We start from the raw sequence: 72,089 nt of genomic DNA, 5'->3' as shown, positions 1-72,089 counted from the left end.
GGGGGTTTGGAGGAGGAAAGGCGGGAGAAAGCTCTGCTTTGTAGGCTTGTTGATTTTTATTTTAAGAGAATGTAGATTCACTTGCTGTTGTAAGAACTGTTATAGAAAGATGACCTGTACTCTTCATGCAGTTACCTCCAATGGTAACATCTTCAAAACTATAATACAATGTCACAACCAGAATATTGACATGATATAATCCACGAATCTTTATATTTTCCCAGTTTTACTTGTACTCATTTGTGTGTATATGTGTGTGTATTTAGTTCTATACAGTTTTATCACATGTGTAGGTTCCTATGACCACTACCTGTATTCACAGTCAAGATACAAAATAATTCCATCACCACAAGAACCTCTCTGTTATAATCTTTACCTCCCTGCTGCTCTAACTCAGCTTGTCATTGAACCCTGACAACCTGTAATCTGTCCTCCATTTATTTAAAAAATTTCATCAATTCAAAATGTTATATAAATGGAGTCACACATATGGAATCTTTGGCAGTTGTTTTTTCACTCAGCATAATTCTGTCAAATTTCATCCAACGTGTTGTGTGTATCAATAGTTAATTCCCTTTTATCGTTAAGTAATATTCTATGGTATGAATGTGCCACAGGTTGTCTAACCATTCACCTGTTGAGGGATACCAAGGTTGTTTACAGATTTTGGCTCTTGTGTATAAAGTTACTATGAATATTCATGCATAGTTTTTATGTGCACAAAAATTTCCATTTATTTAGAGACTTGGCATTCTATCCAATAAGTGATTGCTGGATCTCACAGTGATTACATGTTTAGTTTTGTTTTTAAAATGCTAAATTGTTTTCCAGAGTGACTGTACCATTTTATATTCTCTCCAGTGATGTACAAATGATCCAGATTCCCCACATCTTCACCAGCATTTGATGTTGTCAGTGTGCTTTATTTTAGCCATTCTGATAGATGTGTAGTGATATCTCATTATGGCTTTAGTTCGCATTTCTCTAATAGCTAATGAAACTGAACATCTTTTCATATGCTTGTCACCTGTTTATCCTCTTTGATGAAATGTCTCTTTACTTTTTTTTTTTTTGGCAAATTGTCTAATTGGACTGTTGGTTTTTGACTATTGAGTTCTGAGAGTTCTTTATATATTCTAAATGCTAGTCCTTTGTGTGAAATACGTGGTTTGCAAATATTTCCTTTCACTCTAGCTTATCTTTTCATCCTCTTATGGTGTACTTCACAGAGCAAAAGTTACTCATATTGATGAGGTCCAATTTACTAATTTTTAAAATTTTATTGAGTGTGCGCTTTCTGTTATTTTTAAGAATTCATTGCCTCTCTCTAGTTCACAGAGATTTTTTTTTTTCCCTAAATGTTTCATAGTCTTATGCTTTACATTTAACTTCATGATCCATTTTGAGTTAATTTTTCCTTAAGCTGTGAGGTTTAGGTCAAGGTTATTTTGTGTGTGTGTGTGTGTGGTTGTTACTCATGTGTGTCCAATTGCTCTGGCATTATTCATTGAAAGGCTGATATTTCTGCATTGGATTACTTTTACATCTTAGTAACAATTTAGTTGGGCATATTCGTGTGGGGCTATTTCTGGGTTCTCTGTTCTGTTCTATTAATTTATATGTGTATTTTTGCACCAAGTCCACACTCCTGATTATTGTGGCCAATAATAAGCTTTAATATAATTGCTTTTCATTTCTCACCATAGAAAATATAACAAAACAATTCTCATAAGGGAGGCAATTAAAGAGAAAGCAATTAAAAACTGTAGGGAGAATGTATTACAGAAGTGTGTCAGGAAGTTAATTAATATAAATATTGGATTTAAAAAATTTTTGTGATGATTATGGTATTTTCAACCTTTTAAAATTTATTATTTATTGCAATTCCTTCTCATGCTAAATAAATGTTCATTTTCTTACTTGAAAATAATAATAAGTCTTAATACAGCAGAGAGTGATTCCTTATACTTTATTCTTCCACTTCAAAATTGTCTTACCTATTTTAGGGCTTGTGTCTTACCATATAAATTTTAGAATAAGCTTGTCTATCTCTACAGAAAATCTTGATGGGATGTTGATTGGAATTGCATTAAACCTGTTTATCAATTTGGGGAAATTGACATCTTTACTATGTTGAGTCTTCTAATCCACTTACTGGAATGTCTCTCCATTTATTAGATCTTCTTTGATTTTTTTATCAGCATTTTGTAATTTTCAGTGTACAGATCCTGTAAATGTTTTAAGTGTATATCTAAGTATTTCTTACACTGTACAGCTCTTGTAAATGTTTTGTTAAGAGCATACCTAAGGTTACAAGTATTTGCAATCACATTGGAGTTATTGTAAATGGTATTGTGTTTTAAATTTCTGTTTTCACAGTTCATTAGTAGTATATAAAATATGTTGATCTTACATCCTGCAACCTTGCTGAACTTACCTCTTAGCTCCAGGAATGTGGTTTTTGTTTGTTTGTTTGTTTGTTTTTAGATTCCTTGAAATTTTCTGCATAGACAACCATGTTATCTGAAAACGGGGACAATTTCGTTTCCTCCTTCTAATTTTTATGATTTTTATTTCTATTTCTTGACTGTTGCACTAGCTAGACCTTCCTATACTCTGGTGAATGGGAGTGGTGAGAGTGAACATCCTTACTTTGTACCCAATCTTAAGGGGAGAACAAGGAGTTTTCACCAGTGAGTATGATGTTAGCTGTATGTTTTTTGTAAAAGTTTTTTATCAATGTAGTTCCCTTCTATTTGTAACTTACTGAGAGCTTTTAACATGAAGAGTTTTGGATTTACAATTTTTTTTATTTTTATTGATATGATTTTTCTCTTTTGCCTTGTATTATGATGGATAACCAGCCTTGCATACTTAGAATAAATTCCGCTTGATCATGACATGTAATTATTTGTACACATCACTAAATTGAATTTGGTAATATTTTGTTGAATTTTTTTGTTTCAAAGTTTATGAATTTATATTGGTATGTAGTTTGCTGTTTTTGTGCAGTCTTTTTCTGCTTTTGGTATCAGTGTAATACTGGCCTTGTGAAGTGGGTTCTAAAGTATTCTTTCAACTTTTATTTTCTGGAAGAGATGAGTAAAATTGATGTTAATTCTTTAAATTTTTGGAAAAAAAAATCCCTGTGAATTCATCTTTCCTTTTCCGTGTCGAGCCTCTGCTAGCTACTATTCTACTCTCTATTTCTATGAGACACACTTTTTAGATTCCACATATGAGTGAAATCATGCAGCATTTGCCTCTCTGTGCCTGGCTTATTTCACTTAACACTATGTTCTCCAGATTGATCCATACTGCTACAAATGACAGGATTTCATTATTTTTTACAGCTGAATTGCATTTCATTTACAGCTGAATTGTATATGTATACATTTTCTTTATTCATTCACTTGTTGGACACTTAAATGGATTCCATCTCTTGGCTATTGTGAATGGTGTTGTAATGAACATGATTGCAAATATCTCTTTGATAAACTGATTTATTTTCCTATGGATAAATACCCAGTAGGATTCCTCGATCAAGTGATAATTCTAATTTTGGTTTTTTCAGTAATCTCCATATTGTTTTCCATAATGGCTATACTAATTTACATTCCCACCAACAGTGTATACGAGTTTCCCTTTCTCCACATTCTTGACAGAATTTGTTATTTTTTGCCTTCTTAATAATAGTCATTCTAATTGGAGTGAGGTGATATCTCATCGTAGTTTTGATTTGCCTTTCCCTAATGATTAGTGATGATAAGCATTTTATCATATACCTGCTGAATATTTGTGTGTCTTTTTTTGAGAAATGTCTTATTCAGATCTTTTGCCCATTGTAAAATCAGATTATTTGTTTTGTTTCCTATCTCATTGAATTTCTTGTACATTCTGGTTATTAACCACTTGTCAAATGCATAGTATGTAAATATTTTCTCCCATTCTGTAGGTTGTCCCTTCACTCACTGATTATTTCCTTTGTTGTTCAGAAGTCTTTTAGTTTGATTTAATGCCATTTGTCATTTCTGCTTTTGTTGCCTGTGCTTTTGAGCTTCTATCCAAAAAGCCCTTGCCCAAACCAACATCAGGAAGCATTTTCCTTATGTTTTCTTAGAGTAATTTTATAGTCTTCAGTCTTAAATTTAAGTCTTTAATTCATTTTGATTTGTTTTTTGTGCAAAGTCAAAGATAAATACCTAGTTTTATTGTTCTGCATGTGGATATCCACTATTCCCAGCAGCATTTATTGAAGATACATTTTCCCCCACAACGTGCATTCTTGGCACTTTTTTGTTAAAAATCGGTTGATTGTAAATGTGTGAATTTATTTCTGGGCTCTCTATTCTGTTCCATTGGTCTATGCATCTGTTTTTATGCCAATAACAATGCTGTTTTGGTTACTATAGCTTTGTAGTATGTTTTGAAGTCAAATATTGTGATGCCTTCAGCTGTGTTCCATTTTCTCAAAATTTCTTGGGCTGCATGGGGTCTTTTGTAGTTCCATGAAAAATTTAGGATCGTTTTTTTCTATTTATGTAAAGAATATTATTGTTTCTTTTTTATGAAGATTGCATTGAATCAGTAGATCTCTTTGGGCAGTGTGGACATTTAATGATATTGATTTTTTTAATTCATGAGCATATCTTCCTATTTGTGTCCTCTTAACTTTCTTTCATCACTGTTTTACAGTATTTTAGTGTAGAGATCTTTCACGTTCTTGGTTAAGTTTATTCATAGGTATCATTTTTTGTAGCTATCGTAAATGGAATTGCTTTCTTTGTTTCTTTTTTGATGGTTTGCTACTTGCATATACAAATGCTACTGATTTTTGTATGTTGATATTGTGTCCTACAACTTTATTGAATTCATTTATTGCTCTAATAGTGTTTTTGTGAAGTCTTCGGGATTTTCTGTATATATAATTATGTCATCTGCAAACAGGAACAATCTGACTTCCTCCTTTCCAATTTTGATGCCCTTTTATTTATTTCTATTGCTCTATTGTTCTGTCTAGGACTTCCAGTACTATGTTATATAAAGTGGTGAAAGTGGACATTCTTGTCTTATTCCAGATCTTAAAGGACAAATTTTGAACTTTTCCCCATTCATTATGATATTAGTTGTGAGTTTGTCATATATGGCCTTTATTGTGTTGAGGTATGCTCCTTCTATACCTAGTTTGTTGATTGTTTTTATCATGATGAAATGTTGAATTTTGTTGAACACTTTTTTGCATCTATGGAAATGATCATATGGTTTTTGTTCTTGATTCTATTAATGTGATGTATTATGTTTATTGATTTGTGTATGCTGAACCATCCTTGCATCCCTGGGATAAATACCACTTGATCATGGTGAATGATCTTGTTGGTGTGTTGTTGAATTTGGTTTGACAGTATTTTGTTGAGGACTTTTGCATCTACGTTCCTTAGGGATATTGGCCTGTAGTTTTATTGTTGTTGCTGTTGTGTCCTTGTCTGGTTTTGATATCAGGGTAATGCTGGCTTTGTAAAATTAGTTTGGAAGTATGCCCTCCTCTTCATTTCCTGATAAAGTTTGAGAAGAATTGGTATTTGTTCTTCTTAAAATGTTTGGTTGAAATCAGCAGGGAAGCCATCAGGTCGTGGGTTTTTCTTTGATGTGAGAGCCTTCATTATTGCTTCACTCTCATTACTCATTATTGGCCTATTCAGGTTTTCTACTTCATAATGATTCAGCTTTGGTAGTTTGTATGTGTCCAGGAATTCATTTCTTTTAGATTTTTTGATTTGTTGGTGTATAGTTGTTCATAATAGTCTCTTAAGATCCTTTGTGTTTCTGTGGTATTAGCTGTAATGTCTCCTTTGTTGTCTTTTATTTTATTTGTTTGAGTCTTCTTTTTTTCTTAGTCTAGATAAAAGTGTGTTGATTTTGTCAATCTTTTCAAAAAACCCAACTTTTTGTTTCCTTTATCTTCTGTATTGTTGTTTTAATCTATTTCATTTATTTCCACGTTGATCTTTGTAATTTTTTAATTCTACTAATTCTGAGTTTAGTTTGTTCTTGTTTTACTGGTTCCTTGATATATCACATTAGGTTGTTCATTTGTAATCTTTCTACTTTTTTGATGTAGGCATTTATTATTATAAAATTCTTTCTTAGCACAGCTTTTGCTGTATCCTACAGGTTTTGGTATGTTGTGTTTCCATTTTCATTTGTCTCAAGGAATTTTTAAATTTGCTTTTTAATTTCTTCATTGACTCATTCGTTATTTGGGAGCATGTTGTTTAACTTCCATGAATTTGTACAGTTTCCAATATTCCTTTTGTTATTGATTTCTAGTTTTATTCCATTGTAGTCATAGAAAATACTTTATTTGATTTTGATTTTTAAAAATTGGGTAATTTCATGTGTTCTGTCTTAAAGCTCACTGACTATCTTCTCTGATCAAGGCTGCTGCTAAAGGTTTCTAATGAGTTTTTCAATTCAGTTATTGTATTCTTTATTTCTAGTATATCTATATAATTAAAAAAAATCATTTCTATATTTTGTCAAATTTCTCATTTTATTCCTGAATTGTTTTCCAGACTTCATTTCAGCCCTGTCAGTTTTTGCTTTATGCATCTTAAAACTCTGTTGTTTGGTGCACGCACATTTAGATTCACTACTTCTTCTTATGGTATTGATCAATGTAATTACATGATACTACTCTTTTTCCCTAGTATCATTCTTTGCTGTGAAGTCTACATTCTCTAATATTAATATAACTAGTTCCATTTTTAAAAAAGTTAATATAAGCATGATATACCTTTTACATTTATTTACTTTTGACATACCTATGTCATTATGTATGAAGTGAGTTAATGTTAGTAAACATATATTGCGTCATGACATTTTATCCACTGTTATAATCTTTTAATTGGTATATTTAAACCATTTACATTTAAAGTAACTATTAATCCATTAGCTTTAAGTCTGCCCTTTTATTATGTGTTTCTGTTGGTTTCTTGTTTCTGTTTTCTGTTTTCTTGTCTTCCTGTGGATTACTTGAACTTTTAAAAAAATTCCATCTTATTGCATTTATACTAGTTTTTAGTATAGCACTTGTATAATTCTCTTAGTGGTTGCTCTAGGTGCTACAATATACATACGTAACTTATACAGCCTACTGGTATCAGTGTTTGATTGCTTCTAGCGAAAAATTGAAGTCTTCTATTAATGTCCCTTTACCATCCTCACTTGGAAAATATGGTCATTTCATGTATTTTCTCTACATTTTAAGCACCACAACAGATATTGTTATATTTTTTGCTCCAACCATCAAATATAACTAAAGATTCTCATGAGAATAATTTATTTTTTGCCCTTATTTTTACCCATTTTATTATTTTTCTTTCCAAAGTTTCAATTCTTCTTTTGTATCTTTTATAATTTTATTTCCATTCAGAAAGCTACTTTTAGCTATTCTTTAAGGGTATGTTTGCTAGCAATACATTCTTTTAGTTTTCCTTTGTCTAGAATGTCTTTATTTTTCTTCATTCCTAAAAGATAATTTCAACAGATATAGAATTCATGGTTAACAGCATTTTTTTGTTTGTTTGTTTGTTTGTTGTTGGCACTTGGAAAATGTTGTTCCACTTCCTTTTGGCCTCCATGTTTTTTATGAGAAATTTTTTGTCATTCGCATTCCTGTTTCTCTAGGCAATGCATTGTTTCTCTCTGGTTGCTTTTAATATTTTTTTTCTTGTTTTTAGTTTTCAGGTGTTTATTATTATTTTTCTTGGTATGAATTTCTTTGGGTTTATTTATCTGGGTTTTATTCCTGAAATCTGTATGCTTAGGTCTTATGCCAAATTTGATAAGTTTTCAGCAATTATTTCTTCAAATACCATTTCAGTCCCATATTCTTCATTTTCTCCTTCTGGGATTCTGATTATATAAATTTATATCTTTTTGGTGTTCTTAAAATCCCTGAGACTTTGTTCTTTTTTTCCATCTATTTCTTTGTTGTTCAGATCGAGTAACTTTTCTTGCTCATTTATCATGTTCACTGACTCTTCCTTTTGTCATCTCTACTACGAGCCCATCTAGTGAGTTTTTTATTTTGATTATTGTATTTTTAAGTTCTATGATTTCCATTTGGTATTTTTGAAATAACTTTTATTCCTTTGCTATGTTTTTTAAACTTTTAATTTGTTTAAAATAATTCATAATTATTTGTTGAAGCAATTTTATGGTGGATGCTGAAAAACCTTTGTCAGATATTTTGAAATCTAATTCATCTTGTCATTGGTATCAGTTGATTATCTTTCTTGTTCAAATTGTGATCTTCCTGGTTCTTAGTATGGTGATTTTTTTTATTGTATTTTGGACATTTTGGATCTTATTTAGGAGACTATTTAAATATTTGCTTATAGCAGGTTTTTGCACTATTTAGGCTTAGCTTATGGGTTCTCTCCTACTTTTGTGACCTGTAGTTTCAATGATAATTTAGTTTTCTGAAACTTTGTTATAATATTCTGGTCTACTTTAATCATCTAATTCTACTTGAGCTTCCACTAGACACCTGCTGGTGCCACTTGCAGAAGTGGAAGGTGCTTCTCTGGGTCTCTTAGTATTATTATATGGTGAGTAGGCTATTCCAAACCTACAGATAGGGGAGCATTTCACCTAGCCTGTTCACTGGTCACTTGGCACCATTTCGCTTCCTACTCTTACTTATTCAGGTGCCTCTGAAGGAGTGAATAGCCTACCTGGCTGCCTTCTGCCACTGAGTAAAGGATCAGGAAGCACAGGGTCTGGACAGTTCTCTGTCATTAAGTGGAGGGTTTGGAGACATTCACCTTGGGTCATTTTCTGCTACCAAATCAATGACTGGAAACCATAGAACCTGCTGGCCCCACTGATGATATTGCTGGCTGCTGTAGAGTGTGGGTGGATTGTCCAACTCAGGACCCACTATTGCTCCTGCTTTTAATACATTGGGTTTGCTGCTATTGTTTGGTGTGGGGCAGGAGATGGACTGAGCTCTAATACTACAACCGTTGTGAATAGATTGGCCTGCCACTGCCACTGGGTATGGGTCTCTGTGCTACGTCATTGCTAGATTTCTCTCTTCCTTGTAAAAGGAAAAAAAAAAAGAAAAGAAAAGAAAAGAAAAGAAAAGAAAACCCAGAGAACTCCCTGCAGTGTTGTTCTTCAAGTCCTGAGGTCCCTAGTCAGTCCATTTTTTTCTATCCAGCATTTAGAATGAATCCTTTTTATCATTTCCTGTTGATTTATTTCTAGGATATTTCATTATATTTAGAGGGTAAGAGCAGGAAAATTTGAGTTTATGTCATCTTGTCCCAGAACTGGAAGCCTGGAAGGAGCTTTTTTTAAAAGCCAAAATTATTGCTCAGAATAGTAGTCTCTTCTGGGTGATGGATATACAAATGTTCATATTACATTATTTTTATACATTCCTGTGAGTTTGAAATAGCAAAAAAAAAAAAAATGGCTGAATGTAAGGTTATGCCAGATATAAGATAATTTCCTGTTGCCATTACACTGTCTTCCTATTTTGGTTTACTTTATCTATTTTGATTAACAAAATACTTGTTTGGTCAGGACACAGTAGCCAGAAATTATTTCAATCAATGCAATTGGAGGATCATCTGACAGAATAGATTTAAAATTAATCAAATAAATTTAATGCATATTTATCATTATACATAGGGGCATGACCTCACAGTTGCAAGAGTTAGATGTTGATGTAAGCAAGTCATGTAAGAATTGCTTAAAAAGTAATGCAGTAAGTGGATACCTTTGGAATAGTAAATATAAACCCACAGAATAAATTTATTTTAAAATCTTCCTAATATGAGAGTAAGAACTTGAAGCTTCAGATATTTCCAGTGACAGCTTCATACATGGAATAAAGGGTAGTGTATCTCACCTTTGAGGAAAATGAAGATAATACGAACTGGAGAACTGTGTTAGATGGCTCAAACATATCCCTATAATTACTAAGAAAGTTACTGATGTCAAAGATGCATGATTAGTTTAAATACAATTGTTTAATAAGGAAAAAGGATAATATTTCCAAATTAATAATTTTTTATAAAATATGGTTTTAATATGTATATATAACTTTATTAGAAAATTAAATATTCTGAGTAGATCTTTCACTATTCTGTCTGTTTCTTTAGAAGTTTATGAATTCAAAATGACCAAAAACTGTTCTTAAAGTTTTTTTCATTTGGATAATTGGAGGTTATGTTATATTTGATATGGACTTATGTATAGTTATTTTGGTACTTCAGATGCCCAGAAAATGACAGTTGTGAACCCATCACTCAGATTTATAAAATATTAGGCTCTTGTCACATTTACCATACACTTCTTAAAAGAAATAGAGTGCACAGTGAAAGTCCTTTGTGTACCTCACTTCCATCCCATTCTCTCTTTCCTTCCCTAGATATGGGTTATGTATCATTCCATGCTCGTTTAATGAGATTACCAGGTAGATATATACCTGAAAACAATACATGGAATTAATTGCTCTATGAGTTTTTAAACATTACATAAATAGTACCATGCTATACGTGTAATTTTGCATTACTGATATATTTGGACTAATTTTTATCAGCTTATTCCTGTTTTCTGCTTTTGTTTTCCTTCCAACTTTCTGATGGATTGGAAAAAAATTCCCTTTTGTTTCCTCCCACTGCTAGTTTAGAAGATATATGTTGCATTTCTATCTTGTTTTACTAATTATCCTTACATTTTCAACATGAAAATTTAATTATAAATGTTTTATCAAAATCTAAAAGTACTTAATATCTTTATTCTCCTCCCCCAACCTTTAGCTACCACCTGATAGCCTTCCCATGTTACTTGTTATCTTGTCTAGAATTTTAGTTTCATCCTTTTTTAACCACACAATTTATAGCTCTTACTTTTTAAATGGTCACTAGTTAATTAATTTTATCAACCTATATTATTATTATGTTTTCCTTTGCTCATAATGATTTCTGGTAGCCCACTCCTCTCTGAATTCACTTTTTTACTTACTGAACATATACTTTAATTGTTCATTTAGTGAATATCAATGGGTCTTTTATATTTGAAAATACCTTTATTTGTCTTCATCTGTAAATGATATTTTAGCTGAAAATGAAGATCTAGGTTGACAACGATTTTCCTTAGCAGTTTGAAGATTTCACTGTCTCTGGCATCTATTGTAGATTAGAAACCTGCTTTAAGTTAATACTGTTCTTTTGAAGATAATTATCTTTTTCATTCTAGTAGCTTTTAAAATTTTCTCTTTATCCGTAATGTTCTAAAATTTCAATACAATTTGTCTAAAGTTTGGATTTATTTTTATTCATACCATTTAGAGTTGGTGCGTCTTTTAATCTGAGTACTTACTAACCTTATATAATTGCCATAATTCTGGAAAATTCTGTTCCTTTGTTTTAAACTCCAATTAGATGTATGTTGAAGTCTTCTCTCAGTCTTGCTTTTAACTGGTCTTTCATTGTATAACTAGGAATACAATGTACTCTTTGTTCTCTTTTACAAATTCCACAGATTATCTTCCAATTCGTTAATTTTCTCTTTAAGTCCAATCTAGAACTGACTTATTTATTGATTTGTTTATTGCTTTGCTTTCATAATTATATTTTTATTTCTAAGATTGCTAAATGGTTCTTCTTCATTTCCACTTATTCCAGTGTCATTTTAGCCACTCTGCCTACTTGCATTTTGTAATTTTCTGTTTTTTCTCTCTCTGTGTCATAGTCTTTCTTTTGTCTTTTTGAGGATCCTAGATATACTAATATTAAAGTTAATCTCATATTACTATCTTAATTTCCCTTTATCTGAAGAAAATTTATTTCCTAACTGTTGATTTCATCAACTGTCATTCTTAATGTTCATTCTTCATGTGTTTGGAAATTTGGTTTTCAGGCTTATTTTGAGTGGGAGTTTGATGTCAGTATTTTTCTTTCTTTCTTTATGTGGTCACTTCTTTCTGTCTAGCAGTTTTGGAGTTGCTTCCACATGGTCCACTAGGACCCCAGGTTTTATGTTGCTTGCTCAAAGCTCCCATTTCATGACGACATTGGGATGTCACCAACCTAGTCACAGAGCCATGAGTAGCTTCAACCAGGTCTTAGTTATAGGATACTCTTACTCCCAGTTTAACCTGTAATTACTGAACACCACGTCCTTCCGTCGACTTAAACCTGATTCTCGATTCTGATTTATTGCCAAAGAGGCTCTTAGCTGTTTTTAAATTGCTGCTTTAAGTTTCTGCTTTATTTATGTTTCCCAGAGATTATTTTGTAATTTTTGACCTTGGCTAGGTTTTTAAAATTTTATCTTAAAATATTTGATCTGTCATCCCTGTTGATCTATTGGAAAAAAAATAAGTACAATCTTAATTTTATTTTATTTCCTTGCCTTTATTTTCCCTTGGCCTATTTTCTACATCTATTTAAACAAATTATTATATCAAATGAGTTTATTCAAAGTACTTCCACTCTTCCCTGGTTTGAAGAGGAGTACAAACAAATAAATATAGAAAGATAAATAAATAATACATTATATTCCACCTACAGATTTTTGTGGTTGGTAAGACATCAAATCTCCCTCACTTGAACCCTGTATTTTTGCTTATCAGAACCAGATCTTCAGATAACCTTTCAAAAGTGATTCTGATTACCCTACCTCCTAGGTCCAGTCCTGCAGTTTGCTGTGGCTGCAGAACCCGTAGCTATCATTTCATTCCCATGATACAAATATAATCACTATGGCTTTTGATCTTACCATTTTGACTATATAAAAAGAAAAAAAATGAACATTCTTTCAACAGACATTTGTGGGTAATTTATTATGTGTCAGGCATTATGGTAGGTACTGTACTTATACAGATGAATGAGATAGATTTCTACCTTTGATGCAACCCATGTCTAGACAGAAAAAAAGGCAAATTAGCAAACAATTCTACATGGCATCATAAGTATTATGACAAAACCATGGTGTTCTCTAAGTATTGAGCGGCGCTACTTCGAAATAAAAAAAAGCAACCTTAGGTAAAAGCTACCAAACAAAACTTTGCAGGCCAGGTAAAATTTTTTTCCAGCTGAATAAAGAGGTGGAAGTACGTGTCTGGTAAAGAGAACAACTGTACAAGGTAGAGTAAGAACTACTATGTCTGTTAGCAGCTGAAGAAGAGGCAGAAGGAGATCTAAGGAGAGGGGGAGAGATTAAATGAGAGCGGTGGGAAGAAATTAGATCCTGAAGGATCTTGTGCACTCTGTTCTTGAGTGTGATTTTTTCCTGAAAGTATTATAGTGGGCAGTCATTTAGCAATTGTAAGCAAAGGAATGATATCCTTAGGTTTGGGTCTTAGAAATATCACTCCAGATTGTAGGAACTTGCAGCTAGATATAGTAAACAATGAACATATGGGTTCTGGCAATGAGTAGAGGGGTTGGAGAAGATGGGGTGAATTCAAGAGATGCTTAGAAGGCAGATATGACTAAGCCTGGCGACAGAGAGGCTGAGGGGTCTGAGAAAAAGCAAAAGTCAAGGACGACTCACAAGTCTGTGGATTTTATAATTAGATAGACAAAATGTTCTCACTATAAATAAAAAGGAGGAACATATTTGTAGGTGGATATGGGAGTGATAGAGAATCAGGGTTGGGACATGTTAAATTTGAGGAGCTTTAGAATCTTCCAGATGAAGATGTGTAGTAATAGGTAGTCATGAAGATCTGAAAGTCACAAGAGAGCTATTAGAGACCTAGAATTGAAAGTAATAGTTAACGTCAATGGCCAAAGTCATAAATGTTGGTGAGCCTTCAAGAGAGAGCATAAAAAAGACAGGAGGAGAAAGTTTTTGATACTGCTGGTTCTTTGAATATACATAAATTGTTAGCATCACCTCAGTGATAGAGGTGATTTTTCTGTTTTCCACATATCATCATTCTGACAAAGGCCCTAGAATTCCCAAAATCACTGATAAATGAAGGTGATAGTACCTGGAATCATTGTTCCAAGGAAGACAAGACTTGAGACAGGCTTTCAATCTCTCTTAGAGTGTGGTGGGATTCCATTGTTATCCCATTTCTATTTACTGGTTGTATCAGGCCCCTCCTCATTCAAACTGCCATATGGAGGAACATGCTTGGCATCAGCCCAGTTAACATATAACACAGGGGTTTTTCCTATTCGTCAGTACTTTCCCACTTCATGAAAAAGAAAAACCATAGAGAACAATAACCAGTGTGTTTTAGGTCCACTAAACAACAACAACAAAAATATACATTGGTTAAAAAAAATTAGGTTACACACAAGGAAAGCTTCCAAAAGGATCTTGGCTAAGTGCAGGAATTGTTAACCCAAAGTGTCAGGGACTCTCCTTCCTCAAATGCTTCTAAGAATATAACATTCACTCTACTGGGAAAATTTTAAAGTGGCTCAGTAAAAGCAAAAATTTTTTTTAGTAGCTCTTCTATTGCCCTCAGGATGCAAAACAAGATCTTAACAGGGTTTACGTAGCCCATTATAATCTCTTCCCCGTCTAACTCTCACCTCCTGCTTCCATCCACCTCCAAACCTGTTGAATATTTGGTCTTTGCAAAGCCCCTTGCTCTCTCCCCTTGGGTCTTCTCTCCATTTGGAATCCTCTTCCTCCTGCATTATATTTCTCTTGCCTCTGATTCATCCTTCAAGTCTCATCTTAGATGCTACTTCCTGCAGGAAACGTTTCCTCATCTTCTAAATCATGGCTGTCCCTCCTATGTGCTCATGTTTATTAAATAAATCATTTAATAAATGTTTTTTAAGGACCTACTATGTGTCAGGCACTGTGCTAAATTCTGAAACACATACACGCCCCATTAGAATCTACTGGAGAAGAGAGACAATAAACAAGTCAACCAACAGTATTAATTAGTGCCAAAGGTGAGCCACTCTACTAAGGTATCCAGCAATAATATAGCATGAAGAACAAAGTGCTTTATTTCTATTTCATGTAAACAATTGGAGGCGAGTGTTCCAGGTCAATGGGCATCCCAGCTTCAAGCGGTTGTGCAAGAATCCAGAACAAGAGTGGCTGTGTCATCTTCAATGCTCTGCTTTCAAAGTCACTGAGTTCAGTGCTGTCTACTAGAATATTCTATGATAATGGAAATGTTCTATGTATATCTGTGCCATCCAGTATGGTAATTAGCAGCCACACGTGGCTACCGAACACTTGAATTGTGGTTACTACAATCAAAGACCTGAGTTTTAAATTTTAATTAATTAGAATTTAAATAGCTACACACGGCTAGCTAGTGGCTACCATATTGGGCAATGCAACTCTCTTGCCACTCCAGCCAGTGGAATGGGAGAAAAAGTGGAATTCAAGACCCTGGGATTGCCCCTTAAACAAGTGATGCCAAAGTTGCTTCCATGGCTTCTGCTAACATTCTATTGAACCTACTGTGTTTCATTGCATTCAAGTTGACATCAATTATAAGATGAACCATGGTTTTATATGCCACCAGGAAAGAAAAAAAATGCTCCAATTAAACTGCTGTAATGCTTTTTAAATATCACATAATCTTTTATATTTTATAAATATTAGAAGTTGTTTTTGATGTACTAAGTACACATACATGAAAAGGAAAATATAAATGAGATAAATTCCTAAAACTTTTTTCTATCTCGTCTAACTCTTCTGAGATGCTTTTGAGCTCAGAATTGTCAATGTCTGGCTTTCCACAGAAGATCTTTCTCTATGTCCCAAAGAACATCAGTGATGTGGAATTTCTTACAAGAGTGCTCTACTATTGTCTCCAGGATTTTCCTCTGAGATGATGAACAGCCATTTGGCAAGTTTTGATTCTGATGCTTTACCGTTTGGCCAAATTAATAGCGTTATTTTTCCTCAGTTGAAACAAATGTTGCTAGCAGTTGAGCAGTTTATGATAAACATATGTTCACTGTCTTAACAATGGTCTTGTTTGACACATAAATTGGTCACATCAGCCTCTCATGGCTTTGAAATTTCTTTAGCTTATGCTGAAGGATTTGGCAGTTTCTCTGCTTTCAATTGCATTGTTCAACATGAGATAAGGTGATCTTTTTGCTCATATGTCAGAAGCAAAATGTAACACAGCTTCATCTACTTGTAGGTGTCTTCCTTTCTTAGGTCTTGTAAAATGCTTGGTTGTTGCTTTGCAAGAAAATATGAAATTGCTGCCATTCCTCCAATGATGAATATTTGCTTTGCTAATATCGAATTTATGCCCCATTGCTCTGTTTACATGCCTTTCTGTGTACATGATAACCTTTTCGTTTCAATGCTAAATCATAGTATAATCTTTCTGAAGACATTTTAAACAGCAATTCAATTTAGCATGTGTAGCACCAGCAATGCACAAATCTCAACTGAAGTGATGACAATGTGAATAACTATGATCAACTTTGTATGTACAAGGGCAATGACAACGCTTTCATGACTGCCATCTAGCCTACAGCAATGGTAAAATGCCATTGATTTGGGAGCAGAAGTCAGTGCCAGGACAAACCACAGCCAAAGCCAAGCCAGTTATGGGTGAGCTAAGGGGATTCTGGACTGTCGGGAAGAAAAACCCACATATAGGCAGAGAGAGGCAAAAGTAAAAGCCCGTAATACCCGGAGTAGAGGAAGGAGGGAGTAAGGGGAAGAGGGAGGAAGGGAAGGACATTTGTTTTCTGAAGACTTCTCAGCTTTAGACCAGTTTCATATGCACATATGTATAAACATACACATACACATACATATGTTTTCATAAACCAATTCTTACTTGAGCTAGTTCAATGAGGTTTCTGTGCTTGCAAACGAAGACTCAAACACTACCCTTTTAAGATCTGTTTCAGTTCAAGGACTGACCTTCAGAAAAAGTCTAAAGAAGCTCATCTGAACCACCACAAAGCAACAGCATCGGGTCAGTTTGAGGGATTCTAACTGAAGAAGAAACATGAATTTCATGCAGCTTAATACGAACTGACACTCAAGCACATACCCTCTATAGGATTTCACCCATGACTAACAAGCCTTTTAATCATGGCAAGGAGACACGGAGATTTTGCAAACATGCTTTTACAGTACCCATATTTGCTGTTCCTGACCCCGTTTTCTTGCCAGATTGTGAGAAGCACCTGCTCCTTTTCAAGCAGTTGTCAGATCAATATTTAATCAATTGCCTTTTGATATTTGGTAGCGCTGAATAAATGGGATGCCAATATTTCTGCTCAGAGCCGTTCCTCTGGTGTACCTCATTCGTTTTCTGTGAAATCCTTCAGGAACCTGTGAACACTAAGTGGCATATCCTCCGAGTTCTGTGGCATTCCTCCCTCTACTGCAGAAGGGCTCTGTGGCTCGAGGAGACGCGAGATGCTGGTGCCTGTGCTACTCTTATTAAAACGACGTCCAAACCGAGTCATGAAAGCGGGAAAGCAGAGCCGTATTTGGGACACTGAGGGGGCTTTGCCAGGTGAGGGCTATTTAATAGACCAGACACATTAAAGAAAGGCAGTGATGTAGTGAAAGGAGCCTAATGAGCAGAAGTGAGGCTACCGTATCTAAAGAGAAAAAATAATGAGCTGCGAAATATCCCCCAAGGCGAGATTGCCAGCCTTCTGGAAGGAGGTCTCAGCCTATAGGTAAAAAAGGCTCATGTGGTCCCTTACCCTTGCATGGTAAACAGAAGTTTTGTGGGCAATTAGGGACTGAGCTGAATGTGAGATTTGAAAACCGAGAACTATGTCTCCGACTCTTTGGAGATTTCCACACCCAAGACCGCAGCTTTAATTCCCAAAGGAAACAGGGAACATATTCAGCCTGTGAATAGAAATGAGAAACATCGTATCCTCAAAAACAACCTTCCTGTTGTCTGTGCAGCAGATGGACATCTGGAAATCTCAGTTCTAGCAAGCTCAGGGACTAGCACTACAGAATCTTTATAAAACTGTGCTTAGGGGCCATGCCGTAGGGCTGCCTTGAGGGCAAAACCACTTTTTAATGAGGTCCTCTTGGTCTTTCAGTAATGACCCCTCCTAGAATAAGATCCATGATCTTATATAAGATCATGGGTAGGGGTTGTTCAACTTGGATCTTATTCTAGGAGGGGTCATTACTGAAATGTTAGGGCAGATTTTGGTACATCTAGGTAGGAAAAAAATTATTAAACTCAAAGATTTACTACATTACTAATGTGGAAAAAAAAGATTTGGCTCCCACCCTCAAGAAATGTACAAACCTGTACCACATAGACAATAAATTATTAACAGAGCACCTTTTCAAGTTCACATAGTGGAAAAGAGGATGGTGCCCATGATTCCCAGATGGGGAAAGAGACAGGAGAATAAAATACACATAAGAAAACTGTGAAAAAATACAGATTTATGACATAAATCCTTATCACTTATAAAGTGCCTTCTTTAGCATTTTCTAAATAGGTGCTTATAGCAACTTTATGACACAGACAAATTTGGTATTAGTCCCCCGTCTTACATGAAGAAAACTGAAGCTCAGAGGGGTACAGTCAGAAGTTCCTAATTTTGTAGCCACTGGGGGAGCACAAGGATGAGTAGAGTTCTCATGCCTGGTACACTCCCGTGGCCATACCCAAGTTTAGAAGAAATTCAAGTTTTTAGGGTAGGGTAAACAAATAGTACTATATACTGCTTTTTGAGGGATGAGGCAGGGGTAGGCATTGTATTCATAAAAAATTTTACAAATACATGAATAATAAAAACAATTATTTAAAAATACCAAAATATTATCAGAAAAAAATCCAGAAAAATGTCCAATCGGTTCTCACAAAATCACTATATTAGTTTAAATTGATGAAGCAATCCATAGAGCCGTTTGTGGACCAATAATGATAGTGTATGTCCCATTAAAATTACTATGCAACAAATCACACGAAAACTTAGTAGCTTGATACAATGGCAGTTTATTATCTTTCACTGTGGCTGGTGGTGATTCTGGCTTGGGATCTCCCATGGGGTTGCAATCAGATAGTGGTTGGGGCTGAAATAGCTAGGGTGTCTCTCATCATGTAATTTCAGGGCTTCTCCAAATGGTCTTGCATTTGCGCTAGGCTGGACTTCCTTACAGCATGGCACTTTGGGGCTCCAGCCTGAGTATGACAGCAAGTGAAGCAGAAGTTAGATCACCTTTACTGGCTTCACCACATTCTTCGGTTACAAGTGAGTTGCTCACCCAGTTTGAAGGAGAGGGGACACAGATCTCTCCTCTCTATAGGAGGAGTGTCCAGGCCATATTATTGATAAGCATTTGAGAGGAAGATACTGTTGCAGCCGCCTTTGAAAAATAAAATCTGTGGAGCATGTCTTGAACTAAGGGTTATGCTTAATTTAATTTTATGCCTCTGAGGTCCAATAAGAGGAAAAAAATGTGGTCACTCAAATTTGCTTCAGTGGAACTTATTTTTTGAAAAATGAGTCTTGCATTTTTTTCAGACTTCCTTTCCACAGGTAAATTTAATAAGACACTAAGCATGTAATTGAAGAAAAAGTATAAATAAATTTTATTTTATTGTTTAATATCACAAAAGACATAATTTACAGAGTATTAACATCTTATAAATGTGAAGACTATTTTACAATTCCATTCATTTTATCATTTTGTCTGTCTTTATTAGGAAGCTAACTTCTGTGTCATAGATAGAAATGTATCTAAGACTATTTTCACTCACATGCACTACTTTTCCTTCCCTTGTCTTTCCTTGCAGTTTTGTCATTAAAAATTATTATTGTGTGAAATTTAAAGGAAAATGGAAGCAATTGTAGAATCACAACTCATATGCACTGTATAAATCTATAATCATTATAACTAATACTGATGGAGCATTAACTATCTGGTTTGGCTGAACATGGTTGAAGAGTTTTTACAAACTTTTCCACTTCAGGACCTGTAGCAGCCAAGGAGAAAGAATATATAACCCCGAATCCTTGGAGACGTAGCCCTATCAGCCTCAAGTCTATGGGTGATCTTGAAAATTCAAGGACATTTTATTTTCTCTTCCAGAAGACATCAGTTTTATTATTTTAATATTTAAAAAGATAATTTGGATACCATCCCTTAACATAAAAAAGCCATGTCTATCACATAGGCTTTAAGATCCTCTGCACATCTCCTCATATCAGTTAGAGAGGCAATTGATGGGTCATACCTAGTCCCCATGATGCTGGCTATCATTTCCCTAACATGTTTTGTCTTCTTGAGAAAACACACCAGAATGCAGGTAAATAAGAATTATATGATTATTTGCATTACTTTGAATTCACTTTATGTATTTTAAATTACTGTTGAACATCAGTACTTGGCTATTATTGTTAATTGCTTAAGGCACACCTCACAGTGATTATGACACTCTAGAATGTCCTTGGCACCTCTGCTAAGAGTTCCTGGGCTTAGTGACTAACTCAAGGTCATGTGGTTAATTAATAACAGTGCTGGTATTCAAACCCTATCTCTGGATTCCTTATCTAGTGTTTTCTCTGCTACACTTTGGAGTTATAAAGACTACTAACAGAAATCCACATTCTTAATAAGGCTGGGGACCGGAGGTAGGTGTAAAATAACATTTTGCAAAGAAGGAAAATGTAACTTATGCTATGTTACTCACACATTCAACTACTTATTTAGTCCTGAAAATTTTAAAGGAGAAATGTATAGTACTGAAGAGTCTCTGCTTTGTAAACTGAACCAGACTTTGTGATCTCTGTATTGCAAGGTTCTGCAACAGTGCCACTCCATGCTGGTCCTCATGCCTTATGCCCAAGGGCTATGCAGGTACTGGTGATGATGGAGCTCCACTGAGCTTTGATATGATGAAGTAGAAATGCTATGTCATTGGCCTTGCAAAGTGAGGAGTGTGTTATGATCAGCTGAGGTGAGTATTAACATCTTATAAATGATGTTCTTCTTATCACAGCAAGGTTGCTTGAGCCACAGGGTGTTATAGACTTTAGTGTTATAGTTGCTTCAATTATCTGTGGGAAGGCGAACTTCATTGGGGGTGAGGGATCAGCATCCTACCACTGTTGGCCATCATTTTGTAGCAGAAACCACCATTTGCCTCAGAAGCTTAGGTTCTGTAGTTAAATGGTTTTCACTTCTTTCTTTATGGGGAATTATCTCTCAGGGGTTCTATTTCCCTCCATGAAATCTTGCTTCTACCAGAGACCTTGTAGATTCATAGCACATGTATTTATGTATCTGAACCTCAATATTATTTATTTTAGCCAGGAAACTTCTTAGCTCCTATTAAAACAGTGAAAGCAAATATGTATATATGGTGGTGGGGAGTGGGGATGTCACTTGACTGCACTCACCATTAACATTCAAGTCCCATCTTTGTATCCTCCAATAGAGTTTGTCACACTGCTAAATGTAAAGCCTTAAGAAGACCCTTGGCAAAGAGCCCCAAAAAGAGAAAGATATTGGAAGTAAGATATAATTGCCAAACTAGTTCGCTGCATGCACTTAAGTCCACTAAAAATACTGAACAAAAAATGTGGATGTGGATCTACTATTCCATCCAGAAATCCCATTACTGGGCATATACTAGAAGAATATAAATTATTCTACCATAAAGACACGTGCACACGAATATTCATTGCAGCAGTATTCACAATAGCAAAGACATCGAATCAACCTAAATGCCCATCAATGACAGATTGGATACAGAAAATGTGGTACATATATACCATGGGATACTATGCAGCTATGAAAAATAATGAGATCATGTCCTTTCCTGCAATGTGGGTGAGGCTGGAGGCCATTATGGTAAGCAAATTAATGCAGTAACAGAAAACCAAATAATATATGTTCACACTTACAATTGGGAGCTAAACATTGAGTACACATGGACACAAAGAAGGGAATAATAGATGCCAGGGCCTACATGAGGGTGGGTAGTGTGGGGGAGGGCAAGGATCATAAAACCTACTGGGTACTATGCTTATTACCTGGGTGGTGAAATAATCTGTATACCTGACCCCTGCAATACACAATTTGCCCATGTAACAAACCTGCACATGTACCCCAGAACCTAAAATAAAAGAAAGAATAAAAAACTTGGAACACATACCACCTGGGTGTTATTGTTGTTGCTGTTGTTTTTTGCTTGCTTCTTAAAAATCATCTTTCTTTTATAAGGCTTGAGCTGTTAGAAAAACCCTGGAGTCCCCTGGCCTGGGTTTTAAATGCTCATTTTTCTTAACTGACCTTGCAAATCCCTCTCCTTCCTGAGCCTTAGCCCCTCATGCTTCCTGGAGGGTTAGAGTAGATGATACCTCAGAGACTTTCCAGCACTGTTGTGCTACAGTTCCATGAACTTGTGCGAACTTGTGAATTCTACAAAGTGATGGTAGTTGTGAGAATCCAGCACAATTGCCCGCAGCAAAGTTTCCTATAAGCTTCATAAGAATATTTAGCAAACTGGCTAATTGACTCATGTGGATAGCGCACTAGGCTCTGTGACTTTAATGGGGGCCTGTGTAGAATCCTGGAACTTGAACCTGTTGGTTGCATGCCCCTTTATAAGGGTTAACAAATAAAACCAGAAAGGAATAGCTGGGTATCTGCTACATTCAAAAAATCCAAACAAAGAGAATGCATGCAGGCAACCTATAGTAAGAAGGTAAGAGCTTATATTCCAGAAACAAAAGTCCCTGAAAGCAAGCATGAGTAAAGCACACACACTTGTATTGAATCCTTTGCAGAGTTTTGAACTCTCTATTTTAAACCCTCTGTTGTTGTGGACCTTCTGCAGAGTCAATAGGCTGAGTCAAATGTCTTCTTGGCATAGATTTTATTGCAACTGTCAACAGGGCAAGAGAATAATGCAGTGAGTTGTTAATAAGAAGACCTGCTCATCTTGCTTCTAGATTCCAAGTCCCCAGAGGACCCTGGCTCAACTCCAGCTTAGTGCTGGAACTCTAGCAGGTAAGGATAAGCAGGTAGAAAGAAAGGGGGAAAAGGCTCACTCTGGTCTTGAGTGATCCAGCTTTGGGTTAACAGAGCTTCAGGAGCACTCAATGGTGACAATTCAGGACCAGCTCTCTCTTCAGAAAGCCTGGGCTTTTACATCAGTAAAGGGCTTTCCAATCTCACTCAAGAAAAGATCTCAATCCCCTAACTAGCACCAAAACTATCTAAGTCTTCCAGGCCCAACATAAGAAAGATTATTATATTTAAGAACCCTTTCCTCATTCTTCTGCTTGATCACATCTCATTTATTCATCAGTACCAAGCTCAATGTCACATTCTCCTGGAATTCCCCAGATAGAAAGAGGTATTCTCTTCTATTCTCTTTTCCCAGAGCACCAAAATCTTATCACAAGCCACCCTCCTGTTAGGACAGATCATGTTATATTCTAATTATTTCCTTTTAGTTTTGTATGTTAAGATTTTTATTTCATTTCAAGAGTCCAAAAGCAAAACAAAGCTACTGGCTTAAACCAAGATGAGAATTTATGGGTTTGTGTCACTGAAAATTCCACCTTCAGTTGCAGCTTGATTCAGCTGCCCAACAGCATCTCCAAGATCTACCTGGGTGAGCTCCAGTCTCAGGTTTCCTGTGTTCTCTGGCTTTGTATGTTGTTCTTCAGGAGCTTCAAGTTTAAATAATCTCAGAACTCTTGCCAAGAAGAGAAAGAATCTCCTTTTCCCGGAAGGTAGACACAAATCTTCTTGATCCTGATTGGCCTGGCTTGCATCATGAACCCATCTCTAACCAATCACTGTGATCTGGAGGATGAACTTTTCTAATTGGCTTCAAAGAGGTTACATGCCCCATTCATAGAGTCCAGAAATGGAGCTGAATTGCCTAAGCCTTGTGGCCTGAGAGCAACAGTGCAGTGGTTCTTACTACAAATAAAGAAAGTGGATGTTGGATTGCAAAAAAACAGTTCAAAAAGTCCCCTGTATTGTAAGCTCCCCTGCACATAGCACTGTGTCTGACACAGAGAAGGCATGTAACAAATGACAACTGAGTTTGTGAATAAAGAAGAGAATGAATACAGCTTGGCCCCACCACCTTCTCTCCTCCCTGCTCTCATCCATTACCCACTCATGACCACTGGACGCCATAGCCTTCTGGGGATTTGGGCCTAAACAGCTGACATTGTTTTACGCTTTTCTCCCTCTTACACTTCTAGCAAATAACTTTGATGGGTCATGATTAAATTGCTTTTGTTTAGAAGACACATAAAGAAATAATTTCTTGCTAATATTCCTGAAGGATTTTGCACAAAGTGATTAGATTATTGCTAATCTAGTGACACCATATAAATAGTGATATTAATAATGTTATGTGATTTTTTCCAGCAATCATATTGCTCACTCAATGAAAATTTTTGAAAATTTTCTTTCTGAAAAGCTTTGGATGACTAAGCTATAGGTATAGTTAGTTGCATTATTCTGTAGTCACCTTATAGCATATTAATAAAAACAAACAAATAAATAAAAACAATATTCATATCAGGGTAATGGAATTATGTGTTTTATTTCCTTTTTATTCTCATCTGTATTTTCACTCTCTCTACAGTGAGCATTCATCAATTTAGACTTTAGAAATTCTTTTTTTTTTTTTTTTTTTGAGAGTGGAGCTTTGTAGGAAATTCTATTCTCATCTACTTAATTATCACCTTGGGGCAGACCCCCTCCAGATTGAGATGGATTGGATTCAGGGGCTCTTTGGTGAGTCCCAGGAGTACATGCCACTAACATTTGCAAAACCAGAGTGCAAGTGTAAGTGGAAACCTGCATACCTTATATCTAGCTATTTATGATGTATAATTAAGTTAATAAATTAAGTAAAATATCTCCATCCACCTACCTTGACAATATACCTTCAAAATGATCTGGCTGTTCAGCTTTGATTTTAGAATCCTTGGACTCCTCAAAGGTGGATTCCTTGGACTCTACAGTGGATTCCTTCCTGGTGGCATGAGAGGGTGGGCCCCTGGCCCTTGGCCCACTCTCCTTCTCTTCCCATTCCTGGCCCCAGCTCCCATTGCAAGAGGCTTCACATGTATGCATGAGGACACTTGAGCCTCCTTGTCCAAGATCCGTTGCCCTACTTTGGAAACAGCCATTCCTTAACCACCTCTTAGGGATAGGGGTGCACCTCAGCTGTGTGATCCATCCTCAGAAGGACCTGGCGAAGAGGCCTGCATAGGCCCTAGGTATATTCCCTTGCCACTATGAATTCCTCACCTGATAAAGATGAGTGTAGCCAGAGGAAGGCCAGAGAGGGATCCTCTAAAGCATAGGGCCCAGGGCAAGAGTATTTTGTGTTTGAGACCAGGAGAGGAAGTGCTCATGACTGAGCGTGCTGGGTCACACCTAAGATGGAGTGGCCTCTATCATTATGACTACGGTTCTAGGGACACTCCCCTCCACCACACACACACATAAAAGCGTGCCATGGTCTGGGTCTTAGAAATGGTCAATATAGTGAAAAATAGTGTGTTCACAGATGGGGCCATAGTTGAATGTGGATGCTGCTTTCGGGAAGTCACATGGACATGTGTACTCTCTGGTCCTGGGGTCCTGGGTCCTTAAGGGTCCTGTTAAGGGGCCAGCTTACAGTGACCAAGACAAGTATTAACAGAGCCTTCAAAGCTGTTGTAACAGATGTTGTTGCTACCCTGCCCATATTCCCTCAACACTCATCATTGCAGTCTCTGCCAGCGATGTCATTTTGTGAGCACACCAAACTCTCCACCTGAAAGATTCTCTTTGCTAGAGCATGTGCGAGCTAGAACTACTGTCAAGGGGTTGATGACTTCTGGAGCAGCACTCAGCTAATAATGGGTGGAGCTGACGGGTGAATACTCCAGCTCCCTCATTCCTCAGATAGGATCATTCTGAGGCATAAGTTTTAGCCTCTCTACCAGAGGTGTCCAGTGGGATTGGGTCTTCGTCGTTCATGATGGTAGCCTGATCATTAATGGATCCTTTATCGGTTTCTTTTTATTTCCTGTCACACTGCTTCATTCCTCTACCCAGACTTCCTGGGATATTTTCCTTGGATGCTTCCCTAATGAACTCCATGCACCCAAATGTCTCTCACCATTTGCTTCTGGGGTACATAACCTAAGACAGTTTTCCATTTCTAGTTTCACTGATTTTGACTGCTTATGGCATGCCAGGCACTGTTCTTTGTATTTTACTACTATAATCTCAATTTTACAGATGAGGAAATCAATGCTCAGTGAAATTAAATAACTTCCCTGAGTTTTCACAACTAGGAAGCAGCAGAAACAGGATTTGAATCAAGTGGTCAGACTTCGCAACCCAAACTATTGATGATTGAGCTCTAACTGCACACATATGTCACCATAATGCCCATACTTATTTTAGGCTTAGAGTCAAATAGAAGAGGAGCAAAGAGTGTTTGGAATCAGGTTCAAGTCCCCAATCTATCATTTTCTAGATATCTGACCCTCCATGCCCTTCCTTATACATTAGTGTTAATAAGAATAGCTACCTTCCAGGGTTACAGGGGAAGTTAAATAACATGATGCATTTGCAGTGCTTCACACCTTGCCAGGCATGTGGGACATTCCTTGTACATGTTAGTTGGCTTCCCGCCTCCCCTCCTCCTCTTCAACAGGTCCCTTCCCTGGTTTAACAGGAGGACAGGTAATGGCAGAAGATAATGCAGCCTCAATAGCCTGCTGTTTCCAGAAAGTATCTGGCTAATTTATTTCAAAAGGTTTTGCTTCTATGAAGTTTAATAGAGTTGATGAGTATTAAAGGAATCATTTAATCTTCATTTGAATGTGAGCAGTAAATGTGTTTTGGAGATCATATTCATTCCCCAGTGACTCCAAGTACTTTCCTATTCCAAAGCTGATTTTCATACATCAGAGCAAAGGGTTTTCAGCTCTGTGTAGCTGGCTGAATGAAATGCAGTTCTCAAGCAAGGTGGCAGAGTCTCCTTCTGGCCACATCCATTGAGGGCCACAGTGCAGACATTTGGCTCCTTCCTGACCCATATGTTCCTGTCTCAACCTGTTCCCGAACATGTGCAAGGCTTCCTGTGTCTGTAAAACAGGCTTCGCAAATGCAGGACTTAGCTACAGAATCTGCCTCCCTTTTGCAACCCACTGGTTCTTCCACTGTGCTGCACCTAATGGAAGGTCTGCCCGTCCACCAAAGGTGAAGCTGCTAAGATCTGTCAGGGGAAGCATTTTACCAAATTAATTTTAGTAGCTTGGAATCAGTTAAACTTGTGAAGAAGGAAAGAAAAGAAGGCTTACTTGGTATCCAATACATGATACTAAATTTTATATCCTGTAAGCACTTGGGATGTGAGTGTTGCTTTAAGGGTACGAAGAATTTTTGCTTCTCTGCTAGGAGCAATTCAGGGTTTTGATAAGCGCAGCATTATCTGAGGAAGGGCTTGAAGTTTAGGGTTTCTTTTCTGCATTAGTAAAACATTTCCAAACTAGGATAGAGCACTGATGGGCTAGTTATACAATAAGTGTGCATTGAGTCCAGTGGTGGAGTGTGAACGGTAACAATCAAGGAGAAGGCAGCCAAGGGTTTCCCAGGGTGTTTAGTGGGCCCCACGCCTTCTCAGTTGGATCTCTCATTCTCTCAGGCATCTTCTGAAGTGTGCCCCTGCGTGCACACCTAGGCTTGTTTTGATAAATGGGAAGATAGAGTCAGAGAGATTTAAAAAATGTTTCTGTGACCAAAGCTTGTGTTCTTTTTTTTTAGGCTCAGCTCCAGCACTCATGTGGACTTGAGCAAGTCACTTACTCTGTTGGACACACAGTGCCGTCTGCAAAATGGAAATAATTCTGATTTTCATGCATTGTAAGACTGTCATGAGGAGCAAATGAGATAATACACATGTAAGTGCTTTAAAGGCAGTGAAGTGCTAGTCCAATATAATGCATTGTCATTTATTGATGATTGCCATGATGACAACAACGGTGGTAATCATTGTATCACCAGAGACATCCAGTAGAAGAACCTTTCAAGTAGGGACGCCCAGTAGCATGAGTCTCTTCGTGAAGAAATCTATGGGATTTAGTATTTGTGAGGCTTCCCCTGACAAACAGAAAGATGAAGCCAGATACTAGGGAATCAGAGGCAGTGTAGGTTGGGAGGAAATGCAGGCATGTTCGAGTACTCCGGTGGTGAACTCAGACGAAGGAGCAATAAATAGGGCAGTAGCTGAGGGGTCAGCAGGGTCAAAGGCCAGCAAGGCAGCAAAGGAGGGAGCAGGGGAGAAGCCGGATGAGACAGTCCTGAGCAGCAGTGAGATCTGAATGCCTTTGTTGGCTGTCAGTTTTAGGTCATATTTTTGAACAATGAGCAAGCAGCCTTATGCCAAAACCATCTGGGCCAGCTCTGGGACAAGTCTCCAGCTGCAAGAGTACATGGAGGTGGAATCTTACAATATTTATGGACTTCAGATGCATGGCCTCTGGAGCTCCAGGAGGCGAAAGCACATTCCACATGCATACAGGCTGAGTTTCAGTGTGGGAGACACCACAGGAGTCTCTGGTTATGAAGGTCTCACCTGAGGCTGGGTTGCTGCAGATAGAGGCGAGGAGTCCGGGAGCCTCAGGGCAAGCAGGTTTCAGGGTGAGCAGACTCTGACTCTTCATGTTGCTTTTTGGAGAAATATCAAAGAGAGACCCTTACCCAAGGGATTTCTTTAAGGCAACCATGTTAGTGTTCTCTTGTGGGAGTGAGTGTAGTGAGCGTAGCTAGCAGTTCTTCCTCCCCCATTAAAAGTTGCACTCCTCTGGGTAAGAAAAAATAGGTCACCCTTGTTTTCGATGGAGTTAGAACTAATTCCAGCACTTCATGGGTGTTTGTTATACAAGAGGTGGCTTGTTCCCAGTGGCTGGGGTGACTCCAGTGCCTTTGGCCCCAGAGCTTGGTCTCAAGCCTTTGGTCAGAGAAAGTTCACAAAGAAGTGACTGTAAGAAAGTATAAAAGGCCACAGTCTGCTGAAGGTCAAGGGGTAAAGAACAGGAACATTTGTATTGTCTGAACCACCTGAGGCTTCTCAGGTGTGACTTTGATCTGTCCATGACTCTGATAAGGTGTCCCTTCTCCAGACACATTATCTGTATCACCTTTCCTCACCAACCCTTCAGCAGCTGGAAGATGGCAGGGGCCCTGTGGAGGCTGTGAGGGAGGGAAATGCCAGGGGAAGAGAAATTGGGCATTTTATGATATAAGCCAACCTCAGTTTCCGGTGGGTAAAATGGAGATGAAAGTAAGACATTTGGGTGGCTCGTTCACCACAACTGAGGTTCCTTCTCACCTCAGAAGGAAAGAAACATCCCAGGCAGCCCTTCCCAGTGGGAAGGGAGGATGGGATGGATCTCTGGAAATGTGAGGACAGACTTTGCCAATAAACTCATGATATTTGGAGCTCTCCATGGAAGGCCTCTTATGCCAGGAAGAGAGGAGGCCCCAAAGAAACAAATGATACTTTGAAACCTCAACACTAAAGATATTTTCCTGCAACCACAGGAGAAGGTCTCACCAATGGTGATCTCATGGGCTCCTGAGAGTCACTGAGCTCAACATTTGTGTTTGACCAACTTGGAGAATGGGGAGCAGAGACCCCATTCCAGCTTCCGGAACCCCAGCCATCTTTCCACTGCTCCTATGCATGTGCTCTACTTTTCAGGGTGTTTTTGAGGGAAACTATACAGCAGCCATAATTCCAATGTGTAACAACCCTTTTAGTTGAATTCATCCAATGGCAGTGACTTTGTCACTCTTCCTCAGCAGAACACTTGATGATGTTCTTCTGGTCAAGTCCAGTCTGTGCATATTTCTCCCTCTCAGGGTCTGTTGCTCAGCTCCTATAGTGTGCAATATGGAGCATCCTTCTAGTAAATTGCTCTTCATGCCAGAGTTGATTTTTGCTGCTTCTGATTAAAGAACTGTAACTGATATTCCTATTCATGTTGCATTCATTCATTAAATCATCATTTATTCAGCACCACCATCTGCCAGGCACGATATCATTATGGAAAAAGCATAGCGCTTGCCTTCAAGGGCCTCAGAGTCTAATGGGGAAAAGATACAAGTATGCAGGGCCACAATAGAGTTATTAGGTAGGTGCCAGAGAAGCAGAGGAGGTGCAAGCAGCTTAGACTCGGTAGAGTCAGGGAAGGTTTCCAGAGGAGAGGATGCTTAAGTTTTAATGAATGGGTAGAGGTGGTCCAAACAGAGGAAGGAGGAAAGACGCATTCACTTTAGGCAGAAAACCATTGTGTGAAGGTTTGAAGATATGCAGAAGCTGGATAAATCTGAGGCACTGCTAACAGATTAGCTGGGATATAGGCAGGCATGAAAATGCAGCAGGAGGGGCAGTTTAAAGAGGTTGGCAGGAAGGTGCCAGACCAAGATATATACTAATGATGAGCCAAGGAGGCTAAACATTCTCCCAGAGGAGTCACTGAAAAGTTTTAAACAGGGAATGCTTTGGTCATGCTTCGGTCTTAGAAAAATCATTGTATCCCCAACTACAGAGTGATTTGGGAGAACCCTTGGTCAAGGAAGGGAGACCAGTCATCCAGAGGGCAAGGTTGGGGGGGCCTGGACCAAGTTACTTTGACACAGGAATCAGAATGCCAAGGTTAAGATAAAGGAGAGGGGCATTTAGAAGGTAGACTAAAATATACCCATCTAGATGGGAGATGAGAACAAAGAAAAAGCCGGAAGCTGAAGTCACACTGTGCTCTTTACTCCCACCTCATACATCTAATTAGATCATGTCCTTTTTCTGGTTAAAATATTTCTGGTTTCCCTTTGCTTTCAGGGAAAAGTTCAAACTCACAGGATAATCAAACAAAGCTTTTTCTAATGTGGTCCTTGATGATGTTTGTGTTGGCAGGAGCAGGAGCAAAGTCTGTTTGCTTGTTTTCCCATATTTCAGTCTGAAAAATTTCAAAGCTTAAGAAAATTTGGAAAATAGCACAATGAATAACTGTATGCTTTGTATGTTTTACCTAGATGCACCAATTGTTACTATTTTGGTGCATCTGCTTTATTTCTCTCTTTCTCTCAATTTCTCCCTCTCTTTCTGTCTTTTCCAATGTGTGCACATTCACACACATTTATATTTTTTAACTGGGCCATTTTGGACCATTTGTAAGTTGCAGACATCATGACACCTCAATCTCTAGATACATCAGTGTGTATCTCCTAAGAGCAAGAACATTGTCCTAGAAAACACCAATATCCAAGACATTAAACATTGATTCAGTAATATCATTGAATATACAGTCTACACATAAATTTCCCAGCTGTCCTCAAATATATGCTTAATGCTTTTTAAAAAGTCTAAAATCCAAGGATCATGAATTGCATGACTCTGTTCTGTCTTTAGCATGCCCTGTCTTTCATTTGAGGCCCTTTCCTGTCCTGCTGAAATGTCACCCTATTCTGGGGCATACAGTGATGTCTCTTTATGCTGTTTTGATTTGCAAAAGTCCCCTCTCACTTTCTCTCTTTCATGACGTGATCTTTCCTAAGAGTCCAGGCCAGTTGCCTTGTAGCATGAACCACAATCTGAGTATGGTGGATTGTTTCCTCATGGTTAGATTCAGGTTTTACATTTGGGTGAGAATTCTGCATAAGTGACGTTATATCTTCCCTGTTGTGTCACATCAAGAGACAAATAATAGCCGTTTACCCCATTATTAATGATGCCAAGTTTGATCTCTCCACAACAAAGGCACCTTTCCCCTCATTGTGATTAATCAGTAATTTGGGAGGTAATACTACATGACTGTGTAAATATCTTGTTCTAAATGATGTTTCACCCATTATCATCCATTAATGATTTTGCCCAAATGAATTATCCTATAGTTGGTTGTAAAATATTGATTTCCTAAAACCCATCATTTCTTATACATTTATTAGCCAGCATTCATTTGGAAAGAAGAGCTTTCCCTCCCTACATCCACACTCTCTTCACACTTTTTTCAAAAGTGTTACTGTGGACTCCTGGATTCTGTTTTTTATATATACAATGTTATAATTTATTACCGCCATCATTCTTTTCGATGTTGTGATTGTCCCAAATTTGGCCAGTAAGATTCCCTTTGAGCAAATTTTTTGTCCTTCCAGCATATCCACAGTTGCCTTTAAGCACTTCCTTGCTTTTGGACATAATATTATTTTCCAGCATCATCTGTTACTTTCCTGAAAGGCAGAGTTTTGGGGGAGAAATGGTGTTTAGTTTTGGACATGCTGCATTTGAATTGGTATACCTTTTTGAGATCTCGTGTCTAGTAAACAGTTGCACAATCATGCGTGCGCACGCGCGCGCGCACACACACACACACACTTATATACATCTCCAGCTTTGTTTTCAATGTATTTGAGTGGTGATCTTTCGTCTTGACAAGGTAGGCAGCTCCCTTCTAGCTATGCTGCAACTGTGGAAGGGGAAACATGAACTGCTGGCTGTGTCTGCCATAAGGAGTCATTGTTTGTCAATCAGTACTCTCCAAGAAGGATGTGAGCAAGATGATCCATTGAGAGGGAAAAAAAAAGGACTGGAACTTCTATCTAGATTTATTTTTACCTAATTGTTCACATTTCTATAATATACAGGTTTTAAAATGTAATGAGTAAATAAGTACAGTAACACATGTATGTCACCTTGTAAATAAGCAACCATACACACAGAGGGCACTATGCTCAATTTAAAAAATGAAAACATGAACAAAAATATTTGGGGAACCCTAGCATAATTGCAGTGGAAGCCATGGGTTGAAATGAGTCATCTGAGAGGTGTTCATAGAAAGAGAAGAGTAGAGGGTATAGAATGGAAGCACAGGGAAACCCCAACCCTTTGGAAATGAGAAAAAGACTAGAGTAGACACCAAGAAAGGAGACAAAGAGAAAGCTAGGCAAGAAGCAACAGAAAGATCTGGAAGAGTGCTGTCACAGACACACAGAGAATGATGGAAGTGTTTCATATAACCAAAAATGGCTGAGGAAGAGAGGCCAGAAATGTGCCCACTGGATATGGCAATATGGTGGCCATCATATTGCTGACTGACCACAGTGGCCTAAGGAAGGAATGCCAGGAGGTATGTAAAAAGTGGGGATGAGTCAACAACTGTGGCTATAAAGGGGAAAGAGATCAGACAGACCCTGGAAGCGTGTGTGGGACCAGCTAGAACAATAGTCGTTTTAGCTGCTGTAACAAATTCAACCCAGCTGGGAAGTGGGAATCATATAGAATATGATGTGGAGTTTTGAGAGACCTGTGAAATACTCTGAGGCTCCGAGAGGAAGGGGCTGCAGAAGACTGCCTTGATGTGATTGAAAGCAGACAGTAGTACAAGGCACTTTGGGGCATGTGTTTTAACAGCACGATGTCAAGCACAATCCATATTTGCCGAATAACAATGACCTTCAACTCTCCTCCACCAAGGCTGGACCCAGTCTGAGGTGGCCCAGTGTTACCTCTTACATAGCCTGAATTTTTCTGGCTAAAACCTGTGACAGACTCTGTTCTGTCTTTAGCACTGCCTGTCTTCCATTTGGAGTCCTTCCCTGTCCTATTGAAGCATCACGCCATTCCAAGGCACATAGTCATGTTCTGTGCCCCACCTGACCTTTCTGTGACTCTTCACCTGAGCAGAGCTTTTACTTTGGACCTCTTCCCTACACTTGTACTCTAGAAGCATTGGCTGCTTTCAGGAGCCTTATTCTCTGCTGGATGATACATAGAAAATAACCTGTGCTAAAAGATGAGCTTGCTAATGTGCTTGCAGAGAAAGAACTTGGCCCTGCTTTGGGTGAGAAGTCACGGAAAGGGCCCAGGTGTGCAGGTCAAAGAGGCTTTCAGTTCTCTGGGCTCTTCTACTTTCCACATTTAAGGCCTGGGGCAAGGGTTTAAGCCTGCCAGGCCCAGTTTCCTCACCCTGAACATTGGGACAATGATGATAATAATACCTAACTCTCAGGTCATCATGAGAATGAAATTAAGTCATCTTCAAAAAGTCCTCAATATATAACAGTAAGTATGTTAATAAATTCATTCATTCACTAAAGATGTACTGTGCATGTATTTTAGACCAGACACTGTCCAGGCACTGGGGATGTGAGAGTGCAAAGAATTAAAAAGAAAAGAACAAATGCTTGCCCTCATGGAGCTTGAATTCCACTGAGGGAGGGGAAAAGTAAGCAAATAAATGTATAATATATTGTCAGACAATAATAAGTTCCTTGAAGAAAAATAAAGGAGGATAGGGCCTAAGGAATGAATAGGAGGTAAGCTGAGAAACGTGCTGTGAAGACCTCCCTGAGAAGGTGACTATGAGTAGAAACCTAAGTGAAGTGAGGCTGTGAGCCGCATAACGATGGGAGCAAGAGCATTTCAGGCAGACGGAACCGCAAATTCGAGGGGGACAGTAGGGAAGCACCGTGATTGTATGTGGGGGTGGTGTGGGGAGAGCAAAAGGAGATGAGATCAGAGAGGTCGGCAGATGTCAGATCATTTGAGTCTTGTAGGCCACTGGAATCTTTTGGGTTAAATTTTATTCTAAACATGTTAGGTAACATTGGAATGTGAGGGCAGAGAAAGATGATACGATTTATTTATTTTTTCATTATTCTGCTGGCTGCTATGTGGGAGACAGATTGTAGGTAGGGGCAGGAATGGAGTGAGGAAACCAACTAGAAGGCTCTTTCAGGCATCCAGGCAGGAGATACTGGTGGCTTGAACCAGGACAGAAATAGTGGGCATGGTCAGAAGTGGTCATATTTGGGATATGTTTTAAAGTTAGAGCCCACAGCATTTGCTGATAAACTGGGAGTGGGATGAGAAAGAGCTGAATCGAGGATGATGTCAAGGCTTTTGGCCTGAGTAACTAAGAAAATGGTAGGGTCTTTTAAAAAAAATTGGGTATATTAGAGATTATCATCATCAGCAGCAGCATCTTGACATTCAACCCTATTTAATGACTATTTGGAACAGTATCGAGAAGATAAGAGTTCCAAGGTACTAAGAGTACCAGGCTTAGTAGAAAAGTGGGAGTTGACTGGTTAGCTCTTTCTGCCATGAGCACAGGAGCAGAGTTAGGTGTTTTATGTCCAGAATAGTTATCAACCTGGGCCTATAGCAGTGTTTCTCAAAGTGTGGCCCAGCAGTGTCAGCATCACCTGGCAACTTGTCAGAAATGCACATTCTCAGGCCCCACCCCAGACCTGCCGAATCAGAAACTCTGGGAGGGAAGTGGGCCCAGAACTCTGTTTTAACAAGCCTTCCAGGTGATTCTGATGCATGCTCAAGTGTGAGAACCACTAGCCTAAGGTGTTTCTATGCTGATGGGCAACTGCAGAATGCTGCAATGTTTCCCAGGGATGGGTCATCACAACGTGTGTTCTTGTGTCTATGTGACAAGAGATCTCTGCTTGGGAAGGGAAGGGAAAGGAAAGAAAGTGGGGGAAAACCTAGGAATCTAGAAAATATATTGTTTAGGGCATTAGAGTCCTGAAAAATGGTCCCATGAGCCAAGGGAAGAATCAGCTAGAATAGAATCAGAATCCTTTACTTGATAAACATGACTTGCTTAATATTTGTGTGAGGGGTATGGTGGGGGAGTGGGGGATTGTATTCATTTTCCTTTGTTTGTTCCTAGAATTTTAGAGAGATTTTATTTTGAAAATTCATAACTTTCACAGCAGCCTGCATGGTTAAAAGGAAAGGATCATTTATCTATGCTAGGGCCAGCGTTTTAAAGGCAGAAGCCCCCAAGACTAGCCACTAAGGTCATGAATGGCAGCTATGGGAGCCAAAGGACACTAAAGGAATGATGAACTTAAGTTGGGGATTCCTCCCTGACCTGACAACCTATTCTAAAGACAGTCCTTTTGGAAGGTTATCTGCTCTCAAATCTAGGAAGTGTTGAGGCTTTGTTTTTATAATGGCCTCTTCTCAACCTAAATAAAAAAACTAACAAAAAAGTCACCCTCCTTAAAATTAGGCCCTAAAGATCAGACTTTTAAAATGGACCAGGTTGGGCTGGGTGCAGTGTCTCATGCCTATAATCTCACCACTTTGGGAGGCCGAGGTGGGAGGATTGCTTGAGGCCAGGAGTTTGGTGTCATGAACCTGTAGTCCCAGCTACTCGCGAAGCTGAGGCAGGAGGATCACTTGAGCTCAGGAGAGCAAGGCTGCAGGGAGCCATGATCATGCCACTGCATTTCAGCCTGGGTGACAGAGCAAGACCCTGTCTCAAAAAAATACAATAAAATAAAAAATAAAATGGGCCAGGCCATCTTTCCAATGTGGCCTGCTTCTCTTCACTCTAACTGCCAGTTGCCAGGAGCAGCCTGCTCTGCCTGGGAGTGAGGCTGACCCTCTGATCCTTATCTTTCCTCAGCGGCCAGCTGTAGGACTTCCAATTGGCTGACCCCATTAGTTCTAGTTTCTTTGAGTAAACATAGAACACTTGCTCACATTGGCACAGGACTCTTTCGGTGCCGCTTCACCAGCCAGAAATCTCCATGGTTGGCAGCACCTCTGTCTGAACTTTACTTGGACCCACTGGACTCGATCTTCCCACTCTGCCCAGCAGATCATGCTACCAGCCTGGACCCCATGCCCAACATGGCTCTGCACTCAGCCTGTAGCTGGTCTAGGCATGCTATGACCGGTTTCCACCTTTGGTGCCATCTGGATGAGGGGGATGTGGTGGCATCCAAAAAAATTGAAGATGCCAGCAACTACAGAGCCTCAAACGGGTGTCACAGCTTCTACTCAGGGAGTCCTGAGGTCTGAGCCACCAGGGAATGTCACAGTTCTCTCTCTCTCCCACCGCTCACAGCTCAGTGAACAGGGGTGTGTCATAGCTCTAGGCTCTGGGAGTCCCAAGGTCTGGGCCCCCAGAAGGGTTGTGGCTCTTCACTTCTGTATTCCAGTGAATGGGAATGTGTCACAGCACTTTTCATTCATGCTGCCTGCAGCTCAGTGAGCCAGCCAGGAGTGTGTTACAGCCCTTTCTGGCTCCCGCTGTTTGGTGGGTCCTGGGTTCTTGTCCCATGATGAAGAAGAATGAGGTACATGGACACTGGAGAGTGAGCAAGCAGAGAATAATTTTACTGAGCCACAGAAAAGCTCTTGACAATGAGAGGGGACCTGAAGTGGGCAGCCCTCTGTGTGAGAGGGGGCCTGAAAGCAGGTAGCCATCTGTGTGGCTGAGTCCGGGGTTTTTATAGATTTGGAATGAGGAGGCATGGATTGTAGGTAGCTTTGGAAAAGGCAACATTCGATTGGTTAGAAAGCATTATTCAAAAAGAACCAATTGGGAAAGAGTGGGCAAACAGGAATAGAAGTTCTCACTTCAGTCGTGGACTCTATCTGGAACTGGCAGCTCAGTTTTCAGGCTTTAAATTGTCTTCGGTTTGAAGGTTGGGTTTCACTGGTGACCCGCCCCTGTCTGCCTAGGAAATTGTCTATCTCTTGCCACTAATGTGGGACCCTTGGTGCCAAGGAACACCTGGCGAAGCATGAGGTCTGTGTTGTCTCTCATCAGAAAACTGCCCTTTCATGCAAAGCTTCAATTGCTAATTGCTTCAGGTTCAGTTGCCCTTCGTGCTCTAGCTAGGATCTCTGTAACCAACTTGGTGACCTTGAAATGCTCCTGCTTCTCTTGAGGGCTCTCTCCCTCCTCTACACTGTGGTCTGCTGCATGCCATTGTCACTGCTGTCATCCTGAGCATTTTCCATTTCTCAGCCCACCTAACTCCTCAGAAGCATTTGGCACTGATGGCCACCCTCCATCTTGAAATTTATTTTCCCCTTGTTGTCTGTGACCTCCAATCCACTTTCTTGCTCACTCGACAGCTGCTAGTAGGCTCCTTCTTCTATGACTGTTTTTTAAAGGGTGCTCCTCAGGATTCTGTCCTGTGCCCTCTTTATGCATCCTTGAATGGCCTAATCCATTACTGGGATTTCAACTACGATCTGCCTATGTTCTAATGTGTCCCAACCTCCACGTCAAGCCCAGGCCTGACTTCTGAGTTTCAGACTCAACATCTACCTGGGAGTCCCATGTCCCTCTCAAATACGATATGTTAAAACGTGCTCATCCCCTGCAGCACCTGGAAATCTGCTCCCAGACTTTGTCTCTGATATGATAACAGTGAACTGCTCCACCATCCCTCTAGTCCTCAAGCCTGAGCCATGCACATTGTCCTCACCTCCTCTTGCTCCTCCTCCACTTCCCATATCCAGTCACTCACCGAGTCTAAGTCCATTTACAAAATGGTTCCCAGAGCCATGCACCTCTCTCCATCTGCATCCACCCCAGTACAGACCCACAGCATCTCCATTCCCTTTGCATACTCTTAGCCCCAGCCATGCCAAGGGATTTTTTCCTCCAAGTCTGAAATCATTCATTGGACTACTTCCTCTCTCTATAGCACTTTGATCTTCTCTGTCTCACCACCATTTCCCTTTGCTGGCTTACTCCTCATCCTTCAAGTTTCAGCTTAGATGGCACCTCCTCTGGGATGTCTTACCTGATCTCCCCACTCCCAGCCCAAGACTGGAGTAGGTATCCTGCTTTGGGGTCTCACTGTACTGTTTTTGCCTCCTTATTTGCCTGGATTCCACTCCAGCCATATCTGTTTGTTTGGTTCATCTTATTCACCATAATAGTCTACACTTATCAGAGAGTCTGGCACATAGGGACACAGAATGAAGAAGCCAGAGAACTTATTTCCCAGCACACCTTTAGACTAGGTGAGGGACTGGTGTGAGGCTTAGAGTGAGGTGGGTTCATAGGCAGACCCTCAGTGCAGGGCCAGCAGCAGTTCTTTCTCTCAATGGGCTTCTCTTTGTGCCCTCTCTGGCATCAATATAGGGAGGGCAGAAGACCCAGCAAGAATTCCAGGCATATCTGCAAGCTCCTTTCATCTGGGTAGATGACCCTTGCAAGCTAGTGGACTATAAATCAGTGCCCATCACCTAGCACATTGTAAATGAACATACATTGATGAAAAATGTTCCTATTTGGCTCAGTCATCTTGGGTGAAGTACGAAAATGGCACCTGTTTCCAAATCTTTATCTAGGGAGACTAGAACCTCCTTGTATTCTCCCAGCCAGCAGGTTACACACTCCTATTATGGCATTTGTCACACTGGCTTATAATTATTTCTTTATGTTTCTGTCACTTTGGGAGCTCTTCGAAGGCAGGAACATATTTTACTTATCTTTTGGGCCTCAGCTGGTGGCATGGAGCCTGGCAAAGACTAGGAGAACACAAGAGTTTGCTAAACAAATATCCCAGGTATATACTGTTTTGCTATTGGATATAAGCCAGGAGTGGTAGTGATGAATTACTGCCACAGCCCCTTTCTGATTCCAGGAGCCCTGGCCAGCATTATCTCAGTATTGTGTATAGGAAAGATGCTACAGGCTCCTTTGAAGTGATGCTGGTGCCACTACATATGTAATAACAGGTCATGAGGCAATATTATGAGGTCAAAGTGTGATGCAAGGGCCTCCTTGCAACACCCAGCAAGGAGGAAGTGACATGAGAGGAGAACAGGATTGACGCTCCTGGACCAGGTCCAGAGCTTTAAGAGCTTGTGCTTCAGGGAGTGTATCTGGGTGATGCTGCCTCTGTGAATTTCACAAACCTGTGTGCCCTGTCAGGAAGGGAACTGAAAGCCTGGGCCACCCACCCTTTCCACAGTATTGGGGCAGATGTAAAACGGGACCCAAAGAATTGTCTTTTGCTCTGCTAGATGGTAACTGTATAAGCGATGTGAATTCAGGGAGGAAACTGCTCCAAAACATGCCCCCACCCACTGAGCCACATCCCTTTACCCAAGGATGCAGTCTTTCTTCCCTCTCTTTCACCCTGGAAGGAAATGAGGTGTCTTAGGTTGCGTTTCCTGGAAAACCCAATTTGAGTCAGTAATTGATGTGCAGGAAGTTTATTGGGAATGCCCTGGGGAGCAACACCTATTAGGGAGGGAGAGGGCAGGGGGGCAAGAGGGAGAAGTTGAACTGCAGTGCCAATGTGCTTGCCACAGAGGCCTCAGTTCATCCTCAAGGGCCTCCAGAGCTGGGGTGGCCTTGCAGAATTGGCCCAAATTGAAGTAAAGGGGCTGGGCCTTTGTATTGCCCCCACCCTGGAAAGAGGGGGTGACCTTGGACAAAAAAAGTTCTTATCAGCTGAGAGCAGTTCCCACTTACCAGCAAACAGTCATGGTGGCTGAAGGAGGAAGTGCCTGGGAAAGAGCACCTGGGCATCACAGCATCTGCCACAGGAGGCTGAAAATGCAAATATACCTGAGAAAAGCAACAGATGGTTTTCAATGGATACCAAGAAGTAAATGATGATCCAGAGCCCTTTTGGATAAGAATCATGGAAGTGGATTTGAGATCGAAATGAACAAGACCAAGATCAGGGAAGAGAGGAAGAGGATGTGCAGAGTGTCAAGGAAGGAGAATCTGGATCCAGACTGTGGAGACCTGCCCTGGGGCTTCCTGCTGTGGAATTCTGCTAGCAGCACAGGAGTCCAGTTGAGTTGTCCAGGACCTGGAACTGCACCTTACCTCTAAGACACCTTGAGTAGAAGTTCTCTATTTCAGCTCTCCCACTTGGCAAATGAGGACTGGTGATGCCAACCTCATCTAGGGACTTCAGTCTTTAGGGGGAAAGGATATAACACACCACATCTATATTTGCAGCAAGGGACACACAGATAAAAACAAACTTTGTTAATATGAAATAAGATATAAATCATTATCAGAATCACAGAAGCTGGGATGGGTAAGTTAAATCCACTCATTTTACAAATGAGGAAACAGATTCAGGGAGCAGAAGTGACTTGCCCAAGGTCTCCCAGCAGCTCCTTAGCCAAAAATAGGCCCAAAGTTCCTAACGCCTGGTTCAGGGCTCATTTATAACACCCAGCTTCTAGAAATCTTTATGGGGTTGCCTGTTTTTCTTTTTTCTTTTCTTTTTTTGTTTTGAGACAAAGTCTCGCTCTGTCGCCCAGGCTGGAGTGCAATGGCGTTATCTTGGCTCACTGCAACCTCCACCTCCCGGGTTCAGGCAATTCTCCTGCCTCAGCCTCCCAAGTAGCTAGGATTAAAGGTGCCCACCACCATGCCTGGCTAATTTCTGTATTTTTAGTAGAGAAGAGGTTTCATCATGTTGGCCAGACTGGTGTTAAACTCCTGACTTCAGGTGATCCACTCGCCTGGGCCCCCCAAAGTGCTGGGATTACAGGTATGAGCCACCACACCCAGCTGCCTATCTTCTTAAAAGCAACTTCAAACTCAGGCAGACTCCAAATTTTCTAAGGCAATTTTGTCTTAAGTACCCCTCTCTGTCGGAAGCTCCTGTCCTTAGCAGAATTCTGTCGCTGCCACTGCTCGCCAGTGCCAGTGAAAGACCTGCCAGCCAGAGAGGCCTTGGAGACATTTGCATTGGGTGAAAGGAGCTGATGGTCTTGGACTCACAGCTGAAGGTTTTCTGGGGTGGAAATTAAAGTGGCAGCAGAAGCAGAATGCGACCTAATTAGCAGTTTGGTCTCTGAGGCTGACCTCCTTTTGGGAAAGCTGGCACTCATAGGAGCATAAAGCAGCTGTCGCCTCTTCCCTGCCTGGCCAGGTGGGCTCAGAGCAGTGCCAGCCCAGCCGTCACCCCATGGCAGATGCCCTCCTGGAAAGAAGTCTTGCCTCACCCCTCAGCTCTCCATCTATGGCTCCAAACTAGGAGTACTCCCAGCATGAAACTCCTTAAAAAGGAGGGAAGGAAGAGAGAAGACAAAAGCCTTTCATATCTCTGGCGGGGAGGGGGAGGCTTAATGACTTGAATGGGGCTCAGGAGGTGGAGGGACGGGTAGCAGAGGGCTGCGCTGTGGGCAGTTGATGTGTTCACCAGCGTCTCGCACCTGTTGTTGTCTTCTGCGACCACACGTGCAGGCAACCCTGGGAGCTCCAGCTAAACAGGCGAGGAGTGTAATTAATCCATGTTTAGCATTATTGGAGCTCACTGCTGTGCGGATTCTTCCTGGCAGTTCTCCCAGCCTGATGGTGGCGGTGGAGACAGCAGCTCAGCGAGCAAGGAGGGGGTTTGGACGGATTGAGATGTCAGGTCTGGGGAAGGGTAACTACTTATTAAAGAAGGTTCATGCCTGAGGGTGAGGGTAGGACAATGCCCAGCTCTCCTCCCTGGTGGTTCACTTCCCACTGCTAGGAAATAATGTCTATCTGTTTGACTCCCGCTGAGAAAGCCCATTTTCCTCCTTGTTCCTGGGAGGCTGGCTGAGTTGTGAGCATAGTGTGGATGATGTTTGCCTAGAGGCCTGGGCCCGGTCTCTGTCTCAAACTGGGCTGCTTCCTACTACCTGGCCTCTTGTCTGGTGTAGTTGATGGCTTTCACCTGCCGTAATGATCAGCATCAGCCTCCATAGGGGTCTTAGCAGCCTCCCCGAGGGTAAGAGCCAACACTTTAACAGATTTTACTAAGTGCCGGACATCGTTCTAAACACTGAGCATGTATTACTGCATTGAATTTTCACAACAACACTATGAGATAGGTGCTATTCTTATCCCTACTTTACAGATTAGGTAAAGGAGGCACAGAGAGGCTAAGTAACTTACCCAAAGTAGCACAGCTAATAGGAGGTACAGATGTGATCCAAACAGAGTCTGATTCCAGACCTTGTGTGCTCAGCTGTTGCACTGTACAACCTCTTCAGCTCACACTCCTAGCACCAGTGGGACATAAAGAACATTTTCTGGTATTTCAATCACCATATCTACCTGCCAGGGGACATTTCTATTTCTGCCCCACAAGTTCAGATTATCCAGTGGAGGAGCTTTGCTGGCTCCTTTTTAATAAGCATTAGGCATACCTTTCATGATTTGGTCTAGTTGAGAAATCCTGGAGATAGGGAGTTACTTCAGCTCATTGATTCTCAAACTTAGGTGTCAGGAACAAACACTCTGGAGGTTATTGACAATACCAGTTCCTAGACCCCTTGGACCGCACCCCCACCCCTAGATTTCTGGTTTTAGACCCACTGGTTGGGTTGCATCACTCTCTGTCTGTAGCAGATATGATAGGACTATTCTTTGTTCCTCTTCACTCTGTTCTCATACCTGCAGCCAGGAAGTCCAGGGCAGACCTGAGCATCTTGATTGTGCAGCACTGGTCTGAGGCAGCCTTGTAGGGCTCACTGGTTTTCAGGGGCATGGAGAGGAGAAAGGCAGGCTGAAGAACTGGCTGAGGGATCACGAAGCAACCTCAGTGATGCTGCTACTTAATTGGGTGGTTATTGGATTGCCAAGGCTGGGCCTTGTTGGCTCCTTACTTAAAAGCATGCAGAAGCCCGATCTGAGACAGCAAGAATGGCTTTTTGCTTCACTGGACTAATGTGGACAGTGGTCAGTGCTTTCCTTTCTTTCCATTTCCTGGGAACACATTCGTGGAACTTGGCATTATCAAAGAATAAAACAAGACCATCCAAGCTGATATATATATATAAAGCTGAGTCTATTAGCTTTCTAGGCATGGGAGCATAGACCTGTGAGTGGTTCTCTGAGGGGACGGGTCAGGAGTTTTTATTTTTTCTAAATGGAGAGCACTTGATGTTTATGCTAATTAAGAATAAAAAACTAGCATTGGGGATAGGACGAGAGAGTATAAAGCTTTACACACAGCTGGTTAAAAGCAAGTCCAGTTTTAGCTTAGGAAAGTGTCTTCAGTTAGGCTGAGTGAGGACTGGCATCTTGGGTTTTTTGACCACACAGCATTCGGTTATGATACCTCCTAGACAAGTGGTGCTGTGAATAAAAAATTATCCTTTTACAACTTGCCGGGGCTGTAGCTGTGAGCAGGTCCAGAAAGACCCAGGTTGGTTCCTTGAGGTCATTTTGAGCCCCTTTTGGGTAGAATTACAGCTGTTTCCAGTCTCCTAGGGCCTGGGCTGGTGATCCTTCCCTTCAAGGGTAGAGCAAAGCAAGCAAGGTATCTGGGGGCAGTATTTAAGGAGGTACATACTTTCATGTTTGTGCAAGTGCAGAGTTGACCCTTGAGAGTGAGCACCTCCTTAAATATTGAGTTAGTGTCAGCCTACTGCTGCTGTCTTCCAAGATGTAAGGGAAAACGCTTTTAGTGTTGGTCTTGCTATAAAACATTCTCCTTGGATGAACTATGATTGCCTTTGCTCCACATACATAATATTTCCAGTTGCTCTTGTTTCCCTGAGACTAGAAATGAATAGCGTGTGGACCAGGAAGGTAGAATGAGAAGGAATGAATCTGAGGATGCGTCAACTCTTGATCGTGTTCTCTGTAATTTCAAGGATTTTACTCATATGACCAGATCACAGTGGCACAGACAGTCTGTCCCATTATAGAACTGTGCTTAGTGTTCTCCCTCCATTGCCTCAGGCCAGAAACATTTTGTTTCAGGAGATATTTATTTGAAGTTTCAGGCCACACAGAAGTTACTCATATCAGATCTTATCCATGGAATTCTTTTTGCCTGGCTGTTATAAAACATCATCTGCAAAAAAGTTCAGAATGGCTCCCTGATTCTAGTTCCCTTAGTGTGGCTCCTCCTACAGTTTTCTTGAAAGGCATTGAATCCAATTCAAGGTATCCTGATTTGCAAATAAACAGGGCCTCTGGGAGCCTCCACATGCAGCTGAATTATCCATGCCCCTGACTCTGGGTTGAATTGGGCCTCAATAGTCCTGAGCAGATCAAACTCTGTTCTATTTTTTTTAATTATTATAATTTAAGTTCTAGGGTACATGTGCACAACGTGCAGATTTGTTACGTAGGTATACATGTACTATGTTGGTTTGCTGCACCCATCAACTCGTCATTTACATTAGGTATTTCTCCTAATGCTATCCCTCCCCAGGCCCCTATCCCCAACAGGCCCCAGTGTGTGATGTTCCCCTCCCTGTGTCCATGTGTTATCATTGTTCAACTCCCACTTATGAGTGAGAACATGCAGCGTTTGGTTTTCTGTCCTTATTATATTTTGCTAAGAATAATGGTTTCCAGTTTCATCCATGTCCCTGCAAAGGGCATATCCTTTTTTACGACTGCATAGTATTCCATGCTCTGTTTTTAATGGCCTCTCATGAAGGCAAGCTGTGGTCTATGGCAGTCCTGATTTCAGGGGCTACCCCCTCCCTCAGCCTCAAGACTGTCTCATGATAGCATTGTTATGTTGATACAAATAGTCAAACTCTGTAAAATATTTGAAGAGATTTATTCTAAGCCAAATATAAGTGACCAATGGCCAGTGACACAACTCTCAGGAGACCCTGAGAACTTGTGCCCAAGGTGATCAGGGTGCAGCTTGGTTTTTACATTTTAGGAAGACATGAGACATCAATAAATACATGTACTAGGTTGGTGCAAAAGTAATGGTGGTTTTCACCATTAAAAGTAACGGCAAATACTTTAGTTTTGCACCAACCTTGTAAGATATACATCGGTTTGGTACAGAAGGGCAGGACAACTTGAAGCAGGGGGTGGAGGGGGCTTCCAGGTCTTAGGTAGATTCAAAAGTGTTCTGATTGGCAATTGTTTGAAAGAGTTCTTACCAGTAGAAAGGAATGTCTGGGTTACTATAAAAGTGATATGGTTTGGATCTGTGTCCCATCCAAATCTCACATCAAATTGTAATCCCCATATTAGAGGTGGGGCCTGGTAGGAGGCCCTTTGGTGCTGTTCTCATACTAGAGTTCTCACAAGATCTGGTCACTTAAAAGTGTGTAGCAATATCCCCCCAACCTTCTTTTCTTCCTGCTCCAGTCATGTTAAGACATGCCTGCTTCCACTTCGCCTTCTGCCATGATTGTAAGTGTCATGAGGCCTCCTCGGAAGCTGAGCAGACACAGGTACCATGCTTCCTGCAGAGCCTACAGAACCCTAAGCCACCTAAACATCTTTCCTTTATAAATTACCCAATCTCACGTATTTCTTTATAGCAATGCAAGAACAAACTAATATAAAAAGGTTGTAGAGACCAAGGTTTTATCATGCAGATAAAGCCTCTAGGTAGCAGGTTTCAGAGAGAACAGATTGTAAATGTTTCTTATCAGACCTAAGGTCTGTGTTGATGTTAAATGCTGGTGGGATTTTCCTGAATTCCAAAAGGGAGGAGGGCATAATGAGGTAATGAGGCATGTCTGACCCCAATCCCCTTTTGCATCATGGCTTGAACTAGTCTTTGGGTTAACTCTGGAATACCCTTGGCTGAGAAGAGGGGTCTATTCAGATGGTTGGGGGGCCTTAAGATTTTATTTTTGGTTTCCAGTTGTCTCTGGAAGAATCTGTCTTTTCTGTGTGATTTAATTGTTCCAGTTAGTTTACCTCCTCTTGCAGCTATTTCAGCTGTTTCTTCTTGTTCTGTCCTTCAAAGATATAGGGAGGAGCCAGCCACCAACTGCTCAGTAATAATCCTTCATGTGCAGCATGTAAGAGACACATAAGAAAATGCAGGGTTAATTCGAGAGCCACATTGCAATTCATTCATGCAGGGACCTCAGGAAGTTTTCTTGTTGCATCCCCCTCCCTCCCAGTCCCAACATCAAGTAAGCATAATGAAGTCAATTCGGGGTGGGCTTTAAACCAAAATTCACTTGCTTTGGGATTTGTCACTCAGGCTCCTATATTAAATTCACCTTGGGGTCTATGGTAATTTTATGAAATGTTACTTTTCTCTTTATGACTAGTATAAACATTTATTATACATCCTGTGATATATGTTTCCAGGAAGTAAGGAAATGCTGTTGTGGAAAGATATGATTCCCACTGATTTGAAATATAGACAAATAGCATGTTTTAGAAAGGGGCCAGGACTTTAATGGAAAAAAAAAAGTAGTTATCAGATTTTTTTTTTTTTTCTTGTCTTGCTCTGCCTTTCCTTCTGGCACCAGTTAAAGGAACATTTCTCATGCTTTCTCCCCTTGCACACAAAAGATGATACCTGATATGAAACGCTGTCAAATCCTGCTTCATTAAAGCCCACAAAAGCTAATGCACAGCTCTCCTTGCACTGCCCTAAAATGGGAACAAAGAAGCAGAATAATGTCAAAATAGAACACAAAGGAAAAGAGTTTGTCCTCTGGGCCCGAGAGATGAAAGATATCAGGAGTCATCTGTGAATGTTGGGCTGGGCCAGTGTTTCCAGGGCTTGTTTCATAGATGATGGGGGATTGCCAGATAGGGCAACTCATGCAAACACAGCCAGAGTACAGTGAGGATCCTCCAGTGAGGACCCAGCCAATGCTTCTGTCATTGACTTAGTCACAGGAAACAAGGAAGATTGTTTGCTTCAGCACAGGGACAGCTAAATAGTCATAGAATATGGCTTTCCCATTCACTTCCTGTGCAGAAGAATACACCTTGAAGAGGAAAGAGGTCTGGGGACGTGAGTTTCGTTGGAGGACCCTGGTTGGGGAACCCAGGAAACAGGCAGTTGTAAAAGATGTGCTGGATTCTTAATAGGAAGTAGCTGTAAGAAAACTCAAGTCATATAACAAGCTTTATCACTCCTGGTAACATGAACCACCATGAGGACCAAGCCCCTTGGCTTTGTGGTTTAACAGGGTTTATTAATAAATCACAGATGGGGCAAATCTATTCTGCCAATCAGAGTATGACCCCGGGAAATGTGAGAGGGCAAATTCAGAGCAACCTAGGTGGCATCACTGGGAATGGCAGACTCAAGTTAAAATTAGGGCTGAAGTCAAAATCTAGCACTATGGGATTCAGTGATGTGATTCACTCAGTCAAAGCAGGGATAGAACATAGTCCAGTCCCTTCCCACCATCCCACACTACCTCCTCATTTAATCTCCTGGCCTCCCCTTCATCTGCCTTCACTCTTCTGTCATCCACAGCTAAAGCCAGCTGCTGTCACTGGGCCATGGGAAAAGAGAAACAGTGAGGGTTGGACAGCCACTAGGAGCACACAGTTTGGCAAGTGAGGTTATTTCTTACTTGAGTTATCATAAAGCAGAGCCTGAAACAAGTATTTGAGAACAGGTAGTTTGTTTGGAAGGGCATTTCAAAGAGCAGGAGTGAGGGAGTGGGGAGTATGAGGCATGGATATAGAGAAAGTCAGTACAAAGCATGAATTGTTGGGGAACCATTCTGCCAGAATTCCCTAGGAAGCATGCGGAAGATTTCCCAAAAATGTCCATCTTAAAGATGGGAGGCAGGAGCTGGCTCCCATCCGTCATTGGCTGAGGGCTGCCCCTGTATGTGTTGACATTCCTGAAATTCCCAGCTGGGCATGTAGTATCCTGGCCTCATAAGTGCCTTGGGGCAGAGAGCGAAGGTATGGTGCTTACTCATGGTGAGACAGGTGAGTCTAAGCTCACACAGAGCTTTCCACCCCAGTCAGCTCTGGAATTAGAAGTATGACCAATAGGATGTGTGACAGGGCACCAGACATATGTACTACAGGATGTAAGTCTACCAAAGCGTAAGAGAACAAAAAGATACCATACTCTGGGGAGCCAAAAACGAAGGGAACTTGGACAAAAGTCCTCAGAAAATAAGTTGGCATATAATTATTCAAACTGACAAAAGTGAGGAGGCTTAAAAGAAGAGTTGAGGAGGATTACAGGGAGTTGGATGGGATACTGTCAGAAAAAAGGGAAGAAATCTTTCTGGATAGCCAGCATCCTGAGCATTAGAATGCACTTGATACCTGAACCAGCAGAGATCTCAACATGGGGTGATAAAGGAGGTGAGACTACACTGTAATGAGATCTTCTGGATCCAAACTTAATAAACCTTTGTGGGCAGGGACAAGGATGCCTTACATAGTATTGATTTCAAGGCTATACCAAAGTCATGCTTTTGTGAGAGCGTTTGGAAAGCTTAGAGTGCTCGAAAACAGGGGAGGCTTGAGCTGGAATCTTGATCAGACTTTTGGAGCTATATGCCCTACACAGCCAGAGTCTAGACATTGTCATTGCCACTTCTACCTGCAGCAAAACACCTTGGGAGTAGTCAAGGATCTCTGAGGCACTGAGGCACTGCAAGCTCAAACCTTCCTTTACAAGAAAGGAAAGCCCCTCTGTGGCATTCATACTGTAAATACTTAACTTCTAGAAAGAGCCTGAAGATTACAAGCTTCACAGATTAGTAAGATGAAGTCTGTGAGGTTGAACTAATTAAGTATATGAAAGGATAATAGAAGATATGTACAGGAAAGACCTACTAAGTGACCATTAGAAATACACTGATGCCTCCCAGTACCACAGTCTTAAAAGTTAATAGTGAACTTTATACAAAGTTATAGTAAACATATATTATTAATCTTCTCAGTGTTCCCTCCTCTGGAGAATTGACTCACTTCCATTTTATGTGGTTTTGGTGGTATATTAATCACAGTGCCTTACTCCGTGCTCACCTCCAGCACCACCATCACATATTCCAGACACAGGGGTGATCATGAAAGAATCAGCCATCAAATACCTCCATTCCTCAGGTCACAGTGATTAATTCAAGAATGAATGTGTGACTTAAAGAGGAATAATCAAAGTCTTCACTAAAATTCAATATATTGATGCTGGCAGATAAAGACTGGTGAACCTTCTTAAGAATAAAGCAGTACCTGGAAGAAAGAAAAGCTGGAGAGACTGAAAGATACTGTTGGGTCCCTGGATCTAGCCATGTCCTATACTACAAGTACCTTCAGACTTGCCAGTTTTGGGACTAATAAACTCTCTTTTTGCTTAAGCTAGTTTGACTCGAATTTATGTGATTTGCAGTAGAGAAAATGTCTAATGCAGTATTTACTGAGCACATAATGTGGGTTATGCTAGGTGTAATTGGTTGAAGGTTGGCTCCCAAAAAGACATAGCCACATCCCAGACACTATATTTGAAAAAGGGATCTTTTCCAGTTAAGTTCAAAATCTCAACATGAGATCATATGACTATCTGGATGGGCCCTAAATCCAATCATGAGTGTTGTTTTGAGACACACAGATTAAAACAGACAGAAGAGGAGAAGACACAGACGCACAGAAGAGGAGATCGTGTGAAGATGGAGGCAGAAGTTGGAATGATAGAGTCACAAGGAATGCCAACTGCCACCAGAAACTGGAAGAGGCAAAGAAGGATACTCCCCTAGAGTCTCCAGGGGGAGAGCAATTCTGCTGACATCTTGGTTTCAGACTTCTGGCCTCCAGAACTGTGAGATAATACATTACTGTTGTTTTAAGCCACCCAATTTGTGATAATTGGTTATGGCAGCCCTGGGGAACTTGTGTATTATGTTAGTGATTTAAATTTGAAGAGAAGGAGTTATTGCTCTGCAGATAGTGGCATAAAATATTATTTATTATTATTTTAAAAATAATTGTTATACAATAATGCTTTAATGGAGGGGCATGTAAAGTGATGAGGAGTGAAGAAGAATGGCTCATACAATGAGGTCACATAGTAGAAACAGAACTATGTAACAGTTAAAAGAACTGCCTAGATTCAAATCCTAGCCCACTGCTTACTCCACTGCAAATAGCTGTGCATCCTTGGGTAAGTTGACTAGACCCTCTGGGCCTCAGTTTCCAAAACTGTAATACAGGGTTGGCAATAAGGATTTTTTTTTTTTTTTTGAGACGGAGTCTCGCTCTGTCACCCAGGCTGGAGTGCAGTGGCCGGATCTCAGCTCATTGCAAGCTCCGCCTCCCGGGTTTACGCCATTCTCTCGCCTCAGCCTCCCGAGTAGCTGGGACTACAGGCGCCCGCCATCTCGCCCGGCTAATTTTTGTATTTTTTTTTTAGTAGAGATGGGGTTTCACAGTGTTAGCCAGGATGGTCTCGATCTCCTGACCTCGTGATCCACCCGTCTCGGCCTCCCAAAGTGCTGGGATACAGGCTTGAGCCACCGCGCCCGGCCGGCAATAAGGATTTTTTTTTTTTTTTTTTAATTATACTTTAAGTTCTAGGGTACATGTGCATGACGTTTATATCATGTATAACTCCCCAATGCAATCCCTCCTCCTCCCCCCTCCCCATGATAGGCCCCAGTGTGTGATGTTCCCTTCCCGAGTCCAAGTGATCTCATTGTTCAGTTCCCACCTATGAGTGAGAACATGCGGTGTTTGGTTTTCTCTTCTTGTGATAGTTTGCTAAGAATGATGGTTTCCAGCTGCATCCATGTCCCTACAAAGGACGCAAACTCATCCTTTTTGATGGCTGCATAGTATTCCATGGTGTATATGTGCCACATTTTCTTAATCCAGTCTGTCACAGATGGACATTTGGGTTGATTCCAAGTCTTTGCTATTGTGAATAGTGCCGCAATAAACATACGTGTGCATGTGTCTTTGTAGTAGAGTAATTTATAATCCTTTGGGTATATACCCAGTAGTGGGATGGCTGGGTCATATGGTACATCTAGTTCTAGATCCTTGAGGAATCGCCATACTGTTTTCCATAATGGTTGAACTAGTTTACAATCCCACCAACAGTGTAAGGATTTTTTAAATCGGATTTTTGTAAGTTAAATAGAACAATATATGTAAAGTGCTTAGAATAGAGCCTACTAGGCAGGTATGCAGTAAATGCTATTCAGGAGGAACTGCCCTGTAATGACGTACTCTGTATCAGAGATTCCCCACCAGCATGCTGCAAATGGATTATGGATATGTCTGGTTAGAGGACTAAAAGGAGAGATCTAGAGAAATTGGAAAATACTGGGGATACCACAGTAAAGGAGAAGCTTGTGAAAGAGACCCCATAATGTTGTTATGAATTTCTGGGGTTATTCCAGATCTGCATATGCATGGACGTGATCCTAAACACAAATAAGGAGATAGACCAATGTACAAGTCCAAGACTGGCCACTTCCTTGTGCACACATGAGAGAGAGCGGAACTATGTTGCAAAGGCTTTAAAAACAGGACTGATATTGACAACACAACTCAGAGAAGGCTAATCAGAACTTGCAGCCTGAACATACAAGTTGACTGCCTGCTAAAGCAAACAACAAAAATAGCAACATTCTCCACAGGATTTAAATAAGATCCAGGATCTAATAACATCGTATGCAAACATTTAGGATGCAATCCAAAATTACTCAGTGTACAAAGAACAAAGATATAATACTGAGATAGCACATATGCTAAAATTTTGAGACTAGACTTTAAAACGGCTACTATTAAAAAGTCTAAGAAGTAAAGATAAACATGCTTAAAATGAATGGAAATGTAGAAAGCCTCACAGCAACAACAAAAAGGAAACAAAGAAGCAGTGAAGTTTTAGAACTAAAAAATACAATAACTGAAATTTTACAAAAACCTCACTGGATGGGCTTAACAACAGAATAATTAGGAATTAAGCAATCTGCATAATAGACAAAAGATTTAAAACAAAATGAACAGAGCCTCAGGAACCTACGGGACAATACCAAATTGTCTAATAATTATGTCTTCAGAGTCCCCAAAGAAGAAAAGAAAGAATTCTGTGTTGAAAATTGTTTGAATAAATACTGGCTGGAAATTCCCCCAGTTTGATAAAATACATAAATTTATAAATTCAAGAGATGAACTCCAAATAAAATAAATCAAAAGAAATCCATAGACAATGGCAGTATAATGGAACTGCTGAAAAATAAAAACAAAGAAAAAAATCTTAAGAAAGAAACCCCTCAAAAGTGGAAAAGCAGTACTTTACTTAAAGGGGAACAGTGATTTCAATGACTGTGGATTTCTCCTAAGAAATCATGGAGACAAGAAGGAAATGACAGTGTTTTCAAGTACTTGGAAAACAAGCAAACAAACAAACAAACAAACAAACAAACGGTAAACCCAGAATTCTATATCAAGTGAAAGTATCAGGAATGAAAGTGAGCTAAAGATATACTCAGATGAGGGAAACTTCATTGCCAGAAGAATGATTCTAAAATAATTGCTAAAGGAATTTCCTTAAATAGAAAAGAAATAAAACCAAAAGATAATTTGGAACAGTAGGAGAGAGGGAGGGAGAACCAGAAATGGTACCGTAAATAACACATGCTTATTTATTAATACTAAAAATATTTATTTGCTGAGAAATAAAATTGACTCTTTCTCTCCTGTTGAGTTTTTAAAATATGTTTGACAGTTGAAAGCAAAAAGTATAACATTGATAGAGACTTCAATGTTTTTATTGCAAAATATGAGACAATTACAACATAAATGTGAATGGGTAAAGGACCCTATATAGTACTAAGTTTCTATATTCCATTTAAAGTGACAAGATATTGGTTCTAAGTAGACTGGGGAAAGTTAAACATGTACATTCTAACACCTAGAACATCCAGCATATACAGAGACATGGTCAGAAACAGAATAAATGTATTAAAATGTTACTGAAAATATACAAATAAATAAAAGAACATAAGCCAGGAGAAATGAGAATGGAAAACAGAGGAAATAAGCAGAAAATAATGAAGTGGTAGAAATCAAAACTTAACAATGATTACATTAGATGAAAATGGTCTAAACACAGCAATTGAGAGATTGAAATTTTCAGAATTGATTTTCTAAAATTTTCAAACTATATGTTGTTCACAAGAAACTCACCTCAAGCATATTGCTATGTTCAAAGTAAAATAATAGAAAAGTGTATACTCTAATCAAAAGAAAGCTGGACTGAATATACTAACATCAGGTAGACCTCAGAGCTAAGAAAGTAACCAGATACCAGAGAGAAATTACATAATGATGAAAGAGCCAATGCTGAGAGAACATAACAATACTAAATATGTACGTATATGCATCTAAAAGTAGAACAACAAAACACATGAAGGAAAAACTGACTAACTTGAAATGACAAATAGACAAGTCCACAATTGTAGTTGAAGACATCAACACTCCCTTCTCAGTAATTTATAGACCTAGTTCACAGAAAATGAACAAGAATATAAGAGGACTCAACAACACCATCGACCAATTGGATCTAATTGACATTTTTAGAACATTTTACCTAAAAACAGCAGTATATACATTATTTTCAAGTAAATATGGAATATTCACCAATGTAGACCATATCTTAGGTTATAAAACAGATTTTTATAAATTTAAAATGTTTAAAATCATACAAAGTATGTTCTCTGATCACAGTGGAATTCAACTGTAACTCAATAACAGTAAGATAAAAGAAAGCTTTTCAAACACTTGAAAATTACCCACACACTCCTAAAAAATCTATCAGTCAAAAAAATGTCCCAAGGAAAATTAGAGAATATTTTAAACTAAGCATAGATAAAAATACAATATTCAAATATGTGGGATACAGCTAGAGCAGTGCTAATAGATAAATTTATAGCATTAAATGCTTATATCTGACAAGAATAAAGGTCTAAATTAATTAAGCTTACACCATAAGATTCTAGAAAAAGAAGTACATAATTAAGACAATGCAAGCAGAGGGAAGTAAATAAAGAAAAGACAGAATCAATGAAATTGAGAGCAGTAAACCAAAAGCTGTTCTTTGAAAAGACTTACGGAATTGATAAATCTCTACCAATATTACGAAGAAGTAAAGAAAGAACACAAATTACCAATGTTAGTAACGAATGAAGGGATAATACAAAAAAAAAAATCCCATTGGCATTATGAAGATAATAAATGAATACTATGAAGAACAGCCCTATGCACATGGATTTTACAATGTAGAAGATATGGACCACTTCCTTGCAAACCATGAATGACCGATATTCACCCAAGATGAAATAAATAACTTGTATAAGAAGTAACACCAAGTATATACAATCTCTTCTAGAATATGGAAGCATATGACACTTCCAAATTTATTTTGTGAGGCCAACATTGTTACACTGATATCAAAACCAGAAAAAGGCAGTACAAGAATAGAAAAAAGCAGACAAATATTTTCATGAAGAAGACACGAACATCCTCAAACGGTATTAGAAAATCAAATCTAGTAATATAAAAAAAGAACACACTACAATCAAATGAGTTTTAAATTGGGAATGCAAACCTGGTCCAATATTCAAAAGTCACTCAATGCAATCCACCACATAGATAGTCAAAAGAAAAGAAATCATATGATTTTATCAATTGATGCATAAAAGGCATTTGATGTAAATGACGAGTTGATGGGTGCAGCAAACCAACATGGCACATATATACCTATGTAACAAACCTGCACATTGTGCACACATACCCTAGAACTTAAAGTGTAATAATAAAAAATAAAATAAAATAAAATAAAAAGCTGAAATTTAAAAACTACCATTTCTATGTACTCTAAAAAAAGTGAAATACAGTCCCCAAGTTACCATGATTCAACTCACAATTTTCTGACTATATTATAGGCTTGTTAGGATGTGACTCCATCATAAGTTGAGGAGCTCCTTAAAACTTATAATGGGATTATGGTTTATATTGAATGTGTATCACTTTTGCGCCATCATAAAGTCAAAAGTTTGCAAGTTGAAACATCATAAATCAGGGACAATTGTGTTCCTAACATTAACGGCATTTTCAATTTATGATACTTTTTACTTATGATGGGTTCATTAGGATGCAACTCCATCATAAGTCAAGAAGCAGCTGTTCTTATGTGTAAATCACACAAAACCTGTACACAAATGTTTAGAACAGCTCTATTCATAATCACAAAAAACTGCAAACAACCCTAATGCACTTTAAAAGGGATAAAAAAAGCAGTGTTACAGCCATACAATGGAATATTATTCAGCAATAAAAAGGAATGCACTATTGATAAAATAAACAACTTTATGACTCTGAAAGGCTGAGTAAAAGAATCCAGTCTTAAAAGGTAACAATCTGTATGATTCCATTTTATATGACATCCACTAAAAGACAAAATGATAGTGATAGCGAATAGATCAGTGGTGCCAGGGGTTAGAGGTAGCGGCAAGGAGTGGCTACAAAGAGATTTCATGAGTGAGTCTTTTGGCTAATGTAAATGTTCTTTATCCACATATTGGTGGTGGTCACATGAATTAAAACATGTGTTAAAAGTCATAGAAATACATGTCCCCCCCCCAAAAAAAAATCCATTTTACTGCATGTTAATCTAAAAAATAAAATTTGAAAAAGAAAAGATTAAACAAGAGGATTCTGGGAAGATGACAGAGTAGAAAGCACCATAAATACGTTTCCCCAAGAAGACAATAATTGCACTAGCAAACTCTGTGTGATGTAACTATTTTGGAACTGTAGAGTTTATTGAAGGCTTTTAACTTTCAGCGGAAGGCATGAGTGGTAAACTGTGGTTAATTTCAGCTCTTAGCACAGTAGTAGCTACCCACTCTCAGCCTTGTGGCAGTCATCTGTGCATTTTCCCTGAACAACCTGTACATAGCTTGCAGTGCGCGGGATACGCATAAGAACCCAGCCCTCCAAATACTGAGGATCTGTGCTCGGATTGCTGATTGCTATTTCTGATCATAGAAACACAAAGAGGTGGGACGCCACTGTTGTTGCACCTTCCCACATTGTTGCAAGAGCCTCCCCCTCTAGCTAAAATGACTTCCAGGACATTTGAAGTGCTGGCACCTGTTTTTTCTCCCTTCATTTTTCTCTTTTTCCTCTTTTAGAGCCAGCCACTAAAGGCTAAGATATTCAGGCCGGGTGCAGTAGCTTACACATGCAATCTCAGCATTTTGTGCGGCCATGGCAGGAGGATCACTTGATTCCAGAAGCTCAAGACCAACCTGGGCAACATAGTGAGACCCCCATCTCTACGGAAAAAAAAAAAAAGAAAGATTCACAAGCAACTATGTATATGAGAGAGATTAGAAAGTGACTGTACATACCCAGGGAAAGGTACAGGCTCACAAAAGGCTTGGGAAGATCTTAAGTTTACACCTCAGGCTGATCCTTGGCACAGAGACAGAATGCAACAATTAAGAAAGAAAAAAAAACAATAACAAAAATAACGAATCCTCAGAAAGGGAGGGGATTTGATTTCCAGAATTACCACACTACTAGATTCAAAAGTCTGGATTTCAACAACAAAACTGACAAAGTATGCTAAAAGAGAGTAAAGTGTGACCTATTCAAAGGGGAAAAAACTAAGCCAATGAAAACTGTCCCTGAAAAAGAGCAAATGGCAGACTACTAGACAACTACTTTAAAATAGCTATCTTAAAAATGCTCAAAGAACTAAAGGAAGATACGGAGAAAGTCAAGAAAACAATGTGTGAACAAAATGGGAATGCCAATCAAGAGACAGAAAGCTGAAAAAGAAACCAAAACAAATTGTGGAGTGGAAAAATATAATCACTGAAATTAAAAAATTCACTAGAGGACTTCAAAGGCAAATTTCAGAAGGCAGAAGAAAGAACCAGTTAACTCGAAGATAGGGCAATGGAAATTATTCAGTCTTGAAGAACAGACAGAAAGGAGATTGAATAAGATTGCATAGAACCTAAGGGACCTGTAAGACACGATCAAATGGACCACCATACACATTGTGGGATTTCCAGGAGAAGACAGACAAAAAGGCAGAGAATATTTGAACAATTAATGGAAGAAAAACTCCCCAAATTTGCTGAAGGGCATGAATATAAATATCCAAGAAGCTCAACAAACTCCAAGTAAGATGACCTCAAAGACACCCTCACTGAGACACATTATAATCAAACTTTTGAAAGACAAAGACAAGAGAATCTTGAAAGCAACAAGAGAGAAGTGATTCATCAGATACAAGGAATCTTCAGTAATACTATGAGCAGATTTTTCATCAGAAACTTGGAGGCCAGAAGTAAGTGGGCTAATAGAGTCAAGGTGCTAAATGAAAAAAAAAAGTCAACCAAGAATCCTATATTCAGCAAAACTATCCTTCAAAAGTGAGGCTGAAAGTAAGATGGTCCCAAATAAGCAGAAACTGAGGGAGTTTGTTACCACTAGACCTGCCCTGAAAGAAATGCTCAAGAGAGTTTTGCAGGATAAAATGAAAGAACACTAGCAGCAAGTTAATTCTCTACGAAGAAATAAAGATCTCAATAAAAGTACATACATGGGCAATTATAAAAGATAATATTATTCTAACAATTTGTAATTCCACATTTTCCCTCATGATTTCAGAGATTAATACCTTTTAAAAAATAGTCTAAAAAGCGAGTGTTACTATAATTTAGCTTTATAGTCCACAATTTGTTTTCTTCATAACCTAAGACACTAAGCATTTAAAATAATTGTTTATGTTTTGGACACAAAATGTACAAAGTTGTAATTTGTAACATCAGTAACGAAAAGAGGCAAGGATCGAGCTATTAAAGGAGTAGAATTTTGTGTGTTATTAAAGATAAGCTTACATAAATTCACTTCAGAGTGTTATAACTTTAGGATGCTGAATGTAATCCCCATGGTATCTACAAAGAAAATATTTATAGAATATACAAAAGGAATTTAAACATTTCAGTACAAAAAAGCAAATAAACACAAAAGAAGACAGTAATGCAGGAAATGAAGAGTAAGAAATTTTTGGTTTCTATAAGGCATATAGACAAAAGTATCAAAATGAAAGAAGTAAGTCCTTCCTTATCAGTAATTACTAAAATGTGAATTGATTAAATCCTCCAATAAAAAGACAGATTAGCAGAATGAATTTTCAAAGTCCAACTATATGCTTTCCACAAAAGACTCACATTATATCAAAAAATACAAATATAATGAAAGTGAAAGGATTAAAAAATATTTTATGCAAATAATGAAAAGAGAGCAAGGGTAACTAATACTAACATCAGACACAATCAACTTTAAATCAACAAAAGGTTATAAGAGACAGTACTACAATAGCAGTTGGATACTTTAATATTGCATTCTTAATAATGTATAGAAAAACAGACAAAAGGTAAACAAGAAAACAGAGGACTTAATGCAATAAACCAAGTAGCTCTAACAGACATATAGAAGACTGTACCCAACAACAACAGCATACACATCCTTCTCAAGGGCACATGGAATCTTTTCCAGGATAGGCTATATGTTAGGACAGAGATTAAGTTTCAAATGATTCAAGTAGATAGATATCACAAAATGTAGCTTCTTGGACCACAATAAGGTAAAGTTAGAAATCAATAGCAAAAGTAAAACTGAAATAATCACAACTTTCTGGAAATTAATAATTTTAAACAACCAATGGATCAAACAAGAAATTACAAGGGAAATGAGAAAATACTGAAAAACGAATGAAAATAAATACACAGTATATCAAAACTTTTGGAACTCAGCAAAAGCAATGATCAGGAAAAAAATTTACAGATAAAAATACTTACATTTAAAAACAAAACAGATCTCAAGTCAACAACCTAATTTCACAACTTACAGAAATACAAAAAGAGTAACAAAATAAAACTAAAGGTAGCAGAAAGAAGGAAATACTAAAGACTAGAACAGAGATAAATGAAATAGACAATCGGAAGCCAATAAAGTCAATAAAATCTTTAGCTAGATGGACCAAGAAGAAAAGAGAGAAGACTCAAAATATTAAAATCAGAAATGAAAGTTACTACCAATTCTATAAAAATAAAAAGTATTGTAAAAGAGTACTATCTTAAAAATTGGATAAGCTGGATCAAATGGAAAAACTGCTAGAAACACAAAATCTACCAAGACTAAATCATGAAGAAATATAAAATCTGAATAGACCTATAACTAGTAAAGAGATTGAATCAGTAATCAAAAATCTCCTGACAAAGAAAACTCTTGGAGCTAATGGTTTCACTGGTGAATTTTACCAATGATTAAAAACTAACAATTATTCTCAACCTATTCCAAAAATTGAAGAGGAGGCAATACTCCCTAACTCATTCTATGAGGCCAAATTTACCCTGACATCAAAGCCAAAGATACTACAAGAAGAATACAGATCATATCTCTTATGAGCACTGATGCAAAAATCCTCAACAAAATACTAGCAACCAAATGCAACAGCTTATTAAAAGGTTTACACATTATGATCAAGTGTGATTTATCCCTGAAATGCAAAGATGGTTGAACATATGAAAATTAATGAATATAATACACCACATTAACCTTTTCCCATTGCCCTGAGAATATTCACTGGTAGTGCTTGCAACTGTGGCATTTATCCCAAGACAACTTTGCCACAAAATATCTCACTTTCATTATAATTTTCGTATCACTCTAATATACCAACTTTGAAAACAAAAGATGTCATACTATTTATAGCATTCTGTTTTTAGTAGTGGTATTTCCATTTACAAAATATAATAATTCTTAATCACTGAAAATGTCAAATCCTATAAAACATAGCATTCCTATGTATGATCATTCTCGAATGTTTCTTGCCTGAAGATTCATTTGATAAATCTGATTTTTCCCAAATAATAGATGATTCTGATGAATCAGACTATTTGGATGTTATTTCTGTTTAGAGATAACTCCAGGAATAGCTTTTATATTTTGTTTTCACATTAAAAATCAGTCATATTTGCTTCAGCCTCAAAGAGAGTGTTTATGTATAATTAAACAAGTGCTGGCAGCTCACTGCACTTTTTTTCTGAATGGGAAATGGGTTAACAGAATGAAAGGGAAAAACCACATGATTGTCTCAATTGATACAGAAATAGCATTTGATGGAATTCAACACCTTTTCATGAAAAAAGGACTAAAAAAACTAGAAATAGAAATAAAACTACTTCAAAGAAATAAAAGCCATGTATGAAAAACCCACAGCAAACATTATACTCAATGGTAAAAGACTGAAAACTTTTTCTTTAAAATTAGAAGTGAGGCAAAAATGCCCACTTTTGCCTTTTCTGCTCAGCATAGTACCAGAAGTTATAGGTAAAGCAATTAGGAAGAAAAATAAGTAAAAGACATCCAAATTGAAAAAGAAGAGGAAAAATTATCTCTGTTCACAGATGATGTAATATTATATTTTTAAAAACCTTAAAAATTCCACAAAAGACTGTTAGAACTGTTAAGTTAATTCAGAAAAGTAACAGGATAAAAAGTCAACGCAAAAACCAATAGCATTTCTACATATATTCTAACAATGAATGATTTGAAAGGGAGATTAGGAAAAAATGTCTTTTAAACAGCACCAAAAAATAATAAAATGTTTAGAAATTAACCAAAGAAGTGAGAGACTTGTACAAAGAAAACTAAAAGCATTGCTGAAATAAATCAAAGAAGACATAAATGGAAAAACATCCATGGTTATGAATTGGAAGATAGTATTGTTAAAATGCTCATACTATTCAAAGTGTTCTACAGATTCAGTGTAATCTCTGTCAAATCTCTATGACTTTTTTTGCAGAAATAAAAGAAAAATTAAATTCGAAAGGCATCTTTAGAAACCTCAAATAGCCAAAACAATCTTTAAAAAGAAGAACAAAGCTGGGAGACTGGCACTTCCTGATTTCAAAAGTTACTACAAAGCTATAGTAATCAAAGCAGTGTGGTACTGGCAAAAGATAGACATATAGACCAATGAAAGAGAATAGGTAACCCAGAAATAAATCTTTGCATGTATGGTCAAATGAGTTTTGACAAGGATGCTTAGACCATTTAGTGAGGAAAGACAGTCTTTTCAACAAAGCAGGCAGGGAAACCTGGATATTCATATCCAAAAAAATGATATTGAACTCTTACCTAACAATGTATACAAAAATAAACTCAAAATGGATCAAATACTTAAACATAGGACCTAAAACTGTGAAACTCTTAGAAGAAAACATATGGCAAAAGCTTTACAACACTAGATCTGGCAATGATTTCTTGGATATGACACCAAGGGCACAGACAATGAAAGAACCAAAGGAAAAATTTTTAAATGTGTATTTCAAAATATGGTATCAATAGGGTAAAAGTATTCAGATGAGAATATTTTCAAATCATACAGCTGATATGGATGAAAATACTTTCAAATTGTTTACCTGATAAGGAATTGATAACAGAGTGTATAGAAAACTTCTAAAACTGAACAACATGAATTCAAAAATGGGCAAATGACTTGAATAGCCATTTCTCCAAAGAAGACATACAAATGTCCAATAAGAAAATAAAGATGCTGAGCATCACTAATCATTGGGAAAATTCAAATCAAAACTACAATGGTGGGGGGTGACAGGCAAGATGGTCAAATAGGAACAGCTCCAGTCTGCAGCTCCCAGCAAGATCAGCACAGAAGGTGGGAGATTTCTGGATTTCCAACTGAGGTACCTGGCTCATCAAATTGGGACTGGTTAGACAGTGGGTGCAGCCCACAGAGGGTGAGCCAAAGTAGGGTGGGACATTGCCTCACCCAGGAAGCAAAAAGCGTCAAGGAACACCCTCCCCTAGCCAAAAAAAGCCATGAGGGACTGTGCCATGAGGAATGGTGCACTCTGGACCAGATACTGTGCTTTTCCCATGGTCTTCGCAACCCACAAACCAGGAGATTCCCTCAGGTGCCTACACCACCAGGGCTCTGGGTTTCAAGCACAAAAATGGGTGGCCATTTGGGCAGACACAAAGCTAGCTGCAAGAGTTTTTTTTCATACCCCAGTGGCACCTGGAATGCCAGTGAGACAGAACCATTCACTCCCCTGAAAAGGAGCTGAAGCCAGGCAGCCAAGTGGTCTAGATCAGCGGATCCCACTTCCATGGAGCCCAGCAAGCTAAGATCCACTGGCTTGAAATTCTCACTGTCAGCACAGCAGTCTGAAGTCGACCTGGGACACTTGAGCTTGGTGTGGGGAGGGGCATTCACCATTACTGAGGCTTGAGTAGGTGGTTTTCCCCTCACAGTATAAATAAAGCCACAGGGAAGTTCGAACTGGGCAGAGCCCACTGCAGCTTGACAAAGACAGTGTAGCAACACTGCCTTTCTGGATTCCTCCTCTCTGGACAGGGCATCGCTTAAAGAAAGGCAGCAGCCCCAGTCAGGGGCTTATCAATAAAACTCTCATCTCTCTGGGACAGAGCACCTGAGGGAAGGGGTGGCTGTAGAAGCAGCTTCAGCAGACTTAAACGTTCTTGCCTGCTGGCTCTGAAGAGAGCAGCAGATCTCCCAGCACAGTGCTCGAGCTCTGCTAAGGGACAGACTGCCTCCTCAAGTGGATCCCTGACCCCCATGCCTCCTGACTGGGAGACACCTCCCAGCAGGGGTAGATAGACACCTCATAGAGGAGAGCTCTGGCTAGCATCTGGCAGGTGCCCCTCTGGGATGAAGCTTTCGGAGAAAGGAACAGGCAGCAATCTTTGCTGTTCTGCAGCCTCTGCTGGTGATAGCCAGGCAAACAGGGTCTGGAGTGGATCTCCAGCAAACTCCAGCAGACCTGCAGCAGAGGGGCCTGACTGTTAAAAGGAAAACTAACAAACAGAAAGGAATAGCATCAACATCAACCAAAAGGATGTCCACACAGAAATCCCATTTGAAGGTCAACAGCATCAAAGACCAAAGGTAGATAAATCCACCAAGATGAGGAAAAAAACAGCACAAAAATGCTGAAAATTCCCAAAACAGAATGCCTCTTCTCCTCCAAGGATCACAACTCCTCACCAGCAAGGGAACAAAACTGAGCAGAGAATGAGTTTGACAAATTGACAGAAGTAGGCCTCTGAAGCTGGGTAATAAAAAACTCCTCTGAGCTAAAGGAGCGTATTCTAATCCAATATAAGGAAGCTAAAAGCCTTGAAAAAAGGTTAGAAGAGTTGCTAACTAGAATAACCAGTTTGGAGAAAAACATAAATGACTTGTTGGAGCTGAAAACCACAACACAAGAACTTCGTGAAACATACACAGGTATCAATAGCCAAATTGGTCAAGCGGAAGAAGGAATATCAGAGATTGAAGATCAACTTAATGAAATAAAGCATGAAGACAAGATTAGAGAATAAAGAATGAAAAAGAACAAACAAAGCCTCCAGGAAATATGGCACCATGTGAGAAGACCAAACCTACATTTGATTGGTGTACCTTAAAGTGACGGGGAGAATGGAACCAAATTGGAAAACACTCTTCAGGATATTATGCAGGAGAACTTCCCCAACCTTGCAAGACAGGCCAACATTCAAATTCAGGAAATACAGAGAACACCACAAAGATAATCCACGAGAAGCACAACCCCAAGGCACATAATTGTCAGATTCATCAAGGTTCAAATGAAGGAAAAAATGTTAAGGACAGCCAGAGAGAAAGGCCGGATTACCCACAAAGGGAAGCTCATCAGACTAACAGTGGATCTCACTGCAGAAACCCTACAAGCCAGAAGAGAGTGGGGGCCAATATTCAACAATATTCTTCTTTTTTTGTTTTTGTTTTTGTTTTTTTTTTGAGACAGAGTCTCACTCTGTCACCCACGCTGGAGTGTACTGGTGTGATCTTGGCTCACTGCAGTCTCCACCTCCTGGGTTCATGTCATTCTCCTGCTTCAGTCTCCCGTGTAGCTGGGACTACAGGTGCCCGCCACCACATCTGGCTAATTTTTTTGTATTTTTAGTAAAACAAGGTTTCAACATGTTAGCCAGGATGGTCTTGATCTCCTGACCTCTTGATCTACCCTATTTGGACTCCCAAAGTGCTGGGATTACAGGCGTGAGCCACCACGCCCAGCTCAATATTTTTAAAGAAAATAATTTTCAACCAAGAATTTCATATCCAGCCAAACTAAGCTGCATAAGTGAAGGAGAAATAAAATCCTTTACAGACAAGCAAATGCTGAGATGTTGTCACCACCAGCCTACCTTGCAAAAGCTCCTGAATGAAGCACTAAACATGGAAAGGAAAACCTGGTACCAGCCATTGCAAAAACATACCAAATTGTAAAGACCATCGACACTATGAAAAAACCGAATCAACTAATGGTGCAAAATAACCAGCTAGCATCATAAGGACAGGATCAAATTCACACATAACAATATTGACCTTAAATGTAAACTGGCTAAATGCCCCAATTAAAAGACACAGACTGGCAAATTGTATAAAGAGTCAAGACCCATGTCACACGCAAAGACACACATAGGTTCAAATAAGGGATGGAGGAATGAATATTTACCAAGTAAATGGAAAGCAAAAAAAAAAAAAAAAAAAAAAAAAAGCAGGGGTTGCAATCGTAGTCTCTGATAAAACAGGCTTTAAACCAACAAAGATCAAAAAAACAAAGAAGGGCATTACATAACGGTAAAGGGATCAATGCAACAAGAAGAGCTAACTATCCTAAATATATATGCACCCAATACAGGAGCACCAGGTTCATAAAGCAAGTTCTTAGAGACCTACAATGAGACTTAGACTCCCACACAAGTGGGAGACTTTAACACCCACTGCCAATAATAGACAGATCAAGGAGACAGAAAACTAACAAGGATATTCAGAACTTGAACTCAGCTCTGTACCAAGTGGACCTAATAGTCGTCTACAGAACTCTCCACCCCAAATCAGCAGAATATGCATTCTTCTCAGCACCAAAAAACATTTATTCTAAAATTGATCACATACTTGGAAGTAAAACACTCCTCAGCAAATGCAAAATAACGGAAATCATAACAAATAATCTCTCAGACCACAGTGCAATCATATTAGAACGCACAACTACATGGAAGCTGAGCAACCTGCTCCTGAATGACTACTGGGTAAATAATGAAATTAAGGTAGAAGTAAATAAGTTCTTTGAAACCAATGCAAACAAAGGCACAATGTACTAGAATCTCTGGGACACACCTAAAGCAGTGTTTAGAGGGAAATTTATAGCACTAAATGCCCACAGGAGAAGGCAGAAAAGATCTAAAATTGACACTCTAACATCACAATTAAAAGAACTAGAGAAGCAAGAGCAAACAAATTCAAAAGCTAGCAGAACACAAAAAATAACTAAGATCAGAGCACAACTGAAGGAGATAGAGATACGAAAAACCCTTCAAGAAAAATCAATGAATGCAGGAGCTTTTTTTTTTTTTCTGATTAACAACATAGGCTGCTAGTCAGCCTAATAAAGAAGAAAAGAGGGAAGAATCAAATAGACACAATAAAAAATGATAAAGGGGATATCAACACTGATCCCACAGAAATACAAACTGCCATCAGAAAATACTATAAACACCTCTATGCAAATAAACTAGAAAATCTAGAAGAAATGGATAAATTCCTGGACACATATATGCTCCCAAGAATAAATTAGGAGGAAGCCGAATCCTGAATAGACCAACAACAATTACTGCCAGACAGATTAACAGCCATATTCTACCAGAGGTACAAAGAGGAACAGGTACCATTCCTTCTGAAACTGTTCTAAACAATAGAAAAAGAGTGACTTCTTCCTAATTTATTTTATGAGGCCAGCATCATCCTGATACCAAAACCTGGCAAAGACACAACAACAACAACAAAAATTCAGGACAATATCCCTGTTGAACATTGATGAGAAAATCCTCAATAAAATACTGGCAAAGTGAATCCAGCAGCACATCAAAAAGCTTATCCACCCATGATCAAGTCGGCTTCATCCCTGGGATGCAAGGCTGGTTCAACATATGCAAATCAATAAACGTAATCCATCACATAAACAGAAGCAATGGCAAAAAACACATTATTATCTCAATAGATGCAGAAAAGGCCTTCAATAAAATTCAACATCCCTTCATGCTAAAAACTCTCAAAAACTAGGTATTGATGGAACGTTTCTCAAAATAGTAAGAGCTATTTATGACAAACCCCAGCCAATATCATACTGAATGGGCAAAAGCTGGAAGCATTCCCTTTGAAAACTGACACAAGACAAGGATGCCCTCTCTCACCACTTTCATTCAACATAGTATCGGAAGTTCCGGCCAGGGCAATCAGGCAAGAGAAAGAAATAAAGGGTATTTAAATAGGAAGAGAAGAGGTCAAATTGTCTCTGTTTGCAGATGACATGACTGTACATTTAGAAAACCCCATTGTCTCAGCTCAAAATCTCCTCAAGCTGATAATCAACTTCAGCCAAAGTCTCAGGATACAAAATCAATGTGCAAAAATCACAAGCATTGCTATACACCAATAATAGACAGAGAGAAAAATCATGAGTGAACTCCCATCCACAATTGCTACAAAGAGAAAAAAATACCTAGGAATATGACTCACAAGGGATGTGAAGGGCCTCTTCAAGGAGAACTACAATCCACTGCTCAAGGAAATAGAGAGGACCCAAACAAATGGAAAAACATTCCATGCTCATTGACAGGAAGAATCAATGTTGTGAAAATGGCCATACTGCCCAATGTAGTTTATAGATTCAATGCTATCCCCATCAAACTACCATTGACTTTCTTCACAGAATTAGAAAAAACTACTTTGAATTTCATATGGAACAAAGAAAAAAAGCCTGTAGAGCCAAGACAACCCTAAGCAAAAAGAACAAAACTGGAGGCATCACACTACCTGATTTCAAACTATACTACAAAGCTACAGTAGCCAAAACAGCATGGTACTGGTACCAAAACAGATATATAGACCAACGGAACACAACAGAGGCCTCAGAAATAACACCACACATCTACAACCATCTGATCCTTGACAAACCTGATAAAAACAAGAAATGTGGAAAGGATTCCCTATTTCATAAATGGTGTTGGTAAAACTGGCTAGCCATATGCAGAAAACTGAAACCAGACCCCTTCCTTACACCTTATTAAAAAATTAACTCAAGATGGATTAAAGACTTAAACATAAAACCTAAAATCATAAAAATACTGGAAGAAAACCTGGGCAATACCATTCAGGAGATATGCATGGGCAAAGACTTCATGACTAAAACACCAAAAGCAATGGCAACAAAAGTCAAAATTGACAAATGGGATCTAATTAAACTAAAGAGCTTCTGCATGGCAGAAGAAACTATCATCAGAGTGAACAGGCAACCTGCAGAATGAGAGAAAAATTTTCAATCTATCCGTCTGACAAAGGGCTAATATCCAGCATCTACAAAGAACTTAAACAAATTTACAAGAAAAAATCAAAGAACCCCATCAAAAAGTGGGCAAACAATATGTCCAGACACTTCTCAAAAGAAGACATTTATGTGGCCAACAAACATATGAAAAAAGCTCATCATCACTGGTCATTAGAGAAATGCAAATCAAAACCACAATGAGATACACTCTCACACCAGTTAGAATGGCAATCATTAAAAAATCAGGAAACAATAGATGCTGCAGAGGATGTGGAGAAATAGAAACGCTTTTACAATGTTGGTGGGAGTGTAAATTCGTTCAACCATTGCGGAAGACAGTGCGACGATTCCTTAAGGATCTATAACCAGAAATTCCATTTGACCCAGCAACCCCATTACTGGGTATATACCCAAAGGATTATAAATCATTCTACTATAAAGACACATGCACACGTATGTTTATTGCAGCACTGTTCACAATAGCAAAGACTTGGAACCAGCCCAAATGCCCATCAATGATAGACTGGATAAAGAAAACGTGGCACATATACACCATGGAATACTATACAGCCATAAAAAGGATGAGTTCATGTCCTTTGCAGGGACATAGTTGAAGCTGGAAGCCATCATTTTCAGCAAACTAACACAGGGACAGAAGACGAAACACTGCATATTCTCATTAATAAGTGGGAGTTGAACAATGGACACAGGGAGGGGAACATCACACACCAGGGCCTGTCAGGGGGTGGGGTGCTAGGGAAGGGATAGCATTAACAAAATACCTAATGTAGGTGACGGGTTGATGGGTGCAGTAAACCACCATGGCACTTGTATACCCACCATGGCACTTGTGTAACCTGCACATTTTGCACATGTATTCAGAACTTATATATATGTATAAGTTGCAATATATAATATAATTATATATAATTATACATTATTATTAATATATTATATTTAATATAATTAATTTATTAATAATTTAATTAATAACAATATATTAATATAATTAATATGATTGATATAATAGAGTTATATATTAATAATTATATATAATATAATAATATAATATATGTTGTAAGCTTAATTAAAACAAATAAAACAAAACAAAAAACTACAATGGTATACCACCCCAAATCCATTAGGATGGCTACTATCAAAACAACAGAGAAAAACAAGTGTTGATGAGTATGTGGAGAAACTGGATCCCTTATGCACTGTGGGAATATAAAACAGTATAGCCAGTGTATAAGAGTATGGTGGTTCCTCAAAAAATTAGAAATAGAATTACTGTATGATCCAGCAATTTTACTTCTGGGTATATACTCAAAATAATTGAAAGCAGGGTCTTGAAGATCTACTTGTACACTCATACTCATAGCAGCTTATTCACAATAGCTAGAACATGGAAGCAACCCAAGTGTCTATTGATGGATGAACGGATAAGCAAAATGTGGTATACGCATACAGTGGAATATTATTCAGCCTTAAAAGGAGTGAAAATTCTGCAACATGCTACAACATTGATGTACCTTGAGGACATTTTGCAAAATGAAATAAGCCAGTCACAAAAAGGCAAGTACAATATAATTTCACTTATATGAGGTACCTAGAGTAGTCAAAATCACTGAGACAGAAAGTAGAATGGTGGTTTCCAGGGGCTGGGAAGAGTGGGAAATGAAGAGTTGGTGTTTAATGGGCATAGAGTTTCAGTCTTACAAGATGCAAAGAGTTCTGCAGATGGATGATGGTGATGTCTGCACGACATCCCCAATGTATTTAAATACCAATGAATTGTACATTTGCTGATTAAGATGATAGATTTCATGTGTATTTTACCACAAAAAAATTTGGGGGGCTGAAGTAGAGCAATATTCTAATTATAATCATATTATTGGCACCACTTAGATAGCACTTGCTCTATGCTAGACACTGTTCTAATTTCTCTCTCTGTATTAACTCAAATGTGGAAAATAAGACCCAGCGATTTCCCTAATTCAGTATTCTTCATACTTCATTTGGAGATCTGGTTAAAATGCAGATTTGAATGCAGTGGGTTTGGGCTGAGTCCTGAAATTCTCCCTGGGACACTGATGCTGCTGGTCCATATACTACACTTTGAGTAGCCAGGGCCTAATGTTCCACATCTACTAAATCAAGACCAAGATTCACACGCTGATTATCAGAGATAGAGCCCAGTGTGCTTTCTATTCCGTTATTGCTATCTCTAGAGATTTTTTCCCTCCTGTTGCAGTTTGATAGAAGGCAACTCAGCAGTTAATTACAGGCTGCCAGTTCCAGAGTGCAGTGCTGTGCAGCAAACAGAAAGCACTCTTTTTCACAGTCAGCTCTCTGTTGCACTAGCAGCCTTGGCTATGGGTAGTTGTCTAACCCTCAGTAGATTTGGCCACGCATGCATCATGCTTCAGAATTGAACTTTAAAAAATAATGTGTTGGGACTAATAAGCCAGTTGTAGCTATCAATGCATCTCTTCAGAGGAGAAAGGAAAGGGGAAGAAGGAAGTGAATAGACTTAGGAAAGAGAATGGATGGACAGTGGAAGAGTGTGGATGCTGGAGGGGAAAAAGGTCTAAATTCCTTCTGTAGTCTATTTGGGGATGATTACTATAATAAAGAAATCACAAACATGCTCCCTGGTTGGGAGCAAGCCACAGCTGTTCGGGTGGACTGCTGAGTAGCACCTCTGCTGAAGAAGCCTGATGATTATTTATTTGCATCACAGATTCCTCATTTTGCAGGTCTGGCTGTCTCAGCCTGCATGCTGACTGGCTGTCCAAGCGTGGGGCCATTGCTGATGATGATGGATTTCTGAGTTAGCCTCATTCTCTTCCTCCATGGAATAGCACACACTCTGAAATCAGGACTGTGCATGACCTTCCTGCTCCTGGAATAAGGGTGCCAAGGACTAGTGAGAGTCTCATGTCAGCAGGGCCAGGTACATTTTACATGTGCACAGGCCCTTTATTCTTGCTAGATTTCTGTTAAAAAGGATATCATAGGTTATATTGAAATAGAGTTTTTTCTTTTTAAATTTTTTAAAATGAAATATAACCTACATAAATCCAATAAATCTTAAACATGCAGTTTGATAAATGTTCACATATGTATGTATATATGTGTATATGATATGTATACACACACACATACACATATATATAGGTATTCTACCATAGTCTTTTGAAATTCTTTATCAACCACTAAAGAAAATATCCTCAATGCTCACAGCATAGTAAATACTAATGGGAATCACCTTTATGGTAATGAATCAAATTTCACTAGTTCTTGTCCCATCACTGTTAATGGACCCCTCTACAAATTATTCTCCACAAGGTGTTTTCATGTGCTTATGAAAGAGTCTCTCTCACTGCATCAACTACTTATTTTCATATACTGCTGAAAAACAAAAGAACTAAAAAACTTTCATGGCATTCAACTATATTTTTTATGCAACTAGAATATTGCATAAGCATAGGCTGCTTTAGGGTGGACTCAGAAAAACAGTTCTGCTAACCTTGACTGGGCTTCTTACACTTTTAAGTTGGAGATTCTAAAAATCCAAGATAGGTTTACCTGGGTGACTCAACTCTGCTCCATGTTTCCCTCATCTTTCTGAGACCAATGGCTAACCCAGGCATGTTTTTCTCATGCAACGGCAAAAGGATCAGAATCGATTATTGCTTCGTTGGACCTGCCCCACCCTCACTTCTGGCTCATTCTATTGGCCAAAGCAATCACATGGCTGAACCCAGAATCAAGAAGAAGTACACACTCTGATGGCAAAGGGTGCAGAAACAAGGAAGAAATAAATATTGTAGCATTAATGCCATGTACCACACTTGCCAAGAGATGCTGCTCTCTTTCTCTCATCAGGCACCAGAATCTTCCACCAAGTGCCACCACTGCTTCATACCATGGCCAGGTCCATTTTGGAGGCACCAGACCCATGACAAGTCCCAAGCTGTGAGGAAGGAGAAAAATTTAGTGCTCTCCTCTTTGTTACAGTCTGAAAGATGGATGCGTGTAACCTTGAGTCTTTTAGAAACCTTAATAAAATAGTTTTTACTCATGGTCCTTCTCTTCCTAAGAACCCTTAGAGCTGGGGTGGGAATGAATTTATGTGACATCTACTACT

At 39.1% G+C, this 72,089-nt stretch overlaps 1 long non-coding RNA gene across 1 annotated transcript; it reads right to left on the bottom strand.

The window, feature by feature from the left end:
• Positions 1–25,398: 25,398 nt before the first annotated feature.
• Positions 25,399–45,433, bottom strand: LOC117078506. Its single transcript, XR_004435001.1, has 3 exons — positions 45,284–45,433; positions 37,680–37,682; positions 25,399–25,409 (listed from the first exon to the last, which is right to left on the bottom strand). It is a non-coding gene; the product is annotated as an uncharacterized LOC117078506 (long non-coding RNA).
• Positions 45,434–72,089: the final 26,656 nt, after the last annotated feature.

This window comes from Trachypithecus francoisi, unplaced genomic scaffold, assembly GCF_009764315.1.
Source record: "Trachypithecus francoisi isolate TF-2019V2 unplaced genomic scaffold, Tfra_2.0 Lachesis_group6, whole genome shotgun sequence".
Lineage (NCBI taxonomy): Eukaryota > Metazoa > Chordata > Mammalia > Primates > Cercopithecidae > Trachypithecus > Trachypithecus francoisi.
This window is presented reverse-complemented; position numbering and strand designations above follow the sequence as displayed.